Genomic DNA, 72,089 nt, shown 5'->3' on the forward strand with positions numbered 1-72,089 from the left:
GCTCTTGTAAGCCCTTTAAGTCATTTCAATAATAAGATGGGATGAATCAGTCAACATTGTCACCTATTGACATTTTCCTGATCACTTTTTGACTGTCACCTCTCCCCCTTTAGAATTCCTAGTGAATTCTGTGTGCCTCTTTCTCAACACATACCCATCTCACTTGCTGTATTTCAAAATATGTTGTTCCCTCTCCTTTCTTGGATAGATTTCCAAGCTGCTTGGACACAACTGTTCCTACATTTTTTCCACGGTTCAGTAAATATTTGTTGTAGCAACAGATCAATGATCCTAACAAATGAAGTCAACAACTCAGAAATGGAGAAGCCTGATTATTTAGAACCTTGGTAATTCTCTTTCTTAATTTAGTTTTACAGATTGCACAATGAAGATGCAGATATGACAGTCCTAAAATTTTAAATTAAATCTGGCTTCTCTAAAATTCAAGATTTCAAGATTTCATGGTGGTGGAATAGAGAGGGAGCTTATTGCTCTAGACTATGCGAAGATAGTTTAAAAAAATGGAGAAAGTGTAATCTCAGGGAAGGTAGGGAGAAAACTCCAGTGGAAACTTCCTGGAAGGAAAAGGAACTCTGTGGCTCTATGTGGAGGGTACGGACACGTAGTATGAGCAAGGACACAACATAGGACCCCAGCAGCCAAGAGCCTCAGCGCCAACTTTGGAGAGTGAGGTGAGACCAGACTATAGCAGTCCGATCCACTGGCAATATAGCTGTGGGGAGAGCCTGGCATGATTCTGGCCTGGAGCCCTGTGGAGTACAGGGTACTGCCAACCTAGAGGAAAAATGGGGCAAGTTTCTCTCTCCCCATTGCTCCAACAATGGCACCCTGCAACTGGCTGAGAGAGGGAGGCTGGGTGTCATTTTGGACATATGTAACAGCTATGCCAGCTTAGGTCTGTGTGTCCAGCAACCAATCAAGGGAAGATGTCTGAGTCTTGCTGGGAGGATTGACATGAGGCTGGGCACCTATGTAGGATTCTGAGGTTCCCCCAGCTTCCCAACACATCACAGGCTCTGGGGCTCAAGCTTTCTAGGCAGACCACCCACGGTCTACTGGCTGTTGGAGTGTCTCCACTTCTCTGTGGATGGGAAAGATTGGCAGGGCAGAGTAGAAATTTGGTGCCCCATGACTGCAGGAGCCCTGGGGGCCAAGACTATGGGAACACTGTGGCTGCATCTGTGGGCAGCTCCACAGGCTTAGGGCTCCCTGACTGCCTGGGGTGAGAACTGCAGTAGGATCCATGCTCACGCTGAGGACTGCACGGATCCTTTGTGTGGTTCTTGTGCCAGCATGGATGAATATTGTACCTGCTGGGGTAGTGCCTGGGCATTGATCACGTTCACCTTGGAGATAAGAGGTGATGTTGAGACTATGCCAACAGACATGATCAAACCCTCCCTTTTGATAAAAAAAAAATCGACCATGCCCAATTTGGGTGTCATCCTGGATAATACCCATCCTGGAGCACTGAACAAAGATTCCCCAGCAACACCCAGCACTTACTATGGGGTATTCACTGAAAGAGACACTCCACTAAGCCACAGAGGCATAGCACAAAGATATAAGTCATCACGGGGGTGGAGGGGGGCAAGTATCTCCATAAATGCTTAAAACACACACAGAAATTCAAGAACAAGGAAGAAAACATCCTGCCCCAAAGGAACAACACTTCATCACTAGAATGTGAAGATGAAGAGGCTGATGAAATGCCGGAAATGTAATTCTAAAGATCAATCATAGGATTGCTCAGAAGCAATAAGAAGCAAATCCACAAATTAAAGAAATTCATACATGACATGAAAATTTTTCTCCCTTGAAACAGATTTTAAAAGGGGAAGTAAAATGAAATATTATAAATGAAGAATTCAATAGATGAAATAAAAAATGCAATGGAAAGCCTTAACAGATTTGGTGAGGCAGAAGAAAGAATAACCAAGCTGTAAGATAAATCTCTGGAAATTTTATAGTCAGATCAAAAAAGAAATTAGAAAAATTAAATACTGTATTGGAGATTTATGGGATACTATCAAATGACCCAACATACAGGTCTTAGGAGTTCCTGAAGGCATGGGAAGAGAATGGATTAGAAGGCTATTTTGTGAGATAATTACAGTAAACTTCCTCAGTTTGGAGAAAGAAAGGAATGTCCAAGTACACAAAGCACATAGAACTCCTGATAGACATCAGCAGAAAAGATCTTCACCATGACACAATGTAGTCAAACCTTTTAAAGTAAAACAAAGATTCTAAAATGTGCATGAGAGAAATGCCAGATTATTTAAGCATCTCCAATTAGACTCACAGCTGATTTTTCATCAGAATCCCTGCATGCTAGGAGAGAATGATGAGATTTGGTCTGAGGTTTTTTTTTTTTTTTTTTTTTTTTTTTTTTTTTTTTTTTTTGGACAGGCAAAGTGGACAGCGAGAGACAGAGACAAAGGTCTTCTTTTTGCCGTTGGTTCACCCTCCAATGGCCGCCACGGCCGGCGCATCACGCTGATCTGAAGCCAGGAGCCAGGTGCTCATCCTGGTCTCCCATGCGGGTGCAGGGCCCATCGACTTGGGCCATCCTCCACTGCACTCCCGGGCCATGGCAGAGAGCTGGCCTGGAAGAGGGGCAACCGGGACAGAATCCGGCACCCCCACCGGGACTAGAACCTGGTGTGCCGGCGCTGCAGGTGGAGGATTAGCCTATTGAGCCATGGTGCCGGCCTGGTGTGAGTCTTAAGAGAAAAAAACTGTCAACCCAGAATGCTATACTGAGCAAAGTCTCATTTATGAATGAAGGTGAAATAAAGAACTTCCATAGCAAACAGAAATCGAAAATCTATCACCACTCGTCCAGCCTTACAAAAGATGCTTAAGGATGTGCTACACACAGAAACATAGTCATCACTATAAAAGAATGTGAAGGAAGAAAATCTCTAAGTAAAAGTACAAAGGAAATACAAAGTAAGCAATAGGAATATTTATAGAAAAAATGGCAGGGCCAACAAGTTACTTATCAAGACTAACCTTGAATGTAAATAGCCTCAACTCTCCAGTTAAAAGACACAGACTGGCTGAATATATTAAAATAAAAGATCTGGGGCCAGTGCCATAGTGCAGTAGGTTAATCCTCCACCTGCAGTGCCAGCATCCCATATGAGTGCTGGTTCTAGTCCCAGCTGCTCCTCTTCCAATACACTTCTCTGCTATGGCCTGGGAAAGCAGTGGAAGATGGCCCAAGCCCTCTTGGAGCCTACATCAAGAAATTGGAAAGGCACCAAATAAATGAGCTATCAATGCATCTCAAGGACCTAGGAAAACAACAAGCAAAACCCAAAATTAGTATGGGGAAAGAAAATTAAAATTAGAGATGAAATAAACAAAATTGACACACCATTGGCCCAACTATCCAAAAAAGAGGGAGAAGACCTGAATCAATAAAATCAGATTTGAAAAAGGAAATGTAACAATAGGCACCACAGAAATAAAAGGAACCAAAATTACTACAGAGAGCTCCATGCCAACATATTGGGAAACACAGAAGAACTGACTCTATTCCTAGATACATAAAACCTAACAAAATTGAGCCATGAAGGCGTAGAAAACCCAAATAAACCAATCAAACAAATGGAGATTGACTCATTTAATAAAGACCCTCTAACAAAGAAAAGCCCAGGACTGGATAGCTTCACTGCTGAATTCTGCTAGACATTTAAAGAAGAACTAATTCCAATGCTTCTCAAGATATTCAAAACAATTGAAAGGGAGGGAGTCATTCTATGAAGCCAGTATTACCCTAATTCCTAAACCAGAAAAAGATACAACAGAGAAAGAGACCTATAGACCAATTTTCATGATAAACATAGGTGTAGAACTCAAAATACAAGTCAATCAAATACAACAACAGATAAGAAAGATCATTCACCTGGACCAAGTGAGATTTATCCCTGGTATGCAAGGATGATTCAATATACTCAAGTCAATGAATGTGACACATTAAATAATGGAAGAATAAAAACCATATTATTATCTCAATAGATGCAAAGAAAGCATTTGACAGAATGCAACATCCTTTCATAATGAAAACCTTAAGCACATTGAGTATAGAAGGAATAGCCCTCAACACAATAAAGGCAATTTGTGATAGACCCACAGCCAGCATCTTAGTGAATGGGGAAAAGTTGGAAGTATTTCCACTAAGATCCAGAACCAGACAAGGAAGCCCACTCTCACAATTGCTATTCAGTGTAGTCCTGGAAGTTTTAGTCTTACCCATTATGCAAGAAAAAGAAATCAAAGAGATACAAATTAGAAAGCAGAAAGTCAAACTATCTCTATTTGGAGATGACGTGGTTCTATATTTAGGGGATCCAAAAGACTCCACTGAGAACTATTGGAACTCATAAAAGACTATTGTAAAGTGGCAGGATATAAAATTAACACACAAAAATCAGCAGCCTTTGTATATGGATACAATGCCACAGCTGAGAATGAACTTCTAAAATCAATCCCATTCACAATAGCTACAAAAAATTAAATACCTTGAAATAAACTTAACCAGAAGTATCAAAGATCCCTCCAATAAGAACTACAAAACATTAAAGAAATAAAGACAAAAAATAGAAAAAATCTCCCATGTTCATGGATTGGAAAAGTCATTATCATCAAAATGTCTACACTACCAAAAGCAATATACAGAGTCAATGTGATTCCAATCAAAATACCAAAGACATTCTTCTCAGATACAGAAAAAGTGAAATTCATATGGAATCACAAGAGACCCCGAATAGCTAAAGCAATCTTATACAACAAAAACAAAGCTGGAGGCATAATATTACCAGATTTCAAGACATACTACTGGGCAGTTATTTTTTTATTTTATTTTATTTTTTATTTTTTGACAGGCAGAGTGGACAGTGAGAGAGAGAGACAGAGAGAAAGGTCTTCCTTTGCCGCCAATGGCCGCCGCGGCTGGCGCGCTGCGGCCGGCGCACCACGCTGACCTGATGGCAGGAGCCAGGTACTTACCTTGGTCTCCCATGGGGTGCAGGGCCCAAGTACTCAGGCCATCCTCCACTGCACTCCCTGGCCACAGCAGAGAGCTGGCCTGGAAGAGGGGCAACCGGGCCGGAATCCAGCGCCCCGACCGGGACTAGAACCCGGTGTGCCGGCGCCGCAAGGTGGAGGATTAGCCTAGTGAGCCGCGGCACCGGCCACTACAGGGCCGTTATAATAAAACAGCTTGGTACTGGCACAAAAACAGATGGGTAGACTAATGGAGCAGCATAGAAACTCCAAAGATCAATCCATGCATCTACAAGCAACTTATCTTTGACAAAGAAGCTAAAACATCTAAGATCAATCCCATTCATAATAGCTACAAAAATTAAATCCCTTGGAATACATTTAACCAAGGATGTCAAAGATCTCTACAATGAAAATTATAAAACATTAAAGAAAAAAAAATAGAAGACACACAAAAAATGAAAAAATCATCCTGTTCATGAATTGGAAGAATATCATCAAAATGTCCATACTACCCAAAGGAATTTACAGATACAATGTGATCCCAATCAAAATACTGACATTCTTCTCATATCTAGAAGAGTGATGCTAAAAATCATATGAATACATAAGTTACAGCCGGCGCCGTGGCTCAATAGGCTAATCCTCTGCCTGCGGTGCCAGCACACTGGGTTCTAGTCCCGGTCAGGACACCGGATTCTGTCCTGGTTGCTCCTCATCCAATCCAGCTCTCTGCTGTGGCCCGGGAAGGCAGTGGAGGATGGCCCAAGTGCTTGGGCCCTGCACCTGCATGGAAGACCAGGAGAAGCACCTGGCTCCTGGCTTCAGATCAGTGCAGTGCGCTGGCCGCAGCAGCCATTGGGGGGATGAACCAACAGAAAAGGAAGACCTTTCTCTCTGCCTCTCTCTCTCACTGTCCACTCTGCCTGTCAAAAAAAAAAAAATACACAAGTGACCCTGAATAATAAAAGCAATCTTGTATAACAAAAACAAAGCTGCAAGTATCACAGTACCATATTAAGACATACAACAGGGCAGTTACAATCAAAATATCCTGGCACTTGCAAAAAATTGATGTGTAGAAAAATGAACAAAACAAATTCCATTAATGAATCCATGCATCTACAACCAACTTATCTTTGACAAAGGAATTAAAAGCAATCCTGCAGCAAGGACAGTCTCTCCAGTACATGGTGCTGGGAAAACTGGATTTCCCCATGCAGAAGTAAGAAGCAAGACCCCTACCTTACACCTTACACAAAAATCCATTCAACATGGATCAAAGACCTAAATCTATGACATGATACCATCATTATTAGAGAACACTGGGGAAACCCTGCAAGACATTGACATAGGCAGACTTCTTGGAAAAAAAGACCCCAGACGCACAAGCCATCAAAGCCAAAATTGACAGGATTACATCAAATTGAGAAGCTTCTGCACTGCAAAAGAAACCCTTAGAAAAGTGAAGAAACAGCCAACAGAATGGAAGAAATTATTTGCAAACTATGCAACTGACAGAAGAATAATATCCAGAATATATTAAGAGCTTAAGAAACTCCACAACAACAAAACAAACAACCCAGTGAAGAAATGGGCTAAGGACTTAAAGACATTTTTTCAAAAGAGGAAATCCAAATGGCCAAAAGACACATGAACAAAATGCTCAGGATTACTAGCCACCAGGAAAATGCTCATCAAAACCACAATGAGATATCACATCACTCCAGTTAGAATGGCTTTCATACAGAAATCAACAAATTCTGGTGGAGATATGGGGGAAAAGGTATCCTAATTCACTGTTTGTGGGAATGTAAACTGGTACAGCCAGTGTGGAAGACAGTATGTAGATACCTCAGAAATCTGAATATAGACCTACCATATGACCCAGTCATCCCACTCCTGGGAATTTACCCAAACGAAATGAAATCAGTATATGAAAGAGTCATCTGTATCCCTCAGTTTATTGCAGCTCAATTCACAATAGCTAAGATATGGAATCAACCCAAATGTCCATCAACTGAAGACTGGATAAAGAAATTATGGTATACACACACACAGACACACACACACAGACTGGATAAAGAAATTATGAGATTATATGTATATATATATATATATACACACACACATACACAAACACACACACACACCATGGAGTATGTAAAAATAGCAGTAAAAATTATGAAATCCTGCCACTTGAAACAAAATGAAATAAGCCAGTTCCAAATACCATATATACTCCTTATTTGTGGTCTTTACTTAGTATGGAGTTGGTCTACTGTGTACAAAGTTAATTGAAAGTGAATCTTAATGGAGATTAGGACTGGCAAGGGGAGAGGGAGGAGGAGGAGGAGGGTTGGGAGTGTGCGTGGGAGGGTGGGTATGGTAGAAAGAATAACTATATTCCTGGCCAGCGCCCTGGCTCACTTTGTTAATCCTCCACCTGTGGTGCCGGCATCCCATATGGGTGCCGGGTTCTAGTCCTGGTTGCTCCTCTTCCAGTCCAGCTCTCTGCAATGGAGGATGGCCCAAGTGCCTAGGCCCCTGCACCTGCATGGGAGACCAGGAGGAAGCACTGAGCTCCTGGCTTCTGATCGGTGCAGCACCAGCCATAGCGGCCATTTAAGGGGTGAACCAACAGAAGGAAGACCTTCCTGTTTCTCTAACTCTACCTGTCAAAAAAACAAGAAGAGTAACTATACAAATTTCATAAGTACAACTTAGGAAGATTCCTTAAAAATAAGTTTAATAAAATAAAAATAAATAACAAAAAAGTAATCTAGAGGTGAAGTTGACATTCTGAGATGCAATGATTTTGAACAGCCCTTGCCTCAACTATTGAGGAAAAATAAGAATGGGAGTAGGAAAGGGGAAAGCAAGAAATGTAGGAGTATAGGCAGGAGGAAGGGTAGGGTGAAAAGAATCACTATGTTCCTAAGTTTGTATATCAAATGTATGAAGTTTATATACCTCAAATACAAGGTTTCTAGGTAAAAGAAAATTCTAAAAATTCAATATTTCATAGTTTTATTTATGGGTATATACTTGACCTTGATTTCAGCACAATGTTCAGATTTTTAAAGAAGAATTTCTAACACAACAGTAGACACAAAGTGACTATTTAGAATCAGTAACACAATTACTATAAATATCATACAGCCATAAAAGTAGCACTGTTTATTAACTATTTAATATACAATTTTAAATGCTTCTTTGAGTTTTTTTTTTTTTGCCTGCACATTCTCTATTCTTTAATTTACAAATTTGTAATTTCATTTTTCTAGAGTTGAAGGATAATTCAGTTTTCCTCTGGGATTATTGATAAGTGTGTAGAAATTACTGATGGGTGTTTGGTGCAGCAGTTTTGGAATGGCTGGGTTCAAGTCCCAGCTGTGCTCCTAAAACCAGCCTCCTGCTATTGTACACCCTGGGCCCCTGCTACCCACTCAGACTTGGATAGAGTTCCTGCCTCTTGGCTTCTGCCTGGCCCAGCCTTGTCTGTTGAAGGTATCTGGGGAGTGAGCCAGTAAGTGGAAGATATCCATTTGTCCCTCTATATATCTCTCTGCCTTTCAAATAAAATAAATTTAAAAATTTTTAAATAAAAATGCTGATTTTTAAAGTTTGCATTTTATTAGTAATATCATTGCTATAATATTTAGGAAAACCCTCATTAAACTGCTTTCCTACCTGCTGTGTAAAATTATAGGGCATGTCACTTTGTGCAACGGTAAATTTTAAATAGACATGGAATTGACAATTCTTGTTAGCCACCACAGCTAGTATTTTGTTTCAGGTCACTATTTAAATATTTTTCTAATGTGTTCATATGATTTACTTTTCATCAGCAAGATTATTAACAGTTCAAGAATCGATGTGTCCTGTTTAAAATTTATCTGTCTGGGGGCCGGCACTGTGGTGTAGCAGATAAAGCTGCCCTCTGCAGGGCCAGCATCCCCAGTGGGTGCCGGTTCGAGTCCTGGCTGCTCCACTTCTAATCCAGCTCTCTACTATGGCCTGGGGAAGCAGTGGAAGATGGCCCAAGTGCTTGGGCCCCTGCACCAGTGTGGGAGACCCGGAAGAAGCTCCTGGTTTGGGATTGCTACAGTTCTGGCCATTGCGGCCAATTGGGCAGTGAACTAGTGGATAGAAGACCTTCCCCTCTCCCCTTCTACCCCTCCCTCCCTCTCTTTCAAATACATAATTTTTAAAAAAGATTGGGGCTGGCGCCACGGCACACTAGGTTAATCCTTCGCCTGTGGTGCTGGCATCCCATATGGGTGCCAGTTCTAATCCTGGTTGTTCCTCTTCCAGTCCAGCTCTCTATTATGGCCTGGGAAGGCAGTGGAGGATGCCCAAGTATTTGGGCCCCTGCACCTGCAAGGGAGACCTGGAGGAGGCACAGCTCCAGCCGCTGTGGCCATTTGGGGAATGAACCAACGGAAGGAAGACCTTTCTCTGTCTCTCTCTCTCACTGTCTGTAACTCTACCTGTCAAATACTAAATAAAATATTTAATAAATAATAATAAATTTAAAAATAAATTTAATAAATAATAATAAATAAAATATTTATTTGAAAGTCACTTACACAGTGAGAGGATGAGATGGATAGAGGATGAGATTTGGGATCTATTTTCAACCCTTTCCCAAAATGTCAATTTAAAAAAAAAATCCCGGGACGGAGCCAAGATGGCGGAATAGTGAGGGCGCACACCGATAGTCCGGGAAAATTTAGTTTAATAAAAGGGGAGTTACGGTAGCCTCAGAAAAAAGAACCAGGAAAATATTGCAGAGGAAACTCTTCTGGATCGAGTGGCCATGAATCGGAGGACCTACTGGGAGAACAAGGTCGCCCACCGCGCGGAAGCCGAGCCGCGGGACCGAGCTGCGCAAGCTGCAGGGTCTGCGCGCCAGTGCTCGAAGGGGAGTGCGTGCCACACAGACAACAGCGGGGAGACTTGGGACGTCCAGGGCTCCGAGTCCACACATCGGCGCTGGAAGGGGAGCGGACCTGCGTGGAGAGCGTGGGAGCCCACAGTTTGGGACACCAGCGGCAGACTCAACATACCAGCGCTGGAACGCGAGGTGAGCCGAACCTCAATAGCCCGAGACACCGGCAGGCAAGCGGAGAGAGGAGACTAGAGGGAACGACCCCCGGGGCGGTGGGGGGGGGAACTTCACCAGGCTAACTGGAAGAGAGAGAGAGGAAAAAAAAAGGTGACTGGTATGGACACGGGTTTCTCTCTCTCCGCTCACCTCTCAAGGGCGAGCAAGACAAAGAACAGGCGCCATCTTGGACATACGTCATAAGCAGAGCGACCTCAGGTCTGCACCGGCCCTGAGCCTAGCAGAAAAACCTGACTCTGGGCGGGGCGAATTAACAGGAGATTAGGACCTAGTAAATTTGTGGTGCTACTGAACTGAGACTGTGAAAAAAGAGACGGTGGGGGAGAGAACTCACAGAATTCACGTGAGCACTCTCCAGAGACGCTAAAATTCCGTAACTTTGGCAACCCAGTGGGAGACTGAAGGAGAATTTGAGCCCACTCTGAGGGCCGAACAGATTCCCTGTGTGGTCCTTGGGAAAGAGCTTCCGATCTCTGGCTCCTGCGGGTATATCATTTGCCTGCTAACTACCTCCAACTTCGTTCAGCTGTGCGGAATTACTTCCCTTTTGAATCAAAAAAAAGAGAGAGAGGTTTACCACGCCTAACCTGGGAGTGTCACCTTTGGCACACCAAACAGAGCTCTCAGGCCACACCCATCTCAAGCCCTAAGGCTCCATCAAAAACAGATAGTCCACTTAATCTAGAGTCATAGTATAACAAGAAAAAGCACCACAGTGAAGAAACCAAATATCTCCAATATGCCAAATAACAAACGCAAAAACCAAGGTAATAAAAACAAGGAAGTCACCATGAAGCCCTCAAATGAAAAAGACACCCCAATTCAAGATTATGAGGATGATGACATAGAAGAAATGCAAGAAGCAGATCTCAAAAAATTGATAAGAACATTAAGAAGTTCTCAAAAACAAATTCTTGAACTACAGAAATCCTTAATGGACAAGATAGAAAATCTCTCTCGTGAAAATGAAATATTAAGGAATGAAACGAAACAACTAGTACAACAGGAAACTGGGATAGTGACTGAAGTGAAGAATTCAATAGATCAAATGAAAAACACAATAGAGAGCCTTACAAACAGAATGGGTGAAGCAGAAGAGAGAATATCGGACTTAGAAGACAGAGAACAGGAAAGGATACAGTCAAACCAAAGAAAAGAAGAGGAAATTAGAAATCTAAAACATATTGTCGGGAATCTTCAGGATACTATTAAAAAACCCAACATTCGGGTTCTAGGAGTTCCTGAAGGCATGGAGAGGGAGAAAGGATTAGAAGGCCTTTTTAGTGAGATATTAGCAGAAAATTTCCCAGGTTTGGAGAAGGACAGAGAAATCCTAGTACAGGAAGCTCACAGAACCCCTAATAAACACGACCAAAAGAGATCCTCACCACGACACGTTGTAATTAAACTCTCCACAGTGAAACATAAAGAAAAGATCCTAAAATGTGCAAGAGAGAAACGTCAGATTACTCTCAGAGGATCTCCAATCAGACTCACAGCTGACTTCTCATCAGAAACTCTACAAGCTAGGAGGGAATGGCGAGATATAGCCCAGGTACTAAGAGAGAAAAACTGCCAGCCCAGAATATTATATCCTGCAAAGCTATCATTTGTGAATGAAGGTGAAATAAAGACTTTTCATAGCAAACAGAAATTGAAAGAATTTGTTGCCACTCGTCCAGCCCTGCAAAAGATGCTTAAAGATGTGTTACACACAGAAACAAAGAAACACGGTCATCAATATGAAAGAAGGTAAAGGAAGGAAACCAAGGAAGGAAAGCTCACAGCAAAAGATCACAGGGAATTCAAAGCATATATTAGAACTTATCTTTGGCAAATGGCAGGGCAAAGTTACCACTTATCATTACTCACATTGAACGTGAATGGCCTGAACTGTCCAGTTAAAAGACACCGATTGGCTGATTGGGTTAAGGAACAAAACCCATCTATTTGCTGCTTACAAGAAACTCATCTTTCCAACAAAGATCCATACAGACTGAAAGTGAAAGGCTGGAAAAAGATATACCATGCCAACAGAAATGAAAAAAGAGCGGGCGTAGCCATCTTAATATCAGACACCATAAACTTTACCACAAAAACCGTTAAGAGAGACAAAGAGGGACACTACATAATGATTAAGGGATCAATTCAACAGGAAGATATAACAATTACCAATGTATATGCACCTAACTGCAGGGCACCAGTTTATCTAAAAGATTTGTTAACGTACTTAAAGGGAGACTTAGACCCCAATACAATAGTACTGGGGGACTTCAATACTCCACTCTCAGAAATAGACAGATCAATAGGACAGAAGATCAACAAGGATACAGTAGATTTAAACGACACTATAGCCCAAATGGATCTAACAGATATATACAGAACTTTCAATCCTACAGCTAAAGATTTTACATTCTTCTCAGCAGTACATGGAACCTTCTCTAGGATTGACCACATACTAGGCCATAAAGCAAGTCTCAGCAAATTCAAAAGAATTAGAATCATACCATGCAGCTTCTCAGACCATAAAGGAATGAAGTTGGAAATTAGCAACTCAGGAATCCCTAGAGCATACGCAAACACATGGAGATTGAACAACATGCTCCTGAATGAACAATGGGTCATAGAAGAAATCAAAAGAGAAATCAAAAACTTTCTGGAAGTAAATGAGGATAACAGCACAACATACCAAAACTTATGGGATGCAGCAAAAGCAGTGTTAAGAGGGAAGTTTACATCAATAGGTGCCTACATCAAGAAATTGGAAAGGCACCAAATAGATGAGCTTTCAATTCACCTCAAGGATCTAGAAAACCTACAGCAAACCAGACCCAAATCTAGTAGGAGAAGAGAAATAATTAAAATCAGAGAAGAAATCAACAGGATTGAATCAAGAAAAACATTCCAAAAAATCAGCCAAACGAGGAGCTGGTTTTTTGAAAAAATAAACAAAATTGACACCCCATTGGCCCAACTAACTAAAAACAGAAAAGACCCAAATCAATAAAATCAGAGATGAAAAAGGAAACGTAACAACAGACACCACAGAAATAAAAAGAAGCATCAGAAATTACTACAAGGATTTGTATGCCAGCAAACAGGGAAACCTATCAGAAATGGACACATTCCTGGACACATGCAACATACCTAAATTGAACCAGGAAGACATCGAAAACCTAAACAGACCCATAACTGAGACAGAAATTGAAACAGTAATAAAGGCCCTCCCAACAAAGAAAAGCCCAGGACCAGATGGATTCACTGATGAATTCTACCAGACATTTAAAGAAGAACTAACTCCAATTCTTCTCAAACTATTCAGAACAATCGAAGAAGAGGGAATCCTCCCAAATTCTTTCTATGAAGCCAGCATCACCTTAATTCCTAAGCCGGAAAAAGATGCAGCACTGAAAGAGAATTACAGACCAATATCCCTGATGAACATAGATGCAAAAATCCTCAATAAAATTCTCGCCAATAGAATGCAACAACACATCAGAAAGATCACCCACCCAGACCAAGTGGGATTTATTCCTGGTATGCAGGGATGGTTTAATGTGCGCAAGACAATCAATGCGATACACCACATTAACAGACTGCAGAAGAAAAACCATATGATTATCTCAATAGATGCCGAGAAAGCATTTGATAAAATACAACACCCATTCATGATGAAAACTCTAAGCAAACTGGGTTTGGAAGGAACATTCCTCAATACAATCAAAGCAATCTATGAAAAACCCACAGCCAACATCCTGTTGAATGGGGAAAAATTGGAAGCATTTCCACTGAGATCTGGGACCAGACAGGGATGTCCACTCTCACCACTGCTATTCAATATAGTTCTGGAGGTTCTAGACAGAGCTATTAGGCAAGAAAAAGAAATTAAAGGGATACAAATTGGGAAGGAAGAACTCAAACTATCCCTCTTTGCAGATGACATGATTCTTTATTTAGGGGACCCAAAGAACTCTACTAAGAGACTATTGGAACTCATAGAAGATTTTGACAAAGTAGCAGGGTATAAAATCAATGCACAAAAATCAACAGCCTTTGTATACACAGACAATGCCATGGCTGAGGAAGAACTTCTAAGATCAATCCCATTCACAATAGCTACAAAAACAATCAAATACCTTGGAATAAACTTAACCAAGGACGTTCAAGATCTCTACGATGAAAATTACAAAACCTTAAAGGAAGAAATAGAAGAGGATACCAAAAAATGGAAAAATCTTCCATGCTCATGGATTGGAAGAATCAATATCATCAAAATGTCCATTCTCCCAAAAGCAATTTATAAATTCAATGCAATACCAATCAAGATACCGAAGACCTTCTTCTCAGATCTGGAAAAATTGGTGCTGAAATTTATATGGAGGCACAAGAGACCTCGAATAGCTAAAGCAATCTTGTACAACAAAAACAAAGCCGGAGGCATCACAATACCAGATTTCAGGACATACTACAGGGCAGTTGTAATCAAAACAGCATGGTACTGGTACAGAAACAGATGGATAGACCAATGGAACAGAATTGAAACACCAGAAATCAACCCAAACATCTACAGCCAACTTATATTTGATCAAGGATCTAAAACTAATTCCTGGAGCAAGGACAGTCTATTCAATAAATGGTGCTGGGAAAATTGGATTTCCACGTGCAGAATCATGAAGCAAGACCCCTACCTTACACCTTACACAAAAATCCACTCAACATGGATTATAGACCTAAATCTACGACCTGACACCATCAAGTTACTAGAGAACATTGGAGAAACCCTTCAAGATATTGGCACAGGCAAAGAGTTTCTGGAAAAGACCCGGGAGGCACAGGCAGTCAAAGCCAAAATTAACTATTGGGATTGCATCAAATTGAGAAGTTTCTGTACTGCAAAAGAAACAGGAGAGTGAAGAGACAACCGACAGAATGGGAAAAAATATTTGCAAACTATGCAACAGATAAAGGGTTAATAACCAGAATCTACAAAGAGATCAAGAAACTCCACAAAAACAAAACCAACAACCCACTTAAGAGATGGGCCAAGGACCTCAATAGACATTTTTCAAAAGAGGAAATCCAAATGGCCAACAGGCACATGAAAAAATGTTCAAGGTCACTAGCAATCAGGGAAATGCAAATCAAAACCACAATGAGGTTTCACCTCACCCCGGTTAGAATGGCTCACATTCAGAAATCTACCAACAACAGATGCTGGCGAGGATGTGGGGAAAAAGGGACACTAACCCACTGTTGGTGGGAATGCAAACTGGTCAAGCCACTATGGAAGTCAGTCTGGAGATTCCTCAGAAACCTGAAGATAAGCCTACCGTTCGACCCAGCCATCCCACTCCTTGGAATTTACCCAAAGGAAATTAAATTGGCAAACAAAAAAGCGGTCTGCACCCTAATGTTTATTGCAGCTCAATTCACAATAGCTAAGACCTGGAACCAACCTAAATGCCCATCAACGGTAGACTGGATAAAGAAATTATGGGATATGTACTCTTTAGAATACTATACCGCAGTAAGAAACAACGAAATCCAGTCATTTGCAACAAAATGGAGAAATCTGGAACACATCATGCTGAGTGAAATAAGCCAGTCCCAAAGGGACAAATACCATATGTTCTCCCTGATCGGTGACAACTGACTGAACACCAAAAAGGAAACCTCCTGAAGTGAAATGGACACTATGGGAAATGGTGACTTGATCAGCATAGCCCTGACTGTTAATGAACAACTTAATACATTATCCCTCTTAGTAGTTTTTTTGTCTGTTCTACTTAATATGACTGGTTTAATTCTGTAATTAATACACAGTTATTCTTAAGTGTTAAAAATTAACTGAAATGTGATCCCTGTTAAACATAAGAGTGGGAATAAGAGAGGGAAGAGATGTATAATTTGGGACATGCTCAAGCTGACTTGCCCCAAATGGTAGAGTTAAAAACATACCAGGGGATTCGAATTCAATCCCATCAGGGTGGCATGTACCATCTCACTATTCCAAGTGATCAATTTCAGTTCACAATTGATCATAATGAAAGGACTAAGAGTCAAAGGGAGCACATAAACAAGTCTAGTACCTGCTAACACTAACCGATGGAATAAATAAAGGGGAGAGTGATCCAACATGGGAAGTGAGATACTCAACAGACTCATAGAATGGCAGATGTCCTAAATAGCACTCTTGCCTCAGAATCAGCCCTAAAGGCATTCGGATCTGGCTGAAAAGCCCATGAGAGTATTTCAGGCATGGAAAGCCAAGACACTCTGGCAAAAGATCTCTGTGAGTGAGATCCCAGTGGAAAGAACAGGTCTTCAAAGAAGGAGGTACCTTTCTCTGAAGGGAGGAGAGAACCTCCACTTTGACTATGACCTTGTCTAAACAAGATAAGAATCGGAGAACTCAGAGGGCTTCCATAGCCTTGGAAACTCATGACTGGAGCATAGGGAGACTACTGATGCCATAGACAGGAGTGTCAATTGGTAAAGTCAACAACAGGAGTCACTGTGCACTTACTCCTCATGTAGGATCTCTGTCCTTAATGTGCTGTACATTGAGATTTAATGCTATAACGAGTACTCAAACAATATATTTCACTTTGTGTTTCTATGGGGGTGCAAACTGTTGAAATCTTTACTTAATGTATACTAAACTGATCCTCTGTAAAAAAAAAAAAAAAAATTATCAACTCCCAACTTGACTCTCACTGGGGTTAAACATGACAATAGGTCTGATCTGATTTCATCATCATTTAAAAAAAATCATCTATTATTTTTCACTTTATGTTTCTGTGTGGGAGCAAACTGTTGAAATCCTTACTTAATGTATACTAAGCTGATCTTCTGTATATTAAGATAATCGAAAATGAATCTTGATGTGAATGGAAGGGGAGAGGGAGTGGGAAAGGGGAGGGTAGTGGGTGGGAGGGACGGTATGTGGGGGAAGCCATTGTAATCCATAAATCGTACTTTGGAAATTTATATTCATTAAATAAAAGTTAAAAAAAAAGAACTAGCCACACTCAAAAAAAAAAAAAAAAAATAAAAAAAAATCCCATGACATTCACACACAGAGACACACATACACACCACAGTCTCTACCTCTACAACCAACGCCATCTGGACCTGGTCTTCCCTTTCCACTCCAGGGACTGTGATAAACTTTTCCCCAGCTGCCTTCCAGTGTCATCAGCTCCTTTGGTTGCCTTGGTTCTTCTTTGAGTCCCTCCCAACACTTGCCTGTACAGCACTGATTCCCACAGAGGCCCTGTGTCAGGACCTCTCTCTTATCCCTTTATTCCCCCGCAGCTCATCTGGTAAGCAACTTGTCTGCCCAGTTTCCGCAGTCCTCCTCTGGATGTTTTTCCATGCTATACTCTGCACTTGGAATTATCCCTCTCGTTTCCATATGGCTAAGGTTCATCCTATTTTCAGACAGCTCCTCCAAGTCCACTCTTTAAGCAGGCATGTGACGTACAGAAAACATCTTGTGATCAGTGGTCAGGTGGCCTCAGTCCTACTTCTGGAAAAAATGCATTTTCCAATCTAGGTCAGTGCCTTAGCCTCTCTTCACCTCATTTTTCTTATGCATAGAATGGAGATCTATTTATTCACCCATTTATACATTCAACAAAAAAACTAAATTGGTTTCAGACACTGCTGGGCATTGTGGCTACAAAGAACAATAGAAAATGGATTTTGTCCACAAGGAGCTTTCAATGAAGTGAGAGAACAGACAGGAGTGCTAATTAACATGCCGACAATTGCTCCACTGTAGGAGGGAAGGATTTCGGAAGAGAAGCTGGGAGACCTAGCTGGGCATTCCAAGCTTTTGTTGTGTTTTCTTATCCATAAAGTGGGATAGTAATAGTTGTCCCTACATCCTCACAGGATTGTTCTTAAAATCCGAAGAAAGGAATGAAAACCTTTGAGAGAACCTGGAACGTAGGCAACCTGTTGTTTCTTGATCTGTGGAAGAGTGTGAGTGACCCTGAAGACTGTCTTCTGTAATTGGGGAATCCCTGCAGCACTCTTTCTGTGTATTTTCACTTCTAATAAATGTGATGGGGGGTGGGGCAGCCTAGGGACTCTCAAACTGGCTGTGCACCAGAACTGCTTGAATAGGCTGAGAGCGGAGGGCGAACTGTGCAACTCTCTGTATGCGTCCCATTTGGAATAGCCCCACATGAAAATAAAACCGTGTTAGAAGAGTCAAAAACCCATTCACTTAAATGAGGATTATTTGATCCTCATAACCACTTCACTCTATAGAGAAAATGATAATATCTCATGTCACAGATGAAGTATAAATTCAGAGTTTGGGGTTTCTTCAATGACCCAGCAATTAAAAAATAACAGCTGTGGTGAGTATTTGGTACAGTGTTTAGATTACACTTGGGTTGCTAATGCACACCCCGGGGGCTGCAGGCGATGGCCCCCATTTCTCCTGTGGGAGACCCAGGCTGACTTCTGACTCCTGGCTTCAGGCAGGCTCAATCCTGGCTGGAGTGGACATTCAGGGAGTGACCCAAAACACACGTGCTTGCTCATATGCTCTGTTTTTCAAATAAATTAAGTTTTTTTAGGCTTTTATTTTTATTTTTACTTGACAGGTAGAGTTACAGACAGTGAGACAGACAGAAAGGTCTTCCTTCTATTGGTTCACCCCCCAAATAGCCACTATGTCCGGTGCTGCACCAATCAGAAGCCAGGAGCCGGGAGCTTCCTGCTGGTCTCCCATGCAGGTGCAGGGCCCAAGCACTTGGGCCATCCTCCACTGCCTTCCCGGGCCACAGCAGAGAGCTGGACAGGAAGAGGGGCAACTGGGACTAGAACTGGTGCCCATACGGGATGCCAGTGCTGCAGGCATAGAATTAATCTAGTGTGCCATGACACTGGCCCCAAATAAATTTTAATTAAAAAATTAAGCACAAAAGGCAAGGCTTCTCATCTGTCCAGTTTTCAGCACGTTACAGAGAAGGCCTGATCACGCATCATACCCAAGCTTGCAGTCCCATCATTGGTCCCGTTACATAACGCATTTGTGTCAGGTAGAATATTTCTCAGGCTTTCTCTTAGGTTCTGATTGAAGAAAAAGCTGTATTCCTTTTGTTTCCAGAAGTATGGCAGTTTGCATGCTGTGAAAAACTACCGGTTGACTGAAAATTGTGAAAAATAAACATGCCACTTTTCCGTATGCTGAGCTTTCTGAAGAGCAGAAATCCCGAGCGGTCAGCCTGTACCAAAGCCAGTTTTCACCTTGATAGTTTCTGCCAAATTCTATATTGAATAATTTTAGCCAATAAATATGAAAACTGCAATAAAATGGCCAAATTCCTTTAAAACATGTTAAACAACTTTTAAAAAGAAACAGAAAACTTGAATAATACTAAACCATTAAAAAAATTTTATCAAGAGTTAGAAACTGGCCACACCAAAAAAATACAATAAGGTCACTGAACTTTATAGGAGAATCCTATTGTCACTCACTGTGTAGTTCCCATCATCTACCTTGTTTGTAAGATTGTTTCTGACATAATATATCTACATACAGTTTTAAAAACCCACCTTTCCCTCCAGCTTCCAGGCCCAAATATAAGGAGCCTGGGAAACACCACTTTGTCTTAACAAGTGAAAAAAAACAAATGAAAAAATCAGCTGTTTTAACCATCAGAAAAGTGATGTCACAAGGCAAACCAATGTCTCCAAAGCTGGAGGAACAGACCAGCAAATGCAGCAATCAGGAGGTGCTACGGCAGAAGCCCTCAAACAGAAACCTCCAGGGTAGGTGATCCAGGAAGGTAATTGAAGACTTGCTGGGAGGTCAGAGCAGACCAATCAGAGAGTTTAAAACTCTAGGAAACCCAGTCGTAGGGAACACCTACATTTTTGTGGGTTTTATGTGAAAAGCTGGACCAGGTTCTCACAGCGAATATTGATGAAAAATCCCCACCCATTTCTGAAAGGGAGAGAAGAATCACTTTAAATATACCAAAGCACTCCATCTTTCCTAACAAGGACTACCCTTAAGAGAAGTGATTTCCCAGAGCCTAACCAACCTGGAGGAAGGTAGCACCCAACTCTAGCCTGCTGCAGCTTTATCCAGGTGACAGGAAAAATCTGCAACCTATTATGGAGGGCAAAGGAAATACCCAATATCAGCCCATTTGAGACAACCTGCCCCACCCAAGGGGCTGGTGGTGGGACTGACCTTCAGAGTTCAGAGGCACAGGCTCACTAAAATACTGGGACCTAATCCCGGACTGTAGAATGCTTCCTGCACTTCCTCACCTGTCACCACATTACCGAAGACCTATTCACCATTGTTTCCCTCCAATGGCCGCCATGGCTGGCGCGTTGCGGCCAGCACACCGCGCTGATCCGATGGCAGGAGCCAGGTACTTCTCCTGATCTCCCATGGGGTACAGGGCCCAAGTACTCGGGCCATCCTCTACTGCCCTCCCAGGCCACAGCAGAGAGCTGGCCTGGAAGAGGGGCAACCAGGACAGAATCCGGCGCCCCGACCGGGACTAGAACCCGGTGTGCCAGTGCCGCAAGGTGGAGGATTAGCCTAGTGAGCCGCGGCGCCGGCCCACCATTGTTCTTTATAACTAGTACATAATATCAAAATCAAAAAAAGCATATAGAAGTCCAGAAAACACAGAGCAAGCATCAGAACCAGATGCAGATATGGCACAGATGTTAGGATTATTAGGACAAAAATTGAGAATTGATATAGTTACACCCTAAAGGTTTGTATTAGATTCCTGTTACTGTATTGAAATGCTGGAGGCAGGCAACTTTATAAGAAAAAGAGGTTTATTTTGACATGGAGGCTCACAATAGATCAGGTGGATCTGCCAGGTGGCAGTAGAATTCTCACCAGCAGGGTCTTTAGGTGGCACAGAGCATCGCATGGCATGTATGTCTGCCTATGTCAGTGAGGCCTGTTAAATCCACCAGGTTTCAATCATGGGGCCCCCACCCTAGCAACCTAATCAAATCTAATCACTTCTCAAAGTCCCCGCCCCCAGTAGATACCATGGTTTAAATTTGCATTTTCTTAGTTCTATTAAAATAAAGAATTGGGGGGACAAACACTCAAACCAGAACAAGGGTCTAATGTTTAAGTAGCATATAAGAACTGATGAGCAATGCAAACAGAGGACATGTTGATGTTAATAAAAAGCAAACATAAGTGGATAGATTAATTACAAAGCAGACTTTAGAGCAAGGGAAGTTACTGGGGATAAACAGTCCCAATTCTCCAAGAAGAAATAGCAATCTTTAACATGTGACCTAACAACATCAAAATATGCAAGGCAAACACTGGTAGAACTTCAAGGAGGAAAGTAGATGAATCTACTACTATAGTTGATACTTTAACACCCATTAACTAGAAATGGAAAGAAATAGAAGGCAGAAAAATCAGTAAGGACTAGTTGAGCTCAACAGCATCAAACAGATATAATTGATATCCATCAAGTACTTTAGTCATTCACATCCAAACACATTCTTTTCAAGCTCACATGGAATATTCACCTATCTTGGGCCATAAAATGCACCTTAACAAACTTAAAGTAGACATTCCACAAATTGGAAATCAATAACAAAAAGATACCTAGAAAAATCTAATACTTGGGCATTCCACAACATATGTCCTAAATAAAACGTAGGACAAAAAATTCCAAGAGAAATTTTAAAATATTTTAAGTGAAAATGTATACACAACTAATAAAAGTTTGTAGTATGAAACAGAAATGGCACATAGAAGGAAATCAGAATATTCCATGAATATATATTAGAAAAGGAAAAATCTAAAGTGAATCATCTCAGTCTCCTTTAACAACTAGGAAAAAAGAGCAAATTCAATGCAAAGTTAGAAGAGACAAAAACTTGAACACAAATTGAAATCAATAAAGAAAGATTGAAAATAGTAACTGCTTTCAAAAGACAAGTAGAATTGATAGATTTCTAATCAGGCTAAGAAAAAAAAACTCAAATTACTAATATCAGAGTTGGAAGAGGGACATCAATACACGTTCTATAGACATTAAAAGCATAATAAAGTAATGTTATGGACAATTCTATGCCCACAAAATTTGATAACCTAGATGAAAGAGACCAATTCCAGGAAAGACACAATGAACCAAAATTCACAGATGAGAAAACAGATCATTTGAATGACATGTTAAAGATTTTATTTATTTTATTTGAGAGTTAGAGTTACAGACAGTGAGAGGGAGAGACAGAGAGAGAGGTCTTCCTTCCATTGGTTCACTCCCTAAATGGCTGCAATGGCTGTAGCTGCACTGAACCGAAGCCCGGAGCCAGGTACCTTCTCCTGGTCTCCCACATGGATGCAGGGTCCCAAGGACTTGGGCCACCTTGTACTGCTTTCCCAGGCCATAGCAGAGAGCTGGATTGGAAGAGGACCAGCCAGTACTCCAACCAGCACCCATATGGGATGCTGGCACTTCAGGCCCGGGCTTTAACCTGCAGCACCACAGTGCCAGCCCCCCAACAATGTATTTTTAAAAATTATCCACCATGACTATGTGAGATTGATCCCAGAAATGGAAAGCTGGTTCAACACTTAAAATCAATGAATGTTATCCATCACATAATCAGGTCAGGAAGAACAACATTATGGTCAAATCAATAGATGCAGGAAAAACATTTGGCAAAATCCTACACTCATTCATGATAGAGAATGATGAGAACTATCTCAAGCCGATTTTTGTTTTTTAAAGATTTATTTGAAAATCAGAAAGACAAAGAGAGACAGAGACAGACACAGAGTCTTCCATCTGCTGGTTCACTCCCCAAATGTCCACAACAGCCAGGCTGAACCAGGAGCTTCAGCAGGGTCTCCCACATACTTGCAGGGGCCCAAGCACTTGGGCTGTCTTCCACTGCTATTCCAGGCATATCAGAAGGGAGCTGGATCTGATGTGGAGCACGTGGGACTCAAACTGGCACCCATATGGAATGCCAGCACTGCAGATAGTGGCTTAACACACTGTACCACAGTGCCGGCCCCCTCAACTTGATTTTAAACATCTAAAAAACTTACAATTAAGATCACACTTAATGGTTAGAAATTTTCCTGCTACAATCAGGAACAAGGCAAAGATGTTCTTTTCTGTCATTCCTTTTCAATATCATACTGGAAGTTCTAGACAAGAAAGAAAATAAAATGTATTCATTGGTAAGGAAAAAGTCTTTTTGCAGATGGCATTTGTGTATGTAGAAAAACTGAAATAAACAGCAAAAAGTTATTAGAACTTTTATTAATCCATCCTGCAACTTGCCCTGAGGTTAATAATAAAAAGAAGTAGATACTTTTTCTATACATCAGCAATGAACAAGTGGAAGTTGAACCTGAAAACAATACAATTCACGTTAACACTCTACAAAATGAAATAATTATAAATCAAACAAAATATGTACAAGATCTTTATCAGGAAAGTACTACAATATTTAGCTGAAAGAAATCAAAGAACTTGGGGCTGGCACTGTGATATAGCTGGTTAAGCTGCTCCCTGAAACACTGGCATCCCATATAGCCGCCGGTTCGAGTCCCGGCTGTTCCAATTCTGATCCAACTCCCTGATAATGCGCCTGGAAAATCAGTGCAGGACAGCCCAAGTGCTTGGGCTCCTGCAGCTACGTGGGAGACCCCAGAGAACCTCCTAGCTCCTGGCCTAGGCCTGGCCCAGCCCTTACAGCCATTTGGGGAGTGAACCAGCAGATAAAAGACCTCTGTCTCGACCTGTCTCTCTCTGTAATACTGCTTTTCAGATAAATGAAATATTTTTTTAAAGAAAAGAACTAAATAAAATGGACAAAATTTCATGTTCATGGACAGGAATTCAACATTCAACATTTCATTTTCTACAACTTTCTTTTATAGTTTCAACCCAATCCAAATAAAAAATCCCAGCAAGTTTGTGGGGGATATTGACAAATGGATTCTAATGTTTATATGGAGAGAGAAACAAAGAACAGCAAACTCAGTATTGAAGCAGGATACCAGAGTCAGAAGTCTGAAACTACCCAACTTCAAGACTTACAGTAAAGCTCTGGGAACTAAGACAGTGTGGTGTTAGTAAAAGAATAAAGAAACAGATCAAACAGAATAGACATTTTATAAATAGACCATATAAATATAGTTAAGGGGTGTTTGACAAAAGGTAATATAATGGGTCAAAAATAGTTCTTACAGCAAATAGTGCTGCAACAACAGTACCTCCCTACCAAAAAAAAAATTAAATTTAAATAAATCTTTAAAAAACTTATTTATTTGAAAAGCAGAGATAGAGGGAGAGAAGCGGGGAGATAGAGGAGAGAGAGATCTATTTTCCATCTACTGGTTCACTCCCCATATGGCTGCAATGGCTGGGGCTGGGGCAGGGCCAGGAGCCAGGAGGTTCATCCATGTCTCCCACATGGGTATAGGAGCCCAAGCACTTGGACCATCTTCCACTGCTTTCCCAGGCATATTAGCAGGGAGCTGAATTGGAAGTAGGCAGCTGGGACCCAAACCAGTGCCCATATGGGATGCTGGTACCACAGGTAGAGGCTTAACCTACTCCACAGTGCTGTACCCCTCCAACCCCTCAAACAATTTAAATACAGATCTTAGCTCTTAATGAAAATTAACTAAGGGAAGGAATCCAAGCTGACAGAATACTGAGAAACTACACTGACTTCACCAACAATAGGCTAGGAGAAGAAACATAAACTAAGGAATGGGCAAGTTTCAGATTTCAGTGGAGAAGTGACAGAACAGAACAGATTTCATGGGACAGAGGAAAGCATTCTGCTGTCTGTGTAGTGCAGCCAGTAGCTGGCCCGAAGTCCTCACCTTCCCTAGTCTAGGTAGGAAGAAACTGCTCGGCCGGCGCCGCGGCTCAATAAGCTAATCCTCCGCCTAGCGGCGCCGGCACACCGGGTTCTAGTCCCGGTCGGGGCGCTGGATTCCGGCCCGGTTGCCCCTCTTCCAGGCCAGCTCTCTGCTGTGGCCAGGGAGTGCAGTGGAGGATGGCCCAAGTACTTGGGCCCTGCACCCCATGGGAGACCAGGATAAGTACCTGGCTCCTGCCATCGGATCAGCGTGGTGTGCCAGCCGCGGTGGCCATTGGAGGGTGAACCAACGACAAAGGAAGACCTTTCTCTCTGTCTCTCTCTCTCACTATCCACTCTGCCTGTCAAAAAAAAAAAAAAAAAAAAAAAAAAAAAAAAGAGAGAGAGAGAAAGAAAAAGAAACTGCTCATGCTCATGCCTCACCGCTGGTAGCTGTAGCTGGTAGCTGTAGCTGAAGGAGAGATCTGCAGTCACCTTGGGGAGCTGACCAGGGTCTGAACTTCCCAAGAGGGAAGCCACACTGCCTCCTGTCCCTCCCCCGTCCCCGCAGAGCGCTGCAGTGGGCTGTGACAAGTCCCATAACCGATCTTTGTTCTGCTGACAGATGCAGCTGGAGCCAGAGTCAGGGCAAGTTGCAGAATGGAGGAGAGACCCCTGTACCCGGTACCTGTGGGAACTTGGGGCGTAAGCTCCAGAGCTGTGCTCACTCTGCATGATCCGGTGGGGTTCAGCTTCTTGGAGCTAGCACCAGCAGTAAGCATATAAAAGCTGGTCCTGACCTGAGAAAGTTCCTTCTATGCCTCCTCGCTTACACTGCTAGGAGCCCCAGGCATGAAATCCCAGCAATGCTTTGTGAGAACTGGGGGGTAGTATCATCTGTGCCTTGAAGAACCAACTGTTTATGGTGGTATCATGATCTTTGCAGTAATTTGCACTCACTTATAACATCTGGCATGCTCTATCTGTATCATTCTGCTTCAGACAGGTAGCTAACACTATACCCAGCACCCGGCTGCCACCCTGAGAGATCTGGATAATGACCCACAGTACCTACAATACCAGAACTATAATAATCAGTCCTAATGTCCTCAAACCCAGTGCAACCTATCTGGTGGACCTAGGGGAGACACTCCCTTCATTCCACCTTTCAGGACCCTTATTGGCCCAGGCAAAATCCCCTGTATACTTTGTAGTCACTCTGTAGGACTGGATCAGTGTTCGGTTCAGATCCCCCAGTTCTGGGAATAGGGTTATTGGTGTTGTAAGCCTCAGCACCTGTTGCAGTCTCCTAGCAGGACCTGAGGAAGATCTCATCTGCATCGCACAGTTCTAGAGCCAGTTATTGGTTCCCCAAGCACCAGAATCACTCAGGCTTACTAGTGGGACAAGACAGCTTTGTCTCCCTCAACCCAAGTACAAGGTCCTGGCCATCACAATCCCCAGAGTAACTGACACAAAACTCTGTGGCCTGAAGATAAATACCCTAAGAAGGCCACATTCAGCTCAAAGTCATACTTCTACCCACTATGAAATGCAGCAGACCAAACCACCATCACATATAGATATAGCTGACACTGATTAAAACAAATCAAGCAGAGTCTACTCATCTGGGCTTACTTAGAACCACAGCCAAAGCAAAACATCAGGTGTTACCCTGCAATTCATCTAAACCATAAACTTGTCCAATAAAACCACTCTATGAAGAAGATGGGACTATTGTACCACATGCTCAGATATCAACATAGAGACACAAGATTCATGAAGCAAGTTGCTGGACATGTCCAAAAGAACATGGTAGTGCTTCAGAATTAGATCCTGATCCAAAGGAAATCTATGAAATGCCAGAAAAATGACTGAGAATAATAATTGTAAGGTAACTGATGCAAGAGAATACAAAACAGCTTAAAGAAATGAGGAAATTAATGAGTGACATGAATAGTAACTTCGCTAAGGAGATGAAATCATAAGAACCACCAAGTAGAAATTTTGAAGATGAGGTCTTCAATCAGTGAAATAAAAAACATGACTGAAAGTTTTAGCAGCAGCAAAGACCAAGTGGAGGAAAGAATTTCTGGCCTAAAGGGCAAGCTGTCTGAAATAACCCAATCAGACAAAAATAAAGAACTAAAAAGAATGAAGAAAGTCTACATGAAATATGGGCTACCACTAAATGTTTAAATGTTCATATTATAGGAATTCCAGAGGGAGAAGAGAATGAAAAAAGGCATTGAGGACCTGCCAAATGAAATAGTAGTTCAAAGTTTCCCAGGTCTTGAAAGAGGCATGGACATCCAAGCTACAGAAGCTCAAAGGACCCCAAGTAGGCACAACCAAAAGAGATCTCAAAAGCAGGTTGTAGTCAAGTTATCAAAAGTTAATGACAAGGAGAGAATCCTAAAGACAGAAAAATAAAAGTGTCAAGTTACATATAAAAGAAAATTAGACTAACATGGACCTCTTAGCAAAAAAACTCTACAGGCCAGAAGAGAGTGGGGTGACGAAGTCAAGGTCTTAAAAAGAACAAACTTCCGTGGCCGGTGTGGTGGCTCACTTAGGCTAATCCTCCGCCTTGCAGCGCCAGCACACCGGGTTCTAGTCCCAGTCGGGGAGCCAGATTCTGTCCCGGTTGCCCCTCTTGCAGGCCAGCTTTCTGCTGTAGCCAGGGAGTGCAGTGGAGGATGGCCCAAGTGCTTGGGCCCTGCACCCCATGGGAGACCAGGATAAGTACCTGGCTCCTGCCATCAGATCAGCGTGGTACACCAGCCGCAGCGCGCCGGCCACGGCGGCCATTGGAGGGTGAACCAACGGCAAAGGAAGACCTTTCTCTCTCTCTCACTGTCCACTCTGCCTGTCAAAAAACAAAAACAAACAAACAAACAAACAAACTTCCAGACAACAATATTGTATCTAGTGAAGCAATCCTTGAGAACTGGAGGAGAAATAAAGTATTTCCGAGAAAAGCAAGAAGCGAGAGGCTCCATCACCTCCAGAGCTGCCTTGTAAGAAATTCTGAAGGGTCTGCTGCACTAGAAGTCAACATCAGGAAAACACATGGTGCCACCAAATTCACCAACAGAGCAGGTAGGATCAATAACCAATCAGCAAAATGGCAGGTCTTAGTTTGCATCTAACAATACTACCTTGGATATAAATGGATTAAATTCCCTAGCCAAAAGCTTTAGGTTGGGTGAGTGGATAAGAAACCAAGTCAGGAAACCAAGTCAGGGCTGGCTCTGTGGTGTAGCAGATAAAGCTGCCATCTGCAGTGCCAGCATCAAATATGGGCGATGGTTCAAGTCCCGGCTGCTGTACTTCTGATCTAGCTCTCTGCTATGGCTTGGGAAAGCAGTGGAGGATGGCCCAAGTCCTTGGGCCCTTGCACCCATGTGGGAGACCTGGAAGGAGCTCCTGACTCCTGGCTTCACATTGGTGCAGCTCTGATCATTGCAGCCAACTGGGGAGTAAACCAATGGACGGTTCTCTCTGTGCAACTCTGACTTTCAGATAGGTAAATAAATCTTTAAAAGAAAAAAAAATAAAGAAACTAAGTCCCCACTACATGCTGCCTACAAGAAACTCACTACACAAATAAAGATACACATAGACTGAAAGTGAATAGCTGGAAAAAGATACCAGGCAAATGGAGACCAAAAATGAGCAGGAGTAGCCATGCTAAGATAATAATTTAAATAAAAACTGTAAAAAAGAGACAAAGAAGGATGTTATATCAGCAAGCAGATATAATCATAAATATACATGCACCCAAGACCACATATATATTTTATACACACACGCACATGTGCACATACACAGTTAGACCAAAAGAAATATGGTCTCCAATAATGAGGGACTTCAACATCAATGGATAGATTATCCAGTCATAAAAAATAAAATCAAAGTTGCCCCATACTATTGAACAAATGGACATAACAGATGTTTACCAAACATTTCACCTAATAGCTACAGAATACACATTCATCCCATCCACACATGGAACATTTTTTAGGATAGAACAAATATTAGGACACAAATCAAGTCTCAGTAAATTTAAGAAGATTGGAATCATACCATGTATCTTCTTAGACTAAAGGAATAAAACTAGAAATCACCAACAAGAACTATAGAACGTTTATACACACATGGGAAATTGAGCAACATACTGACCAACCAATAGGTCACTGAAGAAATAAAAAAAATCAAATCTTTTTGTAAATAAATGAAAATGAAATTACATCATGCCAAACCTGCAGGATACAGCAAAAGCAGTATTAAGAGGGAAGTTTATAGCATTAAGTGCTTACATTACAAACAGAGAAATGTCTCAAATAAATCATCTAATAATGCATCTCAAAGACTTAGAAAAACAAGCACAAATCAAACCCAAAATGGGCAGGAGGCAAGAAATAAAGATCAGAGCAGAAATAAATGAAATTGAAACTTTGAAAAAAATCCAAACAATAAAATAAAAAGAGGATTTTCTGAGAAGAAAACAAGCCAATCATTTAGCCAGACCAGCAAAGCAAAGAAAGAAAAAGGAGATAGAGAAAACTCAAAATTATAGATGAAAAAGGAGACATTACAACTGCCACCACTGAAATACAAAAGATAAGAAACTGCCATGAAAAACTGTGCCAAAAAACTGGAAATCTTGAAGAAATGGATACATTCCTGAATTCATATAACCTACTAGGATTAAGTCAAGAAGATTTAGAAAGTGTAAATTGACCCATAACAAGTGATGAGATTAAGCAGTAATTAAAAGTCTCCCATCAAGGAAAAGTCCAGGACTTGAAGGCTTTACTACTACATTCTACAGAACATTTAAAGAGGCACTAACTCCAATACTTTTCAAAGTATCCCAAAATATATATCAGATTAGAACTCTGCCAAATTCTAATTAGGCCAGCATCACCCTGATACCAAAAAAGGAACAAAGGCCCAACACAGGAAAATGCAGACCTGTAACTTTGATGAACAGATGTAAAATTCTCTATAAAATACTAGGAAACAATCCAAAGCCACATCCAAAAGATCATACATCACAAGCAAGTGGGATTTATCCTAGAGATACAAGCATAGTTCAATGTTTACAAATCAATAAAGTCATAAATCACGTCAGCAGAGTGAAGAACAAAAACCATATGGTCATCTCGATAGATGCAGAGAAAGCATTTGATAAGATTCAACATGATAAAAATCCTCCATAAATTAGGTATATAAGGAACATACCTCAAAATTTAAAGGCCATATATGACAAAAAATGGCCAGTGTCATACTGAATTCATAGAAGCTGAGAGCATTTCCCTCAGATCTGGAACAAGACAAGGATGTCCACTTTCACCACTTTTGTTAAATATAGTACTGGATATATTAGCAAGAGCAATTAAGGAAAAGAAATAAACAGCATCAAAATTAGAAGTAAAATATATCCATGTTTGCAGATGACAAGATGTGTTCTACATGGAAAATCCTAAACACTCCATTAAGAAGCGAACTGATAGGTCCTAAAGGTAAGCTAATTTCATAAAGTTATAGGTTACAATATCAATATAAAAAACCCCAGCTTTTTATATGCAAATGAACTCACCAAAAGGGAAATCAAGAAAGAACTCCAACTCATGACACACACATACACACACACAAACACTCAAATATTTAGGAATAAATTTAACCAAAGAAGTGAAACCTTTCTACAGCTAAATTTATAAAGCATAGATGAAAGCAATCAGCAAGGATACAAAGTTAAAAGCTATTCCTTGCTCATGGATTAGAATAATTAATATCATTAAGATGTCTATATTCCCTAAAGCAGTCTAGAGATTTGTTGTAATCCCTACCAAAACGTCAATGACACTCTCTAAAAATTAGAAAATATAATCCTAAAGTTTATTCAGAATCTCAGAACACCTAAAATCCTGAGGGAAAAAAAAATTCAAGCTGGAGACATTACAATATCTGACTTCAAAGCATACTACAATGATAAAGTAATTAGAACTGCAAGGTACTGTCATAAGAACTGACACACAGATATATGGAAAAGAATAGAGATCTATGGAAAAGAATAGAGAGCCCAGAAATTAATCTACATACATACAGCCAACTGATTTTTTCCAAAAGTTCACAGACCATGCATTGGAGAAAGCATAATATCTTAAATAAATGGTGCTGATAAAACTGGATATCTATATCCAGTTTTATATACATATATATGTGTATACACACACACACACACACGAAAGAAATTAGATTCCTACCTCTCACCATATTTAAAAATCAACTCAAGGTAGATTAAGGCCCGAAATTTAAGATCTTAAAATGTAAGGGTAAAGCTTTAAGACACTGGTGTAGGTTCTAACTCTTGGATAAGACCTCCAAAGCATAGGCTATAAAAGTAAAACTAGCACCTGGGACTATATCCAACTCAGAAGCTTCTGCAAGCAAAGGAAATAATAAAGAGATATCCAACAGAATTGGAACATTTGCAAGCTATCTATCCAACAAAGGATTAATATCCAGAATAGCTCAGCTACTCAAAAAAAAAAAAAAAAAAAAAAACAAAACAAAAAAAAAAAAACAAAAAAAAAAAAACAAACCAAACCAAACCAAAAACCAGATAATCTAGTTAAGAAGCAGGAAAAGAACCTCACTAGACAGTTCTCCAAATAAATACAAGTGGCCACATACATAGGGAAAAATGCTCACCATCTAGCCATCAGGGAAGTGGCTGTGCATCTGTGGAGGCAAGAATTGTATGGAAATTCTCTGTACCTTTCACACAACTTTGTTGTGAATTTAAAACTTCTCTAGAAATAGAGTCCATGTAGAAAAGTCTTTAAAAAATTGATCTGAGAATGCTGTAATTTTTGCTTTCAACTCTGAAACATATGTGGGAGAACAAGCAGTAGAGTAGTTTATTCTACTTACCCAGATGTTTCCCATTTCTATTGCTCTTCCTGCATTCCTGCTGCCTCAAGGTTCTTTTGGGTATTGTCTCAGGGATGCTCTTTAAAGATTTTTTCAGAGCAGACTCATTGACAAATTCATCTTTCTTCAGAGAATGTATTTATTTCATCTTCATTCCTGAAGAATATTCTGAATATAGAATTCTTGGCTGAAAATTCAAATTATTGTCCCATTATATGTAATATATTATTTTTCTTTCCTTTCAAGATGCTTTCGTTTTCTGTGGTTTGATTATGGTATATCTGGACATTCACGTTTTTGGCTTAATATTATTTGGAATTCACAGAACTTTTTATCTGTAGTTTAGATTTGTTGCCAAATTTGGCAAGTTTTCAGTTGCTATTTCTTCAAGTGTTTTTTTTAACTATATCCTTTCTCCTCCTCTTCTGGGGCTCTCTTATCATGTATAGTGATTCTTTTGTTATTATGTGATTCCCACAAATCCTTTTTTCTCATTTCTTATTACTTTCATTGAATTCTCAATCTTGCTGCCTCTTTCATCTCCATGCTGCAAGTAAGCTCACCCAGTGAATTAAAATATTATATTTTTCAGTTTTAAATTTCTCATTTGGTTCTTCTTTTATATATTCTATTTCTTTGTTGATACTTCTTATTTAAATCTTTCAAATTTTTTATTTTCTACTTTTCAATTTCTTTCATCCATGTGCTCAATTGTTTCTTGGAACATTTTGTAATGATTGCTTTAAGTCTTTCTCAGATAAATCCAGTATCTGTGCCCATCTTCACCTTAGGATCTACTAATATTTTTTTAGTTAAGATGATTCTGGTCTTTCATATGCTGAGTCAGTTTTGATTATATCTTAGACATTTGAATGTTATCTTATGAATGTTACTCATTAAAACCCACTATTATATACATTCTTATAGAATAGAAAGAACATTCTTCAACTAATCTACCCTGACAAAACCATGGAAAGACAGTATGTCAAAAAATATAAAGGAGTCTTAATCATAATTTTAGATGTAAAACATTGATATGAAATAATAATATAGTAGTATATTAAAATGTAATATGTATGTTCAAATTTTTTTTCTCAAAGAATTCATTTGGCCTACAAATGAAAATACAAAATTTTCATTTGTACAAAATTGTGTGAAAATAGAAAATTGTTCAATCTATAGTCTTCAGATTAAAGAATTAAAATTTTATAATAAAATTTGGGAAAACTACTTTATACAAACTAGCCATTTATTGAAAATTTAAAATCATTAAATGATACTTAAGTTAAATACTTAAAGGAGATTTGTTAATGTGCTAAAACACATCTATAAAAATATTATACTTAAACATAGCTCTCATGTCAGTCAAATAGTATTGGTTTATAAACAGACACTTATTCCAGTGGAATGGAGTAGAGAACCCAGAAATAAATCCACATAATTATGGCAAACTAATTATTTACCAAAGCACCCAGGATATACATTGGAGAAAGGGCAATTTTCATAAAAGGTGCTGGGAAAACTGGACTTGTACATGCAGATAAATTAGAACCCTATCTTTTACTGTGTACAAAAGTCAACTCAAAAGCAGACCTAATATTTAAATGTAAGACCCAAAACCATGAGAGTATTGGAGGAAAACAGTGGAAGTGCTTCAAGAATCTGGTCTGGGCAAAGATTTTTTAGATATGAGTCCAAAACTACAGGCAAGCAGATGTTGACAAAATTACGTTAAACTTACAACTTCCACATAGCACAGGAAACAGAAGCAACCTATGTAAGTGGAGAAAATATTTGTAAACTTTTTGATAAGAGTTTAAAACAGAATATATGAGGATTCAAAAACTCAACAGCAAAAACTTTAAAAACTCAATTTTTAAATTTGTAAATTATCTAAATCATTTGTCAAAAGAATATAGAAATAGGCAGTTTTTCATATATGTGCAGTCTAACATCACTAGTCATCAGGTTAAAGCTCTTTAAAACCACAATGATATGTCCTACTCCTGTGAGAATGGCTACTATCAAAAAGACCAAAAGTTACAAATGCTAGCGGGTGAGAATGTAAATTAATACAGCCATTATGGCGAACAGTATGGAGTTTCCTCAAAAAACTAGAAGTAACACTACTACATGATCTAGTAATCTCACTACTAACTATATACCCAAAGGAAGGGAAACTAGTATTTGACAGGTATATGAACTCACATGTTGATTGAAATACTCCTCAAAATAGCCAAGTTTTGTAATCAACCTATGTTCCCATTGACAAATGAGTAAGTCAAATATGGTCTATATGCATAATGAAATATCATTCAGCCATAAAAAATGAGATCTTGCCATCTTTAGCAATGTAGATGAGTCTGGAGAACATTATGAAGTTCAGTCAGCCAGGTACAGAAGACAAATACCACATGTTCTCACATGTGAAAGCCAAGATAGTTGATTTCAGAAGTTCCAAGATGGCAGAATAGCGACACAGTGGTCTGCTCTGGGATAGGTGATATTAAGAAAAGCGTGAAGAAAGTACACTCTCAGGGGAAAGTTGCAGGGAAAATTGTAGGAGGTCCAGTGAGAGCAGTGGAAATGGCCTGGACCTGTGTGAAAGGTACGGGCACACAGCAACAGGCATGGACACAACGTGGACCTGGAAGCTCAGATTTGGAGAAAACAGTCACTCTGGCAAGCAAGGTGAGGTCAGAGAGCACAGCTCATACACTGTTGATACAGCTGGAGGGAGAGCCTAGTGGACTACACTGTCCTTGAGTCCAGCCCAGAACCCTCAAAAGAGTGGGCAATTGCTCATCCGTTGGGGTTGGGGGAAGCAGTGCTTTTCTCTCCCTCTCTCTCTCACCACCGTTCCCTACTCCCTACCAGCTCCGTGTGGCCAGCTCCAGGAGAGCTGGTACCATTTTGGACATAGGCAGGTGGCAGCTTATGTCTTAAGTGGGAGACAGTCTCTATCCTGTCGGCATAGGCAATCATGGCAGGTTGAGTGCAATTGGCAGGGACCATCTCCATCTTGTCAGCAGGGGAAACAGCATCAGATGTGCTGTGCCCACCTGGTGGACGACAGGGACAGGGAGCCATCCTGAGAAAGGGAAGTGCCTCCTGCAGGGACACTTGTTCATGCCCGGCACAGCTGTGAAACAAACAGGGCCATGTCTGGCTGCCAAAGGGTATTGTGGATACGTGTGATCCAGGGATTTTGCTGAAGGGAAAAATCTGTGTCCCCCACTGACAGTCTGGCTGGGAGGATTGGGCTCATCCGCCTGGGCAGAACACACATGGGCAGTGGCTCTGGGAACCCCTCAGTCTCTGTGGATGGGACAGGCTAGCAGGGAGGAATGGATCCACTTGCACTCTTTGACCTTGAGAGTTCTGTGGCCGAGACTGTGGGAGCTCTGCGTGAGAGGGTGCAGGGCGTAGCTGGGTCTCTGGGCAGTCACCGAGTTTGGGTCCACACATACAGAGCTCCTTGGCTGCCTGAGGCACTCATTGCAGCAGGAACCATGCGTATGGTGAGAACTGCACAGATCATTTGTGTGGTTCATACAGCAGCAGGGACGAGTGTTGAATACGCTGGGGACTAACACTGGGGCACTGCTCAGCTTGGAGGAGAGGAAGTGAGGGTGATCACAACAACAGGGGTGACCATTCCCCACCCACTTCTGTTAACAAGAAGATATACCACATCCAAGCTGGGGGTCACCGTGGATACTCATTCCACCCTTGAGTACTGACCAGAGCTCCCTGGCCACACTCACCATACACCTCTTGGTATTCACTGCAGTTGCAGACATTCCACTAAGCCACAGAGGAATAGCTCAAAGATAAAAGCCATCAGAAGAAAAAAAAATATAACACAAATGCCTAAAAATAAATGCAGAAATTCAAGAAACAAGAGTAAGGATGACACCATGACTTTTACAAAGGAACACAAAAATATTTTCAATATTAGAACAGGATTATGAAGAGAATAGTGGAATGCTAGAAATGGAATTCAAAAAATCATAGGCTTATCCAATAGCAGTCAGAAGCAAATCCACGAACTAAAGAATACCATATATAATATGAAAACTTTTCCCATGCAATTGAGATTTTAAAGAGAAACCAAAGTGAAATATTAGAAATTAAAAGTTCAACAGATCAAATAAAAGTGTGGTGAAAAGTCTTAACAACAGACTTGGGGAGGCAGAAGAAAGAATATCTGAGCTAGAAGATAAATCTTCGGAAATCTTCTAGTCAGACAAAAAAAAATTTTTTTAAAAGAAGAAATTAGAAAACTTAAAAACAATGTTGGAGATTTATGGGGTACTATCAAATGACCCAATGTATGGGTCCTTAGGAGTTCCTGAAGTTGTTGAAAGAGATTGGATTAGAAGGCATATTTAGTGAAATTACAGAAAACTTCCTTAATGGAGAAAGAAAGAGATGACCAGGTACAGAAAGCAAAAACTCCTAACAGACATGACCAGAAGAGATCTTCACCATAATACATTGTAATCAAACTTCCCAGAGTAAAACATAAAAGGATTCTAAAATGTGCCTGAGAGAAACACCAAATTACTTTCAGAGGATCTCCAATTAGAATCACAGATGACTTCTCATCAGAAACCCTACAGACTAGGAGAGAATGGTGAGATATATTCCAAGACTTAAGAGAAAACAATTGTCAACTCAAAATACTGTACCTTGTAAAGTTCTCATTTATGAACGTAGGCTAAATAAAGACCTTCCATAACAAATAGAAATTCGAAGAATTTGTCACCACTTGTCTAGCCTTATAAAAGATGCTTAAGGGAGGGAGGCGCCTTTCTCTGAAGAGAGGAAGGAACCTCCACTGTGATATGGCCTTGACCAAACAAGTTCAGAGTTGGTGAACTCAAGGGGCTTCCATAGCCTAGACAGCTCATGGCAAGAGTCTCGGGTGATTGCTGACATCATAAATAAGAGTGTCAATTGTTAAATCAACAACGGGAGTCACTGGGCACATGCTCCCCACGTAGGATCTCTGTCCTTAATGTGTTTTACTATGAGAGTTAAACATAACACTACTAGTCGAACAATGCCCTATACCTTGTGCGGTTGTGTGAGTGCAGCCTGTTGAAATCTGTGCTTAGTATATACTAAGTTGATCTTTTGTGTATAAAGATAATTGAAAATGAAACTCAATGAAGGGTGGGATGGGAGAGGGACTGGGAGAGGGGAGGGCTGTGGGAGGGAGGGAGGTTGGGGGGAAGCCACAACAATGCAAAAGTTGCACTTCGTAAATTCACATTTATTAAAAAAAAACACATTGTGTTATAGCATACATAATAATTCTAAGCATCAAGGGAAGAATGAACTATTGTTAAGTGAACACAAATGATTATCAAATTTATGTTTAACAGTTTTACTGAGATAACTTAATAAGAAGTACATCTTCAAAGGCTTTTAGTATATTCACAGAATTGTCTGCTACTATCATCATGATATTTTAGAATCTGTTTATCATCCCCCAAACAATTTTTGAATGAAAGAACCCAGACCAATAAATGGGTATAAGGTTAATGATTCCATATATAAACATTTCTACAAACTATTTTAGAAGGTCAAATTCATTCTGTTATTTTAGTTTTTGGAGATATTTCTATTAGAACACACTCCTATGTATTTACAATTACATTTACAATTGCATTTGTGCTGTAGCTGCAAAATTTAGTATATGGTCAGAAAAGCCTAAAATATTTACCATCTGGTCTCCAGGTCTGTATTGACAGAAATCAGATCACTGGTTACCTAGATGTGGAGGTGGGGAATGGAAAATGAGGAGGGAATACTATAGAGACATTTCCAAGGATGATGAATATGTTTATCATCTTGATTGTAGTGATGGTTTCATGGATATATGTATAGCTCTTCATATATATATATATATGTATAATATGTACATTATATATTAACCACTCCAATTGTCCTGATTCTTTAAAGACTTTTTGCATATTCATAGAATATAAAAAAGTTTCATCTCAGTTGTCAAAAATAAAAAAAGATGCTTAAGGATGTGTTACACACAGAAGCACAGAAAGAAATCCATAATTATGAGAGAATGTGGAAGCAAAGATTCCCCAAGTAAAACCAAAGAAATCCATAGTAAACAATAGGAATATTTATGGGAAAATGGCATGGCCATGTTGTTACTTATCAATAGTTACCTTGAATGTAAATGGCCCCAACTCTCCAGTTAAAAGATATAGACTGGCTGAATGGATTAAACAGCAAGACCCATCTACTTGGTACCTACAAAAAACATACCTTATCAACAAAAATACATGCAGACTGAAAGTGAAAGAATGGAAAAAGATAGTCCATGCTAAGAGAAAGCAAAAAAGGGCCAGTGTAACCATCCCAATATCAGACAAAATAGATTTTAACACAAAATCTGTTAAAAGAGAGAAGGGTACTACGTAACGATTAAGGGATCAATTCAATGGGAAGAAGGGACTATAATAACTGTATAGGCATCCAATTACATGGCGCTTGGCTACTTAAATGTTGTGGGGCTGACACTGTGGTGTAGTGGATAAAGCCACCACCTGCAGTGCCAGCATCCTATGTATACCCTGGTTCAAGTCCTGGCTGTTCCAATTCCAATCCAGCTCTCTGCTCTGGCCTGGGAAAGCAGTGGAAGATGATCCAAGTGCTTGGACCCCTGCACCAGAGTGGGAGACCTGGAACAGGCTCCTGGCTTCAGATTGCCACAGCTCTGGCCATTGCAGCCATTCAGGTAGTGAACCAGGAGATGGAAGAGCTCTCTCTCCACCTCTGACCCTCTGTACTTCTGCCTTTCAAATAAATTTTAAAAAATGTTATCTAAAGGGAGACCTAGACTCCAATACAATAGTAATGGGGTATTTCAAACCCTACTTTCATCAAGGGATAGATCAACCAGACAGAAACTCAAAGAAACAGAGCTAATCAAAACTATCAACCAAATGGACCTAACTGATATCTGCAGAACTTTCAACAACTCAAGAACTCTACATCATATGCGAGCACAGAGACTGAACAACCTGCTCCTGAAGGAACAATGGTCATGGAAGAAATCAAAAGAAATTAAAAAAAATTTCTGGAAATGACTTAAGATAATACATCATATCAAACTTATGAGATACAGCAAAAGCAGTGCTAAGAGGGAAGTTTATAGCAATTGGTGCTTACATCAAGATATTGGAAAGGCACCAAATAAATAAGCTATCAATGCATCTCAATGAACTAGAAGAACAATAACAAACCAAACCCAAAATTAGTAGAAATTATAGCTTTTAAATACAGACAATGCAATAGCTGAGAAACAACTTCTAAGATCAATCCCATTCATAATCGCTACAAAAAAATTAAATGCCTTGGCATACATTTAACCAAGAATGTCAAAGATCTCTATGACGAAAATTATAAAGCATTAAAGAAAAAAATAGAAACACAAAAAAGTAAAAAATCTTTCTTGTTCATGGATTGGAAGAATATCAAAGTGTCCATACTACTCAAAGCAATTTATAGATTCAATGTGATCAAAATATCGACATCCTTCTCAGATCTAGAAAAGTGATGCTAAAATTCATATGAAAACACAAGTGACCATGCATAACCAAAGCAATCTTATACAACAAAAACAAAGCTCCAGGCATCAGAATACCAGACTTCAAGACATACAACAGGGCAGTTATAATCAAAACATTCTGGAACTGGCAAAAAAATATGTGTAGAAAAATGAACAAAACAGAAACTCCATTAATCAATCTATGCATCTACAACCAACGTCTTTGTCAAAGGAGCTAAAAGCAATCCCTGGAGCAAGGACAATTTCTCCCATACATGGTGCTGAGAAAACTGGATCTCCACATACAGAAGTAAGAAGCAAGACCCCTACCTTACACCTTACACAAAAATCCATTCAACATGGATCAAAGACCTAAATCTATGACCTGATACAATCAAATTTGAGAACATTGGGGAAACCCTGCAAGAAACTGGCATAGGCAAATTTCTTGGAAAAAAAAGAGCCCCAGAGGCACAGGCCATCAAAGCCAAAATGGACAGATGGGATTACATAAAATTGAAAAGCTTCTGCACTGCAAAAATACACTCAGCAAAGTGAAGAGACTGCCAACAGAATGGGAGAAAGTATTTTCAAACTATGCAAACTATGATAAAGGAATAATATCCAGAATATATTAAGAGCTCAAGAAACTCAACAACAAAAGAACCCAGTGAAGAAATGGGCCAACAACTTGGACATTTTTCAAAAGAAAATCAAAATGGCCAACAGGCACATGAAAAAATGCTCAGGATTACTAGACATCAGGGAAATGCCAATCAAAACTGCAATGAGCTATCATCTCACCCCAGTTAGAATAGCTTTCATACAGAAATCAACTAGCAACAATGCTGGTGGAGATGTGGGGGAAAAGGTATCCTAATTCTCTCTCGGTAGGAATGTAAACTGGTATAGCCAGTGTGGAAGACAATATGTAGATACCTCAGAAATTTGAATATAGACTACCATATGTCCCAGCCATCCCATCCTGGGAATTCACCCAAATGAAATGAAATCAGTATATGAAAGAGTTATCTGTACCCCTATATTTAATGAAGCTCAATTCACAATAGCTAAGATATGGAATCAATCCAGATGTCCATCAACTGAAGACTAGATAAACAGATCATGGTATATATACACTATGGAATATTATTCAGATGTAAAAAAAAATGAAATCCTGTCTTTTGCAACAAAACAGATAACTGGAAACCATTATATTTAGTGAAAGAAGCCAGTCCCAAATAGAAAAATATCGTATGTTTTCCTTGATTTGTGGTAACTACTAGAGTACCTAAAAGGTAATGTATAGCAGTGAAATTGATATTTGAGATTCAATGATTGTATATAGCCCTTGTCTCAACTGTTGAGGCACAGTTTTTTCTTCAAACTATTTGTAGAACACTTTATACTCAAAAGATTAATCCTATGGTAAATAAAGTAAATTGAAAATAGATATTTCTAAAAATTAAGAGTGGGAGTAGGAGTGGGAAGAGGAAGAAGGGCGAGAGCATGGGCAGGAGGGAGGGAGAGTGGGAAGTATCACTATGTTCTTGAATCTGTACATAGGAAATACATGAAGTTTGTATGCCTTTAATGAAATTTTAAAAAATAAAACTTTACCTTGAAAAAAGACATACTACTGAGCAGTTTTGATTATAATGGCCTGGTACTTTCAAAAAACCAACCTGTAGACCCATGGAACAGAACAGAAGACCCAGAGGTCAATCCACACATCTACAACTAATATTTGACAAAGGAAGTAAAATCAATCTCTGGAGAAAGGATCATCTCTTCATCAAATGGTGCTGGGAGAATTAGATCTCCATGTGCATAAGTATAAAACAAGACCCCTCTCTTACACCTAATACAAAAATCCACACTAAATGGATCAAGGATGTAAATCTATGATCTAATACCATCAACTTGCTAGAGGAGAATGGGGGAAACTCTGCAAGACATTAGCATAGGCAGCAAATGGACAGAAAAAGGACAAATGGAATTGCATCATGCTAAAAAGCTTCTGTACTGCAAAGAAAACACTTAAAGTGAAGAGATAACTGCGAGAGTGGGAGACACAGACACACACGGAGCAGGTGGGGGGAATCTTCCTTCTGCTAGGTTACTCTCCAGATGGCCACAATAGCCAGGACTGGGCCAGTCCAAAGCCTGGTGCCAGCAGCTTCACCTGGGTCTCCCACATGGGAAACAGGGATCCAAGGATTGGGCCATCTTCTGCTGCTCTCCACAGAAGCAGGGAGCTAGATCAGAAATGGAGCAACCGGGACTCAGACTTGAGTTGCAGGTGGCAGCTTTACCCACTGTGTCTCAGTACCAGCCCTTTGAATTGGCATTTCTCAAAAGATGAAATTAAAATGGCCAACACACACATGAAAAAATGCCTAGGGTCACTATCCATCATGGCAATGCAAATAAAAACCAAAGTGAGGCTTTACCTCACCCCAGTTAAAATAGAACAGCTGATGTTAGTGAGGATGTGGGGAACAGGTACCCTAATCCACTGCTAGTGGGAATTCGAAGTAGTGCAGCCATTGTAGAAGACAATATGGAGATTTTTCAAAAATCTGAAACTAGATCTACCATATGACCCAGCTATCCCACTCTGTAAATTAACCCCCGACACACAAACATCAGCAGATCACAGAGCTATCTGTACCACCATGTTTATTGCAGCTCAATTCATAATAGCTAAGATGTGAAATCAATCCAGTTGTCCACTAACTGATGACTGGAAAAAGAAAATGTGGTATACATACACTATGAAGTACTACTCAGCCATAAAGAAGAAAGAGCTCCTGTCTTTTGCAATAAAATGGATGCAACTGGAAACCATTATGCTTAGTGATTTAAGCCAGTACAAAAATTTTTTTCTGATATATAGAGTTAATATAGAATACCAAAAGAAGTATGGGATTGACACAGTCATCCTGTGATTTGATTGTTGTTTTTATCCCTTCTTTATATTCCTGTGGAACTGTGGTCTTTGTACTTTTTATTTATTGAATATTATGGTTATTGGTGCATTAAGCCCTTGATTATAGAATGGATTAAAACTGTTTTTGAAAAATTAAAGAAAAAAGAAAGGAAAGGGGGGGATATAGGGAGGGAGAGAAGGAGGGAGAGAAGTATGGTTTCCTTGTTAGAATTTACCTATGGAATACTGGAATCTGCTCTCTTTATATTAGTAAAAGAGAAAAAAGAAATATTCTATTAAAAAGATTTGAGTACCTAGACACAGTGTAGAACACATACACATAACACATATATAACAAGACGGAATAAAGCAGCTTAACTTTTTTTTTATATCTTTAACCGCTTTTAATTACCACCAGTTGATGAAAATTACTTCTTTCTGTTAGTAACCTGAATTGACCAAAACTTTTCTCACCTGGAAACTGCAGGAAAGAAGTATCACTTAAGCCTTTAGTTTGCAAGACAATTTTAGCTCCAGTAAAGGGATTGAACACTTTCACATGTAAAGAAAACGATGTTTTCATTTCAGATTCAGTTGGCACTTCAATAGAAAAATGCTTTTTCTTGCTTTATTCCTATGACTTCTTGTTCCCGCCTGTCAGTGGCGCCAGTGGTTTCTGTGAGAATTTATAAAAGCTTTTTCAGAGCTCAGGGCACCCCCTGGGCCTTTGCTCTACCATTGCAGTGGGGCAGAACTATAGCCCCAGGATTGCCAAGTTGGGAGGTCTCCTCACCTGTCTCCTTGGGCAGCAATCGCCGCAGACACAGCTGTTGGGAGGTTTAAGTAGTGAAAAGATTGCTTTCCTCATCACCTATTTCTTCTGGGGCTTTACTGTCTGAAGTGGGACAAACTTTGCCTCCATTCCTTTGGACCATCAATCTAGATTCCTCCTTATCAGAATCCACAGCCACAGGAAAGCTTGCACATAAGGTATTTCATCCCATTTTCTAGATCTGACAGAACCCCCGCTGCATGATAGCTTATTAGGGGTCCACGTAAGGGTGGTAACCAGAGCCGCCTCAATCAGCCAAGACGCGACACAACAGCCTTTTGGATGGAACTGAAATTGAGTTGCCCATATTTTACCAAAAAGAAACTCCCATACACAAACACTCTTCCAAACCGAGTCCTCCTGACGGAGGAGCCGAGGTGATTTATCTCCAACCAATCAGTACTGAAACACATGACCTAAGCTAGGTCCAAACGGCAAAAGCCCAAACAGCTGACAGAGGACTCTGGGCGTCTTAGAATCTTATCTCCCACTAACCAATCTCCTAAAAAATGATCTAAACCAGGTCCAAATGGCACAAAGCACAACCAGCGGGGACAGAGGATTCCTGGGGCACACCCAGTTCGATTTACCTAGTCTTGCAGCCCGTTGCCCCCGAAGTTCCATCCCTTCAGTCCAGCACGGCATTTATAGGTAGCTGATGTGGGGCAGGACTAGGAGAGGGGTCCCCAAGATAACATGCTCTGTGCAGCTGCTGGGATGTCTCGGGAGTCCCAGGCCGGGATTGGTGCCCCATGAGCGCTCTGGGGTGGGGGTGCAAGCAGCTGTTGCCCTTCCCACTCACATGAGATGGTTAGATCACTTTAAAAATACACCCCAAACTCCTGGGCTGGCTTACCAATTTTATCACTAGACAAAAATAATCGATTGCACAGCCAGTTCGCCAGAGGCAAGTGTTGGTAAGAGGAAAGAGCTTATTTCAAGAAGCCAGCAGTCCTGGGGAAAGAGTGATCTCTGGATTCAAGATGGTGCTCTGTTCCTCCCAAGAAGCCAGCGAGGGAGAGTTTTATCTTTTTTTTTAAAACTTTTATTCAATGAATATAAATTTCCAAAGTACAGAATATGGATTACAGTGGCTTCCCCCCCATAACTTCCCTCCAACCCGCAACCCTCCCCTTATCCACTCCCTCTCCCCTTCCATTCACATCAAGATTCATTTTCGATTCTCTTTATATACAGAAGATCAGTTTAGCATACATTAAGATTTCAACAGTTTGCTCCCACACAGAAACATAAAGTGAAAAATACTGTTTGAGTACTAGTTATAGCATTAAATCACAATGTACAGCACACTAAGGACAAAGATCCTACATGAGGAGTAAGTGCACAGTGACTCCTGTTGTTGACTTAACAAATTGACACTCTTGTTTATGGCATCAGTAATCACCCTAGGCTCTTGTCATGAGCTGCCAAGGCTATGGAAGCCCCCTGAGTTCACTGACTCTGATCATATTTAGACAAGGCCATGGTCAAAATGGAAGTTCTCTCCTCCCTTCAGAGAAAGGTACCTCCTTCTTTGATGACCCATTCTTTCCACTGGGATCTCACTTGTGGAGATCTTTCATTTAGGTTTTTTTTTCCCCCAGAGTGTCTTGGCTTTCCATGCCTGAAATACTCTCATGGGCATTTCAGCTGGATCTGCATGCCTTAAGGGCTGATTATGAGGCCAGAGTGCTGTTAGGACATTTGCCATTCTATGGGTCTGCTGTGTATCTCACTTCCCATGTTGGATCATTCTCTCCCTTTTTGATTCTATCAGCTAGTATTTGCAGACACTATTCTTGTTTATGTGATCCCTTTGGCTCTTAGTCCTATCATTACGATCAATTGTGAACAGAAATTGATCACTGGGACTAGTGAGATGGCATTGGTACATGCCACCTCGATGGGATTGAATTCAAATCCCCTGGTATGCTTCTAACTCCACCGTTTGAGGCAAGTCAGCTTGAGCATGTCCCGAATTGCACATCTCTTCCCTCTCTTATTCCCACTCTTATATTTAACAGCAAACACTTTTCAGTTAAGTTTCAGCACTTAAGAAGAATTGTGTATTGATTACAGTATTCAACCAAAAGTATTAAGTAGAACAAACAAAAAAATACTAAGAGGGAAAACATATTAAGCTGCTCATCAACAGTCAGGGTGAGGGCTGACGGTCCTGACGGTTGATGTACAATGTAATACTTTATCCATTTTAGTATTTTTTTTGTTCTAGTACCATTGGTTGAACTCTGTAATTAACACACAATTGTTCTTAGGTGTTTAAATTTTAACTGAAAAGTGATCCCTGTTAGGAATTTGGAAAACATTATGTTGAGTGAAATAAGCCAGTCCCAAAGGGACAAATACCACTTGTTCTCCTTGATAGGTGACAACTAACTGAGCACCAAAAAGGAAACCTGTTAAAGTGAAATGAACACTATGAGAAATGGTGACTTGATCAGCCCTCACCCTGACTGTTGAGGAGAGTTTTATCTTAAAGGGAAGGGGTAGCTGCAGGGGTAAACAATGCAGCCAGTCAATGGAGCAGGTTTTCAGGCTTTATTCTGATGGTCTCTCGGGCAAGCCAAGTCCTCAGCCAGGTGGAGCTTTCTTGTTAATGGAGCTCAGCTGTTTGTCTCCGCACCTGGCTGAGAAGTCATCGCCCTTCAGCAGGCTCTTGGATTTCCCAGGCAGACATTACTAGTCGCGAGTCACAAGTAAGTCATAGCAAAGCAGCTGGCCCTTGTTAGCCAAAATAGGCAAAGGGAGGAGAAGATGCCCTCCTTAAGGTCACAAGCCCAGGGCTGGTGGAGCTGTGCCTCAATGCCCAAAGCTCCAGGTGCTGGGGCTCATTGATCAGACCAGAGTGCTTTTAGGAATACGTATGGAGGAGGCTGCGTGTTTGCACCAACACAAACCTGGTGCCACTGGTACCAGAAAGTGCACACAACCCAGAGGCAGCATGCCATCACTTCTGCCTTGGCTCAGCTAGTCTTGCCAGGACAGGTCATATCAGCTTTGGTGGTGGAAGATAAGGTTGAAAGCTAGAAGAAGATCAAAGAGGCTGTCCTGCTTCTTAAGGAACTTAAGATGTGGAAGGATATTTAAAAAAAAAAAAAAAAAAAGAACCTCAGCCGGCGCTGCTAGGCTAATCCTCCACCTTGCGGCGCCGGCATACCGGGTTCTAGTCCCGGTCGGGGCGCCAGATTCTGTCCCAGTTGCCCCTCTTCCAGGCCAGCTCTCTGCTGTGGCCCAGGAGTGCAGTGGAGGTGGCCCAAGTCCTTGGGCCCTGCACCCACATGGGAGACCAGGAGAAGCACCTGGCTCCTGGCTTTTTATCAGTGCAGTGCGCCGGCCTCAGCGGCCATTGAGGGGTGAACCAACGGTAAAGGAAGACCTTTCTCTCTGTCTCTATCTCTCTCTCACTGTCCACTCTGCCTGTCAAAAAATAAAAATAATAAATAAATAAATAAATAAATAAGAACCCCAAAGCAAAACAAAATAATCTATGCCTCTCAGGGATCGAGAGCTGGCAAGAGCAAAATGAGAAGCATCTACAGTGCAGGGGACCCTGCATCATCTATAATGAGCTCAGTAGTATCCTTGGCATTACTGAGCTTCGTGTAATCAAACTGAACATTTTGGACCTTGCTCATGGTGGACGTGTGGGTCGTTCTACATTTGAACTGAATGTTCCTCCTGGAAGTTAGCTGAATTGAGCAGTACTTGGCACAAAGTTGCTTCCCTCAGAAATAACTGTGATCTTCCTATGGACAGAATGATCCGTACTAATAATTCCAGAACTTTGAAAAGCCCAGGGATACAAAAAGCCCTCTGAGCGCCATGCAAAAAGATTCAGAGTCCTGAAGAAAAATCCACCGAAAAACCTGAGAGTCACATTGAAGTCAAACTGATTTGGGTCTCTCATGAGGTTGCAGGGGTCCAACTATATGAACCATCATCTCCTTCCTCCAAGGATGTATATTGCTAAGAAGAGTAGTATCCTGGACTTGATACAGGCTTGAGATGGGATGCAGGCATCCTGAGTGGCAACTTAACTGCTGTGCCAAATGCACACTGTTATTTAAAAAATACACCCCAAACTCCTGGGCTGGCTTACCAATTTTATTACTAGACACCCCACCCGGCCACGCCACTGCTGCCACATCAGCTACCTATAAATGCCATGTTGGACTGAGGAAACGGAACTTTGGGGGTTGGAGCTGTGGTGTAGTGGGTTAAGCCACTGTCTGCATTGCCGGCATCCTATATGAGCACTTTTTTGAGTCCTGGCTGCTCCATTTCTGATCCAGCTCACTGCTAATGTGCCTGGGAAAGCAGTGGTAGATGGCCCAAGTTCTTGGGCCCCTGCACCCACGTGGGAGACTCAGAAGAAGGTCTTAGCTCCAGCCTGGTCCAGCCCCAGGCCATTGCAGTCATTCGGGGAGTGAAACAGCAGATGGAAGATCTCTTTCTCTCTCTCCTCTACTCTCTCTTTCTATAACTCTGCCTTTCAAATAAACAAATCTTTAAAACATTCTGATAGGTTTCATGCAGTTTGGATTGTATAATTTATTCTTACCATAAAAAAGTTAAAAGCATTGATTTCTGTCATCTCCCTCAAGATTCTGATAAGAGGCCATCATTGTGGCAAGTGGATGAAGCTGCCACCTGCAATGCTGGCATCCCATGTAGGCACAGGTTTGTGTCTTGGCTGCTCTGCTTCTGATCCAGCTCCCTGACAATGGCCTGGAAAAAGCAGTGGAAGATGCCCCAAGTCCTTGGGCCCTTTTGCCATGTGGGATACCCAGATGAAGCTTGGCTCCTGGCTTCAGCCCAGCACAAACCTGGCCATTACCGCCATCTGGGGAGTGAACCAGTGGATGGAAGACTCTCTCTCTCTCTCTCTCTCTCTCTCTCTCTCTCTCTCTCTCTCACACACACTCTCTCTCTCTTTCAAATAAATAAATGAACCTAAAAATCAAATTCTGATCAATTTCAGGCCTCGATAGATGTACCCCAATTTACAAATCTTTCTATATTCTTGCTAGTGGAGGCTTTTGTCCAACTCTCCTTCTTCAAGAAAAAAATCAATATTTTTAGTTCCAAATGAAAAACTATATAATATTTCCCTCCTTTAAAAAAAAGTAAAATTATACATAATGGTATATTTCTAACTATAAATACCCATTCTTTGTTTAGATTTTTGTTCTCTGCTCATTATTACCTGCCTCCACCCTCGGTCCATGAATATTACCATCCAGTAGCCAAGGATTGCTAGTGGGCCGAAAGCTTCGCAGCTGTTCATAATCTGACTGTCCCATCTGTATCTCCTCATGCTGTAAACATTCTGTTTGGCAGTGCTGTTGAGATCTGTTTCCCCTCTTTCACTTCTTAATTAGCATGCAATGTGTTTTCTCTAAATTCACAAAGAAGTTGACATTAGAGTATTTTGCTTTACCAGGTAATTTTTCTCACATTATAGACGGTCAACTTAAACAGAAATATTAACACAACATTGCATTATGATGGCTACCAAATGAATTGCAGATTTCAATTGATAACAGGTAATTATAGATGGAGGGAACACTTAATTGATTATCCAGACTGTAATATTTTTGGTAGTGAAAGCAGTACTATTAATAATGATCTGGGACAAGAAGCATAAACTCCAACAGTCTTGGGCAAACTTGGAACATGTGGACATCCTGACTGTAGAGGAAGCTAGCTAACCAGGTAATATTTCAACATTAAAATGTCATAAACAAAAGCCATCCTTGGTTAAGAAATACGCCCTGGCCAGTGCTGCGGCTAAATAGGCTAATCCTCCGCCTGCGGCGCCGGCATACCGGGTTCTAGTCCCAGTTTGGGTACCGGTTCTGTCCCGGTTGCTCCTCTTCCAGTCCAGCTCTCTGCTGTGGCCCGGGAGAGCAGTGGAGGATGGCCCATGTCCTTGGGCCCTGCACCCGCATGGGAGACCAGGAGAAGCACCTGGCTCCTGGCTTCGGATCAGTGTGGTGCGCCAGCCGCAGTGCACCGGCCACAGCGGCCACTGGGGGGTGAACCAAGAGCAAAGGAAGACCTTTCTCTCTCTCTCTCTCTCTCACTGTCCACTCTGCCTGTCAAAAAAAAAAAGAAAAAAGAAAAAGAAAAAAGAAAAAAAAAAAAGAAAAAGAAAAAGAAAAAGAAAAAGAAAAGAAAAGAAAAGAAAAGAAAAGAAAAGAGAAGTGCCCTGATATATTCATAGTTCTTAAGCAGCACTCTTAGAAGACGCTTCTTTTGGGCTTCACTAACATCCACAAGTGGATTCGCTGTTTATTGAGAGGGGGTTTTCTCAGCGACCTGTGTGAAGCAACAAGGGCCCAACTCTTCTATGAGGAAAAGATGATTTTTCTCTTTTTTGGTTATCTTTTAGTTTTAATTACCATCTGAAGCAGCCAAAAATAGAATAGTGTAAGTCATATTTTTGGGGGGTTTAAATATAAACAGAGTGTAGAAATCAGATGATGAAAAATAAATTTTTTTTGGAAATAAGAGGAAAATAATTTGTACAGGTTTTATAAATAACGAGATAACAATTCTCTACTGAGTTCCTATTACATGACAGGCATTGGCTTTTCTACATATCGCAGGACTTAGTTCTCTGAACAGCCCTATGAAAACATTGTTTATATTGTCACATGAGTTCAGAAATTATTAAGTGGCCTTAGGAAGCACCTTCTCATGATTTGAGACATTTTTGTATCCATCACCAACCTAACAAATCAAATTCTCCTCCTTGGATGGATAATGGTGATTTTTCTTTTTCCTTGTTGAAATTCAATTCCTGCAACTTACTTAGTATACCAAGGAATACCTGAGCTCTCTCGCCTACTACTTTGCCCAAGCTCACTGGTTTCTTATCTGCAGAATGGGTACAATAGTTTTTCCCTAAAAAGATTACATGAACATTATATGAAATTATATGTGAAGTACTCAGAGTTGTGTTTAAACAGAGATGTACTAAAAAGTTGTGCTTAACTTTTTGCTTAGCTACAGTTAAGGATTACTGGTTGTTTAAAGCTTCAATTAGCAATTACAATAATTATATATCTGATTATTTTCGTTACAATCTCACAAAATTGCTAAATTTTCACACTAACTTATCTGTGTTTGAAAATTAAAAAGAGAAAACACTAGAATTGTGGATTGTTAACATTTAACTAGTCTATTTATGGATATCTGTCTATCTATCCATTCTCTTTGGAAATATACTCAAAGAAGTAATCTTGGACTTAACACTTTGTGTCCTGGACTGTGTCCTGGATCTTTAGACTTTTATGAAAGAACAGCAAAGCGTACTGGTTGAGAGCACAGGCTTTGACCTGGGGTCCAATTCCTGCAATTTACTTAACACCTGAGAAAATAGCTGAGCTCTCTCACCTTCTACTTTGTCCAGGATCACTGGTTTCTTGTCTTAGAATGGCAACAACAGGATTCATTTAACAGAGTTATGTGTGGAGTTCTCAGAATTGTATTTTGCAGTTGGTTACCAGTTGGTAAATGTTAGCCTTTTTGGAAAAATATTTCATATCCTCCAAATACAGTAGGGGTATAGAAGCTGTGGCAAAGAACTTGTGTGGAGCATCTACTTTTCACTTATGTAGATATTTCATAATGCATGAGTAGAGACTATTTCTTAGATTGGCTTGAGAGCTGAGCCCAAGTCACAAGTGTGGGTCATGTAACTGCGTACTTTGAAATTTTTTAACCTGACCTTAAAGTTTACCTGTAAGAACAACGGAACTGAAAATAAGACCCAGTACAGCTAAGTCATGGTCAAGACTGCTGGCTTCATCTGACTTGTGGCATATTGCCAAAGTTGTTGGCATCTTCTGTTTTATGAGATAGGATTCTTGGGGTGGGGGTCAATGAGGAGAGAGAGAACGCACATGAGAGCTCTAGAAATCTGTATAGGACCTCTTTCAGTTACATGTACTTCTTTAAGGTAAAACTCCACAGGGCAGCAAAAGAGTAACTACTGAGGGGAAAACAAAGGAGTAATCAACTTCACAATTCCTACAGCTAAAATGGACCTGAGAGGTGTATTCAGATTTCAAGCAGACAGAGTGAGGAATTCTTGTGCACCCAGAGGACTCAGTAAAGATCCCCTCAGAGTGTTACATTTTATTATCCATAGAATAAAAACTCTAGTCTACCAGTCCTAGGAAAGTTTAAAACAAGCCTCAAAGTAAATAGAGCTTATCTTCAAACAGTTTATATGATTGCCAAAACAAAACTCAGAATTCTTTTTTGTAGATCTATTTATTTATTCTAAAGTCAGAGTTACATCAAGAGAAGGAAGGTGGAGAGAGGGAGAGAGAGAGGGAGGGTGGGAGAGAGGAAGAGAGAGAGGGAGGGAGGGAAGGAGACAGGGAGAGAGGGAGGAAGAGAGGAAGAGAGGGAGAGAGAGAGAGAGGGAGGGAGGGAGGGAGAGAGGGAGAGAGGGAGGGAAGGAGAGACGGAGAGAGGGAGAGACGGAGAGAGGGAGGGAAGGGGGAAAGGAGGGAGAGAGGGAGGGAGGGAGAGAGGGAGAGAGGGAGAGAGGGAGGGAGATATTCTGCCCACTGGTTCACAAGTGGAGCAGCTGGGACTTGAACCAGCACATATATGGGATGCTGGCATCACAGGTGGCAGCTTTACCTGTTGTGGCCCCAAAAATCAGCATTCTTTAAAGAAAGAAAATATAATCCAGATACTCTGCAAAGTTACATTCACAATAACAAAGATTTGTTAAGAAAGCATGTGAAGAAACAGAAAAATTGCTTTCTAGAACTGCGAAAAAAAAATTTCAGCAAATAGAAGTAGACACAAAAATAATAGATAACAGAGTCAGCAAATAAGGGCTTTAAAATCAGTATTATAAATAGACTCAAGTAACAAGAATAAACTAAACTCCAAGGATGAAAATAATAATGAATAGAACTCTGAAATACAATAATGGAAAATGAAAAACAAAGGAAACCAAAACATTTATTTTTGGATAAATAAAATTGATAAATGAACAAGAAAGAAAAAAGTGAGCTGCTACACTGCCAATATCAGGAGTAGAAGGAGGGGCATGACTACAGACCCTATAGATACTACAAGGATAAGAAGAGAATATTATGAACAGCCTATGACAATAAATTTGACATCTTGAGTAGGAAAATTCCTTGAAAATTACAAATTACAAAAAAAGACAGAAAAAAGGAAAATCTAATTAGCCTAATATCTGTTATTTAAAGTGGGTTCATAATTTAAAATCTTCTTAGATTATTAATGTGCTGATGAATTCTATCAATAATTTTATTAAAAATATCAATTAACTCCACAAACTTTGAAAACAGGTTCATTCCTACCATTTTTTTATTTGATAGAGAGAGCAAGCTCACACTCACTGACTTAGTCCCCTAAATACCCTCAATGATTGGGCTGGATCAGGCTGAAGCTGCGAACTGAGAACTCAATCTAGGTCTTCCAGGCAAGCAGCAGAAACCCCATTACCTGAGCCATAACCTGCTGCCTCCCAGGTCTTGTATTGACAGGAAGCTGGAATCAGAAACTGGAATCAGAAATTAAAAACAGACGCTCCAATGTGGTATGCAGATGTCTTAACCAGCATCTGGACCAGTAGGCCAAGTATGTGCCCCTCCAACTTGTTTTATTAAAAAACAGTATTACCCTGAAACAAATCAGACAAGAATGTTATTTAAAACATGAAAGAAAATACACAAGAACAGAAAAAGAAAAAAAGACACTAGAGATACTGATGAACATAGACACGAAATCTCAAGCAAGATATTACCAGATAGAATCCAACAATGTGTAGAAGAATTATACATTACAACTAAGGTTTATGCCTAAAATGTAAGACTGGTTTAACATTCTCAAAATCTATTGAGTAATTCATCACATTAATAGAATATAGGAGAAAAGGCAATATGGTTATTTCAGTCAATGCAGCAGTAGCATCTGGTAAAATGCTGGTTGAAAACTCAACAAAGTGGATGAGGACGAGAACTTCCTCAATGTGATAACCTTGAACTAACATCAGACTTAAAGGTGCAAGACTGAACCCTTCTCTGGAAATCAGGAATGATTATCTATTGTCATCATTATCACTCAATATTGTACTGGGGGGTTCTATCCAGGGTAATAAGGAGGGTGAAATTGAAAAGGAATAATATAATCTTCAAATTGCTATCAGATACCTCAGAAATCTGAATATAGCCTTACCATATGACCCAGCCATCCCACTACTCAGAATTTACCCAAGGGAAATTAAATTGGCAAATAAAAGAGCTATCTACACCTCCAGGTTTATTGCATCTCAATTCACAATAGCTAAAACATGGAATCAACCTAAATGCCCATCAATGGAAGACTGATAAAGAAATTATGGAATAGGTACTCTATGGAATACTACACAGTGGTAAAAGAAAAAATGAAATCCGGTCATTTGCAACGAAATGGAGGAATCTGGAAAACATCATGCTGAGTGAAATAAGCCAGTCCCAAAGGAACAAATATCATATGTTCTCCCTGATCGGTGACAACTAACTGAGAACCTAAAAGGAAACCTGTAGAAGTGAAACTGACATTATAAGAAGCAATGACTTGATCAACTCTTGTCCTGACTGTTGAGTAACAGCTTACTATTTTATTCTTTTTAGTATTTTCTTTTTTCTACTTAATTATTGAACTCTTTACTTAACATACAATTATTTTTAGGTGTTTAAATTGATCCCTGTTAAAAATAAAAGTAGGAATAAGAGGGAGGAGATGTTCAGTTCGGCACACATATCCTCAGACTTACCCCTAAGGGTAAAGCTAAAAACTTTCCATGGGACTCCAAATCCTATTAATTCAGCAGGTACCAATGCCATGTTACTAGTTAAAGTGATCAGTTTAAGTTCATAATTGATATAAAGATAGGATTAAGTGTCAAAGGGATCACATAAATAAATCTAGTGTCTGCTAATAATAACTGATAGAATTAAAAAGGAGAGAACGATCCAACATGGGAAGCAGGATACACAGCAGACTCATAGAATGACAAATGCCCTAAACAGTACTCTGGCCTCAGAATCAGCCCTTAAGGCATTTGGATCTGGCTAAAAAACCCATGAGAGCATTTCAGGCATGGAAAGCCAAGACACTGCGGCAAAGCAATGACCTACATGAAAGATCTCTGTGAGTGAGATCCGGTGGAAGAAGGGGCTATCAAAGAAGGAGGTACCTTTCTCTGAAGGGAGGAGAAAACTTCCACTTTGATTATGGCCCTGCCTAAATAGTGTCGAGTTTGTAGACTCAAGAGGCTTCCCTAGCCTTGGCAGCTCATGACAAGAGCCTCAGGTGATCACTGATGTCATAAATAAGAGTGTCAATTGTTAAATCAACAACAGGAGTCACTGTGCACTTACTCCCCATGTAGGACTTCTATCCTTAATGTGTTGTACTATGAGAATTGACAGTAAAACTAGTCTTCAAACAGTACTTCATACTTGGTGTGTTTGTGTGGGTGCAAACTGTTGAAATCTTAGTATAGAGTTGATCTTCTGTATATTAAAATAATTAAAAATGAATCTTAATGAAGAATGGGTGGTAGAGCAAGTAGGAGGTGGGACAGTTTGGAGGTAGGAGGGCAGGTTTGGGGGGAAGAACTGCTATAATCCAAAAGTTGTACCTATGAAATTTATATTTATTAAATAAAAACTTTCTATAAAAAAGAAGAAAAAATTGCTATCAGAATAATGTTGCTAACTCTAGCAATATTACAAGAGTAATATAAAGGATTGATAATATTTAATTACTAACAACCAAATTAATTTTAACATGAAACTAAATCTCTTTCCTGGCCTCAGAACAGGAGGGAAACAGACAATTCAGCATAAGATAACAAGTGCTCATGGCTGTGCCCACAGTGCCAGGAGCATGAGAGCTCCCCTATGCCCAGGGCTGCAGAGGAATGGGGGTTCAAGAAAGATAAGGAGGTGAACTCAGGTTGAACTGAGTTACTGTCCTCACTCAGGTCTCTTTTTAGTACTCATTTGTGCAATCTGTTGAATCTGTATACAGACAGCAATAGAAACATGGCCCTCTTGGGTCAAGTGTACAAGTATTAAGACAAACACAAACAAGGAGAGCGTGCATTTTATGTGAATTACGAAGTTCACTTCCCAAGCCAAAGCATGCCATTTCCATAATTACTCTAAAATCCCCATGGGGTCCTGATTCATTCATGCTAAAATACTCATCTGTGAGCTCTCATTTACAAAATGATTCAAGAGCTAATCTTTGTTTCCTTTGCCAATTTTTAAAAAAGATTATTTATTTTACTTATTTTTAAAGGCAAACAGAGAGAGACACAAAGACAGACAGATATATCTTCCATCTGCTAGTTCATTCCCCAGATGCCTAACAACAGCTAGGGCTGGGCCAGGCTGAAACAAGGAGCCTTAGAACTCAACACAATCCCATATAGGTGGCGGGACCCAAGCAACCCAAGCACTTGAGCCATCATTGGCTGCCTCCGGAGCTGGCCTTGAACCTAGGAACTTGAATGTGGGATGTGGGCATCCCAAACAGTCCTTAACTGCCAGGCTATACACCTGCCCCTCCTTTGCTAATTACAAAACAAAAATAATTCTGGGCAGCAGTGGAAAGGGCGTAGAGACTTAGGAATAGACGTGGGTGGCACCTGCCTGTGTGACTTCAGGCCGTGCTTAGAGATCTGATTTTCAGTTCTTAGTGTCTGTAAAATGAGGTGGAAACCACTTACCTCAGCCAATTGTGCTGACTAGGCTAAGCTAAAAAATATAGCATTTTTGGTTTGATGCTTATCTCACAGCAGGAACTCAAATGATCATATTTTGCTTCCTACTTTTTCACATATTTTAAAGCAGTCATTACATTTGATCAGAATCACACCCTAAGCGTTCATGCTGACACATCTTTATTTAATGTTAAATTACTGTGAAGCCATGTATTCAGTTGAATCACCCTTAAATAAATACAATCCTTCTTACATTATCAGCAAATTAAACTTCAACAATTACACTTGCTACTACGGTCACCTCTGGGTTCCTCTGAAACTCCTTGGATTTTATTGCTGTGTAAATATTTAGAAGACTTTAAAAGGCTAATTTCGGATTTGGGCTTCTCTCTTCAACAGTTTATATTTCAAGACCTTGAATGCGGCTTGGATTCTCATTTGTGCAATCTAGCATAGACCTCACATTGTTGCATTGTTGCTAGTTACTCTTTTTTTTTTTTTTTTTGGTAATGTGTCACTAGTTTATAACACTTTTCATTTGAATTTTTATGTGATTAACTGTTTTTAATTACAGCTAAAAATTTCTTGCTAAATAATGATTAAAATACATAGACACAAGCAAAGCAGAGGAGATCTGGGTGAAAACCGCTTCAAGCTGTGTAACAAAAGTAAATCCATTTACTCTGTACATATGTAGGAGGATTTAATTCACACTGAATCAGAGCAAAAGATAAACAAGGTTTTTATTTTTCAATGAGTGCATCATTGGTTCTTCAGGGGAGATTTTTTTTTTAGGTAAAATAATCAAACTCCTATATAATTATGGTTCACAGATATTGCGTTTACTGCCTGCTGAGCAGACTCAATTGAGTTTTATTTATTTATTTAATTAATTTATTTGACAGATAGAGTTAGACAATGAGAGAGAGAGACAGAGAGAAAGAGAAAGGTCTTCCTTCCGTTGGTTCACCCCCTAATTGGCCGCTATGGCCGGCGCTGCGGCGATCCAAAGCCAGGAGCCAGGTGCTTCTTGCTGGTCTCCCATGGGTGTGCAGGGGCCCAAGCACTTAGGCCATCCTCCACTGCACTCCTGGGCCACAGCAGAGAGCTGGACTGGAAGAGGAGCAACCGGGACTAGAACCCGGTGCCCATATGGGATGCCGGCGCTGCAGGTGGAGGATTAACCCAGTGAGTCCTGGTGTGGGCCCCTCGATTGAATTTTAAAACCACAGCATCTCTCACCCAGTGCCATTTCAGCTCGGCTCCCTCTCCTTGTTGCTTCTCCAAGGCCCTGAAGGTACTGATGCACACCGCTTGTCCTCGGAGTTGACCTGTCCAGCAGTCAGACGCCCCGCAGCTTTCTGCATCCAACTCCAGGTCATCTCTCTGCAGACCCAGGATCCTTCACGACATCTCTTCCCCTGGCTTCTTCTCTGGGCATCCCCTGCCCCACACCCACCACACCCCACACACTTCCCAGATGCAGGGTTTCCTGCCTTCTGTGCTCATTCGTGGACACATCCCGCCATTCATCTCACAAGCAATCAGTGTCTCTGCGTGCCAGGCACTCTACGGAGTGGTGAGGCTACACGAGCAAGCCCCAGAGCCCTGCTGTCCTCACGCAGTGCTGCCAATTGGAGGAAACAGGCTTTGCTCAGCGTCCCAGAGGCAGCTGCAAACACCCACTGTGCTGACTGCTGGGGCGGGAAGCCCATGGGGGCTGCAGCTCCCTGGAGGATGCGGGGGTCTCCATCCTGCCACAAAGTCTGGAATGCGCGTCTCTGGAGAAGTCACTGTGGCCCGAAGGAGAGGAAGAGCAGTCCCCCAGGCGGAGGCAGGGCAAGAGCACAATGGGGACATGGGTGAGAAGAGAGCAGAGACGACCACCAGGCCACTCCACAGAGAGGGAAGAAAGCCCCGAGACCCGGTTCTGGCAGGGGCCACAGCCAGCTCCCGCCTTTAAGAAGGCAGTAGTTGTCCCAGTACCAAGGGGGTTCTTCCTTCCTCTAGGCCCTCTGCTCACATCACCACCACCCCTGGGACACACCCCAGGGTGAAGCATCCTCCCTCCGCGTCTTCCGTGTCTTTGTTGCCCTTTGCACCCCTGCTCGCTTCACAGGCCCTGACCCCGAGCAGGCGTCGTGAAGCGGAGGCAGGAGGCAGTGGGAAAGCAGAGCCAAGCACGGTCATGAGGCTTGATCTACTGAGCGTGCAAGCAGGCACCTTGGCCGTCTGCTCCAGGCTCATTTCCAGAGAGTCTCCCAGCGGGTGGCCCGAAACTCATCCAAGACCCATTCGGGGGACCCCCTTCCCTCCACAAGACCCCTCCCTTTTAATTCAAACCAAACCCCAGCTTGATGTAATTTCAGATGCTAAGGAAACTCTGGATAGGATGTGGAAGCATGTGGTTTGCACGGAAGAACTCAACCATGACGTGCTCCTGCCCTCCCGATTCTCATCAGCTTCCCGGGCTTGGAGTCCCGGGGTGAGGACTATTAGGGGGATCCTGGAGCGGAGGCTGTCCCTCCTGGGGCTGTTCCAGTGAGCACCGGAGGAACCCGCACGGGGAATCACAGCCGCTAATTGGTGCATAGAATGGAACAAATTCCCTCTCATCACAGGAAGATATTGTATTTCATGTTGGGGGAAAGGAGAGATTTGCCTACAAATTAGGCTGGAAACTGTAGAGAAGAAATGGTTTGCCAGCCAGACTGGTGTGCCAGGGCTCTAATGAAATATGACATGGGAGAAGGGGGTGGGTGCTCCAACAAGTAAGTGGGTTTGCCTTAGTATTTCCTTTTCTGTCCTGTCAAGGGGTTGGCTCCTTCCTGTTTTTGGTGTTTCTTGGCTTGCAACAAAAACTCCACATCCAGGCAGTTGTTAAACCCTTTGCTGAGCAATTGCTCCCAAGAAGAGGAGCAGGATCCCTAAGAAATGTTCAGTACTGGGGCCATTTTGTAACAGAGCGTGTTAAGTTGCCACTCCACTTCCGATCCAGCTTCCTGCTAGTGTGCCTGGGAAAGCAGTGGAGGATAGCCCAAGTGCTTGGGCCTCCATCACCCATGAGGGAGACCCAGGTGGAGTTCCTGGATCCTGGATTTGGCCTTGCCCAGCCATGGCTGTTGTGGCCATTTGGGGAGTAGATCAGCAGATGGAAGATCCCTCTCTCTCTCTCTCTGTTGTTCCATCCTTCAAACAAATATATAAATCTTAAAAAAAGAAATGTTTGCTTTTCAAGATTCTTTCAGCTCCACGGAGAAGAGAGTGAAAGCTGCCTTCCGTTTATTTCAGAGTCATAAAATGAATGGGAGGATTTTTTGGACAGTATTTTCTGTCTGTGGAAGCTAGCAGATCTTGTACACAGAGCTTGGGGTCCTACTCCCAGTCACCCAGCCCCAGAGTTTTCTTTGAGGAAACCCTTGTGTTTACCCCTCCTCCCCTTCACTTCTCTCTCTCTCTCTCTTTTTTTTTTTTTTTTTTTTTTTTTTGACAGGCAGAGTGGACAGTGAGAGAGACAGAGAGAAAGGTTTTCCTTTGCCATTGGTTTACCCTCCAATGGCCGCCGTGGTTGGCGCGCTGCGGCCGGTGCACCGCGCTGATCCAATGGCAGGAGCCAGGTACTTCTCCTGGTCTCCCATGGGGTGCAGGGCCCAAGCACCTGGGCCATCCTCCACTGCACTCCCTGGCCACAGCAGAGAGCTGGCCTGGAAGAGGGGCAACCGGGACAGAATCCGGCGCCCCGACAAGGACTAGAACCCGGTGTACCGGCACCACAAGGTGGAGGATTAGCCTAGTGAGCCGCGGCGCTGGCCCCCCTTCACTTCTTCAGCCTGTGTGCATCAACCCTCCCTCCCCAGAGTGCCCGCTCCCCACCCCGGGGTTTGTTGCATTGCTCTCGACTTGCCGTCTCTGTCTCAAGGTCCCTGTGGGTTCTGTGTGTGCCTGTGCTTTCCCATGGCATGAGGACCCACTCCAGTGCTTTGCTTCGGAATGACCACCACCCAGTGCTGGGCTCCAGACCACAGCATTTCCTTTCTCATTCCTCCCATTGGCCCATGACAGTGAGAAAAATAATTATTTATATGTGTTGGCTTTAATGCATATAGCTCGTAAAAAGTCCACATATCCACATAGGCATTGTTTATTTAAAAATCATTTAAGTGGGAATACAGATATCAGTAAAAGCATCGAACTGATTTGTGGGCTCTTATTGTTATGTATTTCTATATGTTTTGTTTGCTTTTATATTGGAAATTATTTTGTCATTATTTTAATTGTACATATTTCTGGTGTGATAATACAGGTGCACAATGTGTCATGATAAATCATGGTAATCAGCAGCTCCATCTCCTTAAATATTTGTCATTTCTTTGTGTTGGGAACCTCCAAACACTTCTCTTTTAGTTCTTTATACAATATATAATAAATCGTCATAAATGGTTTGTGGCTTTTGGGGTGGGGGGTGGGAACTAGCACGAGGGGGCTGCCTGGAGGCTGTTGAGGCAAGGTTTTCACTTTGGCCTTAAGGCAGATTTTCTTTGGGCTGCGACAAGGGATCAGGAAAACCTTTTAGCCAGTGAGTAGTTGGCAGCCTAACCTCTTCTAAAGCTCGGAATGACCCAAACAGGTGGCCCAAACTAGGATTAACCAAACCAAACAAGGCCCGTGAATTAAGACATTTTGTACTGGGGCAGCTCCTTACCCAAATGCTTAACCCATGAAAGAGCCGCTTGTGTGCTGCTCATGGAAACATTGTCCTTCACAAAATTGCTTTCTCTCCGCTGTCTGCTTCTGGTTTGATTGAATTGTTTCTTCCTGTAAGACAAAGTACCAGTGTAGTCCCTGATTTTGCTAGAAAACTGTTCTGCATGGTTTGCTTTTGCTTTGTTTGGGGGAAAAAAAAATCCAAAGACTTGCGAAGAGCTTTTCAAAAATCACTTGATGGCTTTTTATTCCCAGAAAACTGCCAGATGTATGCAGAGTCTTCAAACAATCAGTGAGAAAATAGAATCAAGAGGTGTCCTGGGTGCCCTACGCGCATTCTGAAGGCTCTCTTGTTTTGGGGGGATCCATGCTGGAACTGTTTGCCGAGAAAAATCATACGGCTCCGTAAACTCTGAGGGCTGGACACCCATGAACAATAAGGACAATTGTACACACTGAAGTTGGTGAAATTAACCTCTTGTTTTTTGAGGTTTGAAAAATATTGGGATAGGGATAAGATTGGAGTGCTTTACCAAGCAAATATATTTAACTTGTTATCTTTATGGGTTTCATTAGTACCTTCCCAAGATGGAATAATAAAGGAATACTTGTAGTATTCCTTTCTATGGATTTTCCTCTTGTAAAAACCTTGTTTGCACAACGATCCTGGGAAATGTGGTTTTGAGGTCAACAGAAGGGTGACCACTGATGCAGGCCACCCTTCCTGTCTGTGTGCTGGAGTTTGTCACTCGGGCATCAACACTATGTTGCTCACCACTTGGTCTCTCTCTGCCAGTCCCATCTCTCAGCCCCTCCTGGCCCTGTGAAAACAGCTGGCTTCATCTGTGCCACAGCTCCGTTCTTCCCGGTGCAGACCGGAGTCAGAGGCAGCCACAGCCCCACACAACCTTCCCCTGGCCCCCTGTGGGCTGACCACCCCCCCCCCCACCTCCGAAAGATGCCTGGAACACCACCTCCCTCACACTGGCCCCGCTCCCCACCAAGATCCGTGAGCAGCACACTGCAGGCTCTCTACCCGCCCAAGTGCCCTGCCTTGTCCCCAGTACCTGTGCTTCTGTTGGGAGGACAGTACAAGTGCGCACAGGGCTCAATTTGGACTGAAATACTCCTCCAAAAAAAAAAGGACAATGGGGTCTGAACACTTCTGTTTGTGCAGCGGCTGAGGTAGGTGTAGGCATGGATAGAGCGGACTTGAAAAACTCAGAGAAGGGGAGGTGTTGACCCAGCAGTTAAGACACCGGTGTCTTACATCAAACTCTCCAAGTCCAGCTCCTGCCAATTCCATACCTGGGAGGCAGCAGGTGATGACTCAAGTTGTTGGGTCCCTGTCAAGCACATGGGAGATCTGGGCTGAGTTACCACTTCCTGGTTCTCCTAAGGCCCAGGCTCCCTTCTATCCCATTACAGACACCTGGGGAGTGAACCAGTAGATGGGAGATCGATCTCTCTCTTTCTCTCCCTCAATCTCCCTCTCTATGCCTCTCAAATAGATACAAAATCAAAATTAAAATGTCCATGGGAAATGGAATTGAAATATAAGTATATTTTGGTGCAAAGACTTTGAAATCCATGTTTATGAGCAATCTTCAGCAAGTTCATGGAAAATATGTATTATGGAAAAAAAATGCATGAATTTCAAAATTTACCCAGGGCTGGGCAAAGCTAGAGCCAAGAGCCTGGAACTCCATCCAGGTCTCCCACATGTGTGGCAGGGACTCAAGTTCTTGAGTCATTGCCTTCTGCTTCCCAGGGTATCCATTAGCAGGAAATGGATCAGAAGTAGAATAGCCAGGACTCAAACCCAGGCACTCTGATAAGGGATGCAGGAATCTCAAGTGGGAATGCAGCTCTATGCCAAATACCTAGTACATGTACCTAGTACATGAAAGCTGTGGCAGGACCTGGTTAAAATTTGGGATCTGTTAGGCTAAGGTCATGTGATTTGGCTCCACAGTGAGGTTAAATGATGAGATCAGGGGAAGGCTGCAGCCACAAGGTCAGTCCCGAGTGTTGGTTTAGGGATGGACAGTGAGCTCCCACACACTCATGCTCCTGCTGGAAACAGAGGTACAGGTACATACAATGGTGGCCCTTCTCATTGATTGATTTAGGGGAGAGGGAAAGTTGTAAAATTCTCTTTGGTGCCCTGGGGCTTCCCACCATTCCTGGCTACCCACTCCCAGTGACTCTCTTCCAGGCCATCGATACCCAGTGTCTTTGCCTTTTCGCCAAATCAGTGCTCAGCACTAGATGAGAGTCCCCCCAAATCCCAGTGCTCAGCATCAGATGCTGCAACAGTCAGCCCCCCGCCTCTGGTTTGCCATGCAGAGTCAATCAATCCTAGGTGGAAAACATAATTAGGTTTCCAATGGCTGTTTCTATGCTGAACATAGCCAGCTTTTCTTTCTTGTTATTAATTCCCCAAATAATACATGATAATAACCACTTATACTGTATTAGGCTTTGTAAGTAATCTAGAGATGATTTAAAGCAATGAGAGGGTGTGCTTAAGTTATAAAGGACTTACCTGAGCACCCCCAAGATGTTGATATCTATGGGGTATCCTGAAAATCATCCATCATGGAGAACAAGCGACAACTGTGCACAGGAGGGCCATCATGTTGGTGCGAGCTGGCTGTGGGTTTGGATGCCCTGTCTGCCTGTACTCCCACACCATCCTGCTCTGCTCACAGACCCAAAGCTGGGCCCAGAGATGGGCTGAGGATCCAGGCTGGGGCCCTTGGAGTACCCCACACCCCTGCCATGAATGCCCTCAAAAGTCAAGCTGTGGGAAACAGAGATCCTTCTGGGATGGTTGGGATGGAGATGAGTGAATGAAGACCCTTCAGTCTGTGGTTTGTGATGTTGGAAACACGGTGGCCTTGTTGTGCTGTGGGGAGAAAGGCTGGGTCATAAAAGGAACCCACATCCAAGCTGAGCCCAAATGGGCCCTAGGGAGAAGCCTGCCAGGCTTGGGTCCTGTTCCAGTCCCTGCAACCCCACACCTAACCTGGTCCAGGCAGCTACAGTTTCCCCATGTGTGAACCACCTCAGTGTCCTTCTAATAAGCCCCTATTTTTGCTCCAGTCACTTTGCATTGCATTTACGTTGTTTCTGCCCAGGAAAACACCTGTGTGTTTTGACCAATGCCAAGGTCGTGGGTCCCTGAGACAGGTATCTTGAAGTCACTCCTAAGCATCCAAATTTGGAATCTGTCAGGTGTTTTTCTTTGAGCTACCCACTTTAATGAATGACATTCAGGAAATAAGCAGGAAATTAAATTCATTGTAAGACCATTGGTTTGTATGCACATTTTCTGGCTAAAACACTTAGTGTCTAGGTAAGTGTGCGGCTATGAAAAGGACACTTTATTTTTTAAAGAGCAAAGACAATGGTAATTTAATTTTAGATTGTTCCAGACCGAGTTCAAGTCAACACGCAGATGACTGGCAACCTGCCAGAAGTGAAATGCTGATCACTGGGTCCCAGCTTCAGGTTGTGACCCAGGCTAGGGTCCCAGAGGATAACCAACAGCACTGCAAGATGATTTTATTAAAAGCACAATGAACAATTACGTTATCTCTGTCTTGCAGCTACATATTTATGGCGTTGGGGAAAAGGATCATTTTCTACAGCAAGGGGAGCTGGGGAAGCGAGCCCACTGCAGTGGCCTTGCCAGGGGTTAGTAACAGTGCCAGAGCCGTGGCTGAGGGGCGGGGCCCCCAGTCAAGCGCACAGCAGAGGCAGGAGTTTCCGTTTGCTCCGGTGATAGATCCGGTAGAAAAGTACTTTCATCTTCCATGATAGTTCTCTACGGGTGATGGAGACTACTTGGATAATTGCGACCAAAAATAGTGTGAGATTGAGTCTGGGCTTTTTGTTAGTGATGCCTATCTTGGGCACAGGAGTGGCTTCTGGTAATAGCACACAGATGAAGCATTTCCCATCCTCAGTTCAGATTCTCAGCAACAGAGGGAATGAATAATCCATCACACCACAGCAGAGCTGCACTTGATGAAATGGTCTGGGGAGAAATTCATTTCAGCTACCTATAGATTTGACCAGAACTCAAGGGGGCAGTCGGCAGAGCTATGGGAAATTGGAATACTGCTGGGTGTTGGTAAATATTGAGTTTAGAGGATTCTCTTTTATATAGAGTAGGAAATATTTTGAAAAGATTTATTTATCTGAAAGACATAGAGAGCACGAAGGCAACACATCTTGCATTCTCCGTTTCACTCCCCAAATGACTGCAAAGGCTGGAACAAGGCCAGACCAAAGCCAAGAGTCTAAGCCTCCATCCAGGTCTCCCACATGGGTGCAGGGGCTCAAGCACTTGGACCATCTTCTGCTGATTTCCCAAAGACATTTGTCGGGAGCTGGATTGGAAGTGGATCTTGAACTGGCGCTTTGTCCAATACGGGATGTTGGTGTTCACAAGCAGGATAAAAAAGCCCCAAGTAAAAGCTCCAATGTAGGCTGATGAGAAAATTTTGCTGAATGAGAGAATAAGAACAACATCTTGAAGATCTAAAAAGTATTTACTTTAGATTCTGGAGAAATTTTTAGAAAAATGACATCAATAATTGATTGAAAAACAAACAAAACTGAAAACATGGCTTATGAATTAAAACAACACTCGAAGCAGACACCAGGCTTGAAGGAAGACTGTGGAATAAGATGGCATTTAGTTTTACTCTTCAGGTTTACTTTATCTTTTTCTACCTTCTTTTAGTTGAGTGATTAGTTCTTTTGTTTTCAATTTCTTATTTTCTAATATGTGTAGTTAAGATGCTAAAATTTACTCTGGCTAGCAGTTTGGCTGCCTTCCCTAACTTTAGATGTACTCCATGGAAAGAAGACCAAGATTTTAGGTTTGATTTTATCTTGTATCCAAGTTACTGGAAATAGTAAATATTTTCCTTTGTTATCTTTTCAATGCTACTTTCTGTTTGTATTACTTTATGGTCAGGGAATGAGATCTCTGTGAATTTTGCTTTCAGAATTTATGAAATTTTTCCTTGAGGACCATTGCATCATTATTTTTTGGTAAATATTCTGTAGATTCTTATGTTTGCTCTAATGACCTGCTGATTTGTGAGAGATTGGGATATTTTCCACTGTGACATTGGAAGAATTAATATCTCCATCTTCTAACAAGTTTTACTTTATAAATTATTTAGATGCATAAAGATTCATAAAACTATTTCTACCTCTGTCAATGCAATCCCTTTATCATGTTTAATAGTCTCATTGTCAGTTACATTTTGTTATACATAATATTCTTACATGTAACTTTTATTAAGCCACTTACATGGTATATTATTTTCCCTTTCTTTATTTGTAATCATTCTGAATAATTTTTATTGAATATCAACATAGATTTTCCCCCACGCTGTGTCTCTTACAGTAAGAGAAAACTGTAATTTTTAAAAATTTCTTTTCATTTATTTGAAAGCCAGAGAGACAGAATAAGAGAGTTATATATTGAGAAGTCTCCCATCCACTAGTTCACTCCCCAAATGTCCACAACAACTGGGGCCATGCCCGGTCAATGCCATATGGATCTCCCACGTTTGTTGCATGGACTTGAGCACTTGAGCCATCACTTGCTGCCTACCAGGATAACATTAGCAGGAGACTGGATCAGAGAGAGTCGCTGGGATTTGAAGCAGCACTCTGATACGGAATACAAGGCCCAAAAAGCAGCTGCTTAACCAGCTGAGCCACGTGTCCATCCTTTAATTTTTTTATTATGTAAAATTTCAGGGGCTGGTGCTGTGGTGTAATAGGTAAAGCCTCTGTCAGCAGTGCCAGTATGCCATATGGGTGCTAGTTCCAGTCCTAGCTGCTCGATTTCTGATCCAACTCTCTGCTATGGCCTGGGAAAGCAATGGAAGATGGCCCAAGTGCCTGGACCCCGGCACTCATGCGGGAGATCCAGAAGAGGCTCCTGGCTTCAAATCAGCACAGCTCCAGCCGTTACAGACATTTGGGGAGTGAACCAGCGGATGGAAGACCTCTCTCTGTGTCTCTGTCTCTGTCTCTTTCTCTCTCTCTACCTCTGCCTCTCTGTAACTCTGCCTTCCAAATAAAATAAATAAATCTTTTTAAAAATTTCAAGTATACAGAAAGGAAGAGAACAATGAATATCGCTGTGATTTAAAAACAACAAGGGGCTGGTTTAGTGGTGTGGTGAGTTAGCTTGGGGCACAGGCATCCGTATCAGTGTCCACTGCTCTGTTCTGATCCAGCTCCCTACTATTGTGCTGGGAAAGCAGTAGAGATGGCCCAAGTACTTGGGGCCCTGCCACCCACATGGGAGACCCAGATGGGGTTCCTGGCTCCTGCCTTTGGCCCCAGCCTTGGCTGTTGCAGTCATGTGGGGAGTGAACCAGAGATGTAAGATCACTCTCTCATCACTTCCTCTCTTTGTGTTGCTCTGCATTTCAAACAAATACATAAAACAAAACATTGAAAGAAAAATTTTAAAAATCAATTCACTAATTTGGATTATTTTGTACCAAGAGTTATTAAAATTTGGGAGAATTGACAGCAGGCTTTTTGTTATTGTTGTCTGCAAATGGGAATTATCCAGAAGATAGGAAAAAAAATTGACACTGATACTAAAAGTATTTTTTAGGTCAAACATACCTCGACTTGGGCACAATTTCTTGACAAATACTTGAAGTTCCAGTCATATTGTAGTACATTTTTAACTTTATCTTATTAATTTTTCTCATATTTTGTGTTTTCCTCTTTTGAATCTGTGTTTTGGGTAGTTTTTGTGCAGAAAGTTATCATCCAAGAATTCTTACAGAAAATGTTTTTGATGATAAATTTTCAGCAAATGATATTTTTTCCAGGAATTGATGGAATTTCGATTCAAAATCATTTTATTTGATAATAAATTTATTTTATAATTAAAAATTTGAAGTTAAACCTTTGAGTTACCTCTTCCATTGTAAGTAAACTGTTTTTCTTTTTAGTTTTATAGTGTCCAATAATTTATTTACAAGAAAATTTGTGTTAAACAGCAGTGAGATATCCTCATGTAGGCAGAACTTGAAAATATATAGTACTGATTTTAAATGGTTGCTTGTCCACATGCATCAGCCAAGAGAGGCATGAATGAACCAACATTTCAGAAGGAAGGGATGGATTCAACATCCATAGATTTCTCCCCTCACTGAGTCTGGGGCTGTGTTCATTAGGGCTCCACGTGGGTTATCTGCTGTCAGATGGGTCCTAGTCCTTCAGGGAGAGCTCTGTCTCATGACGTCTCAAGCAAATAGGTTTCTTCTATTTTGTTCTTTGTAAGGAATGTGTGTTTCAAGCTTTGTCTCTTACTCTTGCAATTCAGAAGAAGTCTCTTGTCTTATTTAATGATTGTTTAAGGCAATAATGGTGCCATTCTATTCTAGAAGTTGCTAACATTAGCTGAATATTTTGCTGAGAGAGAGAGAGAGAGAGAGAATGAGAATGCAATTTGCTTCCCTATTCCTATTTGCTTCTTCAGAGGGGCTTCATAATTTTCCCTGTGCTTGAGATCTTGCCCCTTCTGGCTCCCTTTCTTAGGGAACTTGTCCTCTCTGACTGATTGAAGCTAAAAACTGCTTGAAAATAATAGAAGCTCTGAAGTTGTAGCTTCAGTTTGTATTGAGGGTCTGAATACTTAGAAAATACTATCTGGCTTTGTTTTTAATGAGATAGATACAGGTTTTTGCTTTTGCCCTGGTAGAAGGTCAGAAGGAGACACAACTGAGAGCCATAAAATCAGGCCTCAAGCTGAAAATAACAATTTTATGTTGTCCACTCCAACTAAGTGCTGCCTGTTCCAGGATCCATTCGGCTATGTTCACAATACGCTGAATGATTTCACATCTGCAAGTAATTAGTTGCAAAATGATCTATCTTGGGACTATGGGCTAGAGAAGGGTTAGGCAATAGGAATTTCAACTGTGGTCTAACAATGTGTAAATTATCTACTTCTTCTGCTTTTGTCTGTGTCTACAACAGCAAATATATTACACGAATAGAGGCTGGACCTACAAAATTGTGAACATAGCCCTCAGTCTGAGAAGCTAGTCATCAACAATAATAGCAGCCACAACATTACCTCACATTTATATATAATCTCCCATTTGACAAAGCCTCTCCCAACATGATCTTAATTCTTTTTCACAACAACCACGAGAGATAGGTGAGGGTAGGATTTCCATCTGATATGGGAGGAACCTGCGGGCTATTAAGCCTCTAGCCAGTAGGTGATATGATTTGTTTCATTGGGTTTTTGCAAACATTTTAGTAACAGTTCATTAGCTGTAGTAATGCACATCCAGAGAAGTGCAAAAAAAAAAAAAATCCGAATGGCATAGATTGTTTAATTATCACAAAGAGAACTTTCCCATGCAATTAGTACCCAGGTCGAGAAGCAGAACAATATTAGTACTTCCTTCCTGTCACCCATGCCTGAGGGCAACCATTGGGCCTTATTGTCATTCTGACACTTATTTGACAGCATTATTTGAATTAATTTTGTCTGGCATGTGAACTGGGACTTAGCAATGCATGGATGCACTGTCCATGTTAGCCAGATGCATTTAGGAACACATCTTTACATGATGAAATGCAAAGCACATAAGGAAATGATAAATGCATGAAGATTATCTAACTTGAGGAAAGCTCATCTGAGTTGGGACTTCATAGCTGGCTCCAGTGCAAAAAGCATGAAGGTGTGGAATATTATAAGAAGCTTAATCCATTTCTATTAAGAATTGACAATCAATTACACAGAAAATATTCCTTTCATTCTTAGAACTTTTTTTTTTTTAATTTTTATCTGACAGAGTTAGACAGTGAGTGAGAGAGACAGAAAGAAAGGTCTTTCTTCCATTGGTTCACCCCCTAAATGACCGCTACAGCCGGAGCTACACTGATCCAAAGCCAGGAGCCAGGTGCTTCCTACCGGTCTCCCATGTGGGTGCAGCTCTCTGCTGCCTTCCCGGGCCACAGCAGAGCGCTGGACTGGAAGAGGAGCAACCGGGACTAGAATCCGGTGCCCATATGGGATGCTGGTGCGGCAGGCAGAGGATTAACCTAGTGAGCCACGGCGCCAACCCCTCATCTTAGAACTTTATGGGCAAAAAGGACTTCTTTTCCTTCTGAGGACATTTTAAAATATAGGCTATAAATTCTAATTTAAAAATGACTTTGGAAGGAGGTACATTTCTCTGAAGGGAGGAAAGAACTTCCACTTTGACTATGGCCTTGTCTAAGTAAGATGGAGTTTGTGAACTCAAGAGGCTTCCATAGCCTGGGCAGCTCATGACAAGAGCCTTGGGTGATTACTGACATCATAAATAAGAGAGTCAATTGTTAAATCAACTGTGCACTTACCCCTCATGTAGGATCTCTGTCCTTAATGTGTTGTACTATGCGAATTAACGGTAAAACTGGTACTCAAAACAGTATTTATACTTTGGGTGTCTGTGTGAGTGCAGTCTGTTGAAATCTTTACTTAGTATATATTAAGTTGATCTTCTGTATATAAAGATAATTGAAAATGAAACTTCATGAAGAATGGCATGGGAGAGAGAGTGAGAGATAGAATGATTGCGAGTGGAACGGAGGTTATGGGGCGAAAAGCCGCTATAATCCAAAAGTTGTACTTTGGAAATTTATATTTATTAAATAAAAGTTGAAAAAAAAAAAAAACAAAAATGGCTTTGGGTGTTGGTGCTGTGATGTAGAAGGTTAAGCCTCTGCTTCTAGTGCTGGCATTCCATTCGGGCACCCATTTGGGTCCAAGTCCCAGTTGCTCCACTTCTGATCCCAGCTTCCTGCTAATGTGCCTGGGAAAGCAGCAGAAAATGGCCCAAATGCTTGGGCCCTGCATCCACGTGGGAGACTCGGAAGAAGCTCCTGGCTCTGGCCTGGCCCAGCCCTGGCCATTGTAGCCGTTTGGGGAGTGAACCAGTAGATGGAAGATGTTGCTCTCTCTCTCCTTCTCTCTCTGTATTTCTGACTTTCAACTAAATTTTTTTAAAAAATTGACTTTGGGGGCCGGTGCTGTGGCTCACTTGGTTAATCCTCCACCTGTGGCGCTGGAGTGCAGTGGAGGATGGCCCAGGTGCTTGGGCCCCTGCACCCGCATGGGAGACGAGGAGGAAGCACCTGGCTCCTGGCTTTGGATCGATGCAGGGAGCCGGCCATGGTGGCCACTTGGGGGGTGAATGAAAGGAAGGAAGACCTTTCTCTCTGTCTCTCTCTCTCTCACACTGTCTATAACTTTACCTGTCAAATAAATTTAAAAAAAATTGACTTTGGCTCCATCTTGTGCAGAGACAGGAATGGAGAAAGTGCGTTTTCAGGAGTTTCCTTCACTGTCTTTGATTGAACATTTCTATCAGTTTCAATGAAGGAGGGGATGTAGACTGTTCTTTCAAGGGAAATGATGTTTTTCTGGAACAAGAAGGCTAGTTTCTAATCGGCTCCCTACCTTGCAGCCAAGGCTGTCCCCAGAGAAGAAATATTTGTTTGTGAACACACTGCATCTCCTTGGCACAGGCAGACCCAAAGACCCACAGGAATTGCTCTAGCTGGTGTCCTACATCAGATGAATTTTGGAAATTTACTGTTTCATGTTCTCAACACTATTATTCTCTAATTTTCTCCACTGTTAGGGAAATTGGAAGCCAGTAAACAATCAATGGCTTGTTTGAAGTGCTTTGGGGCTCATGCACATGGTAGGATGGAGACTAAAATTCCACTCAGGTTCAGTGTTGTCTGTTTAAATGGATCTTCTAGACTTAGCTGACTGAGGTCTGTGTGATATGGTCTCCCTTAGAGAACAGAGATATTTTCTCTTCGAAGTCCATGTGTGTCCCTTTGTTCCACCCCCAGTGAACTCGGAACAGAGGGATGTTTACATACAAGATAGACTTCCAATGTTTTAAATTGTACCCTTTAAGGAATGAATTATCCTCTTAATCATTTTATCTTTCATTCCTTGAAATACTAAAATGCTTTCAACTTAATGAAGTTTTGAAAGATAGGTAAGTTTATAATTTTATGAAAAATGTGATCAGAGGAGGAAGAAGAGCACAATGAACTCTAGAGGGTACTGGGATGACTTTCTGAGGTTTCATCTCTCATTTCTGCAATGCAAGGATTATCCATTTTTGTCTCTCTATCCTGTTTTAGAAGCACATGGACTACTTTTTTATTTTTCCTATCAAACAGATTAAGTCA

This window comes from Oryctolagus cuniculus, chromosome 16, assembly GCF_051225735.1.
Source record: "Oryctolagus cuniculus isolate XC-2025 breed Fujian yellow rabbit chromosome 16, ASM5122573v1, whole genome shotgun sequence".
In the NCBI taxonomy this organism is placed as follows: domain Eukaryota; kingdom Metazoa; phylum Chordata; class Mammalia; order Lagomorpha; family Leporidae; genus Oryctolagus; species Oryctolagus cuniculus.